Source organism: Cibotium barometz, chromosome 21, assembly GCF_041138505.1.
Source record: "Cibotium barometz isolate CiBa-2024 chromosome 21, ASM4113850v1, whole genome shotgun sequence".
NCBI classification, from domain to species: Eukaryota; Viridiplantae; Streptophyta; class Polypodiopsida; order Cyatheales; family Cibotiaceae; genus Cibotium; species Cibotium barometz.
Genome location: NC_141066.1, coordinates 54053153 through 54125241, shown reverse-complemented (window position 1 = coordinate 54125241; position 72089 = coordinate 54053153).

Below are 72089 nucleotides of genomic sequence, written 5' to 3'. Positions count from 1 at the left end.
TTTTGATGAGGTGCCAAGAAGGGGCAGTAAAGTAAAATGCAGGACTTTGAAGCTAGAGTTGTGGCCCAGGTTCTACACCCTTTTTACTTCGGTATATCAGGAACCTCCCAGCAACTATGGGATGGAGGTGACCAAGGCATTTGCCAAGAGGTTTTCTGCATGAGTGTACAAAAGGGCTAGTCAATTGGGCTTTATTTTTTGAGAGCATGATGCAAATAAGCTACAAGCAAAGAAGCACCGATGGTGTATTTTCCATGCTTCCTCTGCACCGCATACCTCCAGGTTTGAACAGGTGAAGCCTCTTGAGCAATCGGAGATAGTACAAAATATGCATGTGGACTCAGAGGCAATTGCTGTGTTGGACGGAATAATTGTGGTGTTTGAAAGGAAATATGCTCATGCCTTGTCAGAGCTCAATGAAGCTATGAGAAAAGTTGACAAGTACAAAGCGGATATGCATCGAGATGAAGGGGCACAGCTCCTGGTTAGTAGTTTGAAAAGACAGTTGGAAGATGCACAATCTGAGTTGCAAAAGGTTGAAAATGCATCAAACCCAGCAGATGTTGGGAAGTTACAGGAGCTTAGGATGAAAGTGGACAGATTATCGCTGAATATCCAAACTATGGATGGAGTTGTTATGGGTACTGTTCTTGCTAGTGCGGGCTGTGAAAGTCAAGAGTTTCTAGAAAATGCAAAACAAATAGAGATGCATGTGCGTGCTCAGGTGGATTTTGTGAAAGACATGCAGGCAAGAAGGAACAAAGTGTTCCTATCCTTGCCAACACCTAAATTACCACATGCAGATCTGGGCTTATGGGATGCGCACAATATTTGTTCTGCTTGTGGATTGGTCATGTATGATGCAGATGGTCTTTGCATGTTTATACTTCCTTGTGGTCATGCTTATCATATTTATTGTTTTTCTCACCTTGCTACAAGCAAAGAGATTTGCATGGCTATGGGATGCACGCAAATGATCTCGCCTGCTACAAGGTCTTTGGTGATGCTTGGCCACATTGATACCCCTGGTTATGTAAGGGAGTCATGAAGCACAGTACCCTCCATGCTTCCAAACACTGCTGCAAAATCGTGCTTTTCCCATGGTACGTACCATACCGTTATGCCATACTGTTATGCTCTCTAACCCTTGTCTTCATTATTGGTTTTTTTTGTGTACCTTTTTGTAAGGTGGGCGAGGGTAAGATGCATGTGGATAAATGGTACCACCTAGAGTTGTCATCTGTAGCATGGCTGCAGCTGATTCTGGTAGCAAGGTAGCTATCTTATGCTGCTTGGGAGCTACAATGATGGGCTGGTTAGATTGTGAGCCTAGAACCTACCACAAATAAGAGTACATGTACAGGTCTATTCCTTTGGTGACTGTAACTGCTTATTTGGTAGTTGTGAGTGCCTACCTGGACTGGTAGATACCAGTGTGGCTAGTAGCTTTTACTTTGAAGACTGGTATTAACCCTTGGAAACCTGATAGCTACCTATTAGCTAGTTTTGAAGCCTGTCAGCCACCTTTAAGAGCCTAATAGCTACCCTGGGAAGCTTGGTATTTTCTTGCTACCTACCCTTGAATCTTGTCAGCTATCCTTAATAGCCTGAGAGCTACCCCATTGAAGCCTGGTATCTACCCTTAAAATCCTGGTAGCTACCAAGACTTTGCTACCAGCACTAAGGCAAGGCTACAAGCTTTGAATGAAAGCATGGAAACTACCAAGTAGAGCCTAGAAGCTACCAAGGCAAGCCTGAAAGCTTTCAAGTACAACATGGAAGCTACCAAGGCAAGCCTGAAAGCTTTCAAGTACAGCATGGAAGCTACCAAGGGAATCTTGGTAGCTGCCAATAGAGTCATGGTAGCCACCAATAGAGTCCTGGTAGCTCCCAGTGTAGTCATGGAAATTACCCTTTGATGCCTAGTAGCTACACTTTAAAGATTGCTATTAACCCTTGGAAGCCTGGTGGCTATCTGATAAGCCTATCAGCTACCCTTATAAGCTTGAAATCCTGGTAGTTACTTGGTAGCTACCTATAAAATCTTGAGAGCTACTCCATTGAAGCCTGGTGGCTACCTGTAGTATCAACCCTTAAAAGCCTGACAGCTACCCTTGGAAACCTAGTAGCTGCCTATAAAATCTTGAGAGCTACTCCATTGAAGCCTGGTGGCTACCTGTAGTATCAACCCTTAAAAGCCTGACAGCTACCCTTGGAAACCTAGTAGCTGCCTATGAACCTTGTAACTACCAAGACATTGACTACCAAGACGAGCTTGAAAGCGTTGAATGAAAGCATGGAAATGACCAAGTAAGGCCTGGAAGCTACCAAGGCAAGCCTGAAAGTAACAAGGCAAGCCTGCAAGCTTTCAAGGATAGCATGGAAGCTACCAAGGGAATCTAGTAGCTACTAATAGAGTCATGGTAGCCACCACTATAGTCTTGGTAGCTAGCAGTGTATTTAGTTAGGAATTTACCCTTTGATGCCTGATAGGTAGGTACCCTTTGAAGACTGATATTAACCCTTAGATTCCTGGTAGCTACCTGGAAAGGCTATCAGCTACCCTTAAAAGCCTGATAGACCTAATAGCTTCTCTTTGAAGACTGGTGTTAACCCTTGAAAGCTTGGTAGCTACCTTCAAAGCCTGTCAGCTACCCTTAATAGCCTAAAAGTTACATTTGGAATCGTGGTAGTTACCTTCCAGCTTTTCAGCTACCCTTAAAAGCCCGAGAGCTTCCCCATGGATGCCTGGTAGCTACCTTCCAGCTTACCTGGTAGCTACCTTCTAGCTTACCTAGTAGCTACCTTCTAGCTTTTTAGCTACCCTTAAAAGCCTGAGAGCTTCCCCATGGATGCCTGGTAGGTACCTGGTAACTATCCTTGAAGCTTCTCAACTATCCTTAAAAGCCTGATAACTACCCTTTGAAGCCTGGTAGCTACCTTTGGAAGCCTAACAGCTACCCTTGGAAGCCTGGTAGCTACCAAGGGATGCCTAAAATCTACCAAGATATGCTTGAGTCTTCCATGCTAAAAGCTACCAAGGAATACCAAGATGTTAAGGCATGCTGAAAGCTACCAAGGCCTGGGAGGTTTGAAGGTAAGTATGATAGCTTCTAGTATGTAACTTTTGTAGAGCTGGAATCGGTAGAGTTTGTGTTAAGTTGTGAGGGTTTACTTTCAATTTGGTATGGTTTACTGTCTACTACTAAGATGGGAAAATATTTTCTAATGAGATTGAATTTATTACAGATAATGAGGATGCCAAAAATATTCAGCCAATGGATGAAGTTTTTTCAACACCAGGGTTGTAATGTAGAAAATTTATAGTTGGACACGAAACTTGAGACCGTGGCCGATTTCCTTGGAAAAAACAAGGAACCTGATCCAAAGGATGACACTATCAAGGAGAGAGAACTTGTGGACTTGGGTGTAGAAAGTCCTGTAGATAGTCCTTCACTGCTACAAGCCTTAAAAATGTTGAAAAGGGGAAGAAGGAGGAAAACGAAAGGTTGTGTTCACTTTTATAATTGAATGTAGACTAATATGTTTTCACTTGCTAATGATTGTTTTCCATGCGTAGGAGGATCTTCTAGCCAGCGTCCTCCAACTTCAAGCAATAAGGACCTAGATAAAGCTTCCAATATAATAGATGATCAACCGGACAAAGAGGAACCTGTCAATATCTCTGAAGGATCGGGACGAAAAGGTGCTACTGCCAAAGTCAGAAAAAGATTGCAACCCTAAATTGTGCTAGTTCTCCCCATGAATGCATGTGTAAGATTCCTCCCCCAACCCCTTTTTGATGTCTAGTATCTTCCCCTGTAATCAACCCTCTTCAGAAATATAAAGACCTTGTTGCTAACTATTTTAGCCTAGAGAGAGAAAAATTATTCTAGAGAGAGAATATTTAGATTTTGAATATTTTTGGATAGAAAAATATCTCTTATAATTCAGATGAGTTCCCCTGAAACAGAAATTCAAAAAGAATTTTCCAATGTGCAATTGGAATTAATTGGAAATAGGTATAAAGAACCTTAGTCTAAGGGTCTAGATTTTCAGAAATTTTTGGATTATGGTCCAATTAAGGCTCCTATGGGCCAATAGCATCAATCCATGTGTAGGGAGGAGATAAATCCAATTTGTAAAAGAAGATACCCAAAAATGAGTAAATGCTCACATAAGATGAAGAGTTGAAAATGTACAAGGTTTATTAGTAAAAAACTATGAGCAATATTAAAATGATTCCATTATGACACATATGTAAGGAAGGGGAGTTCTTTAAAGGAGGTGCATATTTCACATAAGATGAAGAGTTGAAAATGTACAAGGTTTATTAGTAAAAAAACTATGAGCAATATTAAAATGATTCCATTATGACACATATGTAAGGAAGGGGAGTTCTTTAAAGGAGGTGCATATTTCACATAAGATGAAGAGTTGAAAATGTACAAGGTTTATTAGTAAAAAAAAACTATGAGCAATATTAAAATGATTCCATTATGACACATATGTAAGGAAGGGGAGTTCTTTAAAGGAGGTGCATATTTCACATAAGATGAAGAGTTGAAAATGTACAAGGTTTATTAGTAAAAAACTAAGAAAAAATTTTAAAATGATTCCATTATGACACATACGTAAGCAAGGGGAGTTCTTTAAAGGAAGTGCATATTTCACATGCTTGAATGAGTTTTAAACTCATAAAAATTGAGATATTTCATCTCTCCTCTCTCCTCATTCAAGTCTAGTTCCAAAAAGTTAGCTTAACCGACCTAAACATGGTCAAATATTGACCAAACTGATTTAGAAAATTCTAGAATCAGTTTGTCTGGTTAGGAGCTCAATTTTTTCTATAAATAGAAGCCTCCCCCTTGTTGAAAAATATATAGTGTTTATGCATCGTTACTCTACTCCACCTAAGCCAAGAACTGTGAATTCATTTAATAATTCACTAGTTTTTGGAGCTTCCCTCTTTCTTCAATCCCAATTAGTGGCTCCATCAACATACTTAACCAATTGATTGGTTGGGGGCCTCTACCGTGAACAAAGAATCAAGCAATTTGTAAGGTAATTAGTGAATATTGATCTTTTCTATAATTTCTCAATGTTTCTCTCTTCTCAACCCCTCTCAAGCTTGAGAAGCTTAATTGGTATGGTTTTTTAAATGCTATTGAAGTTAATTGGTGAATAGTAGTGAAGAGTTACATAATTTAATAAATGCTATTGAAGTTAATTTCCATTTATGTTTAAATGCTATTGAAGTTAATTTCCATTTATGTTTAAATTCTAATGGTTTTTATGTAATTTCTCTCTCTCACTCAAGAAATGGTCATACTCATGACCCATTCTCAATCCAAATCAAGCTTTTCATAAAGCTTTTCCTTAACCCAAGATTAAGCTATGCTTGAGGCCAAATTAATGGCTTTTTTCTATGCTTTTAGTTTATGTATATTGATGATTCAATCCATTATGGATTAATGATCCAATTAGAGATCATTTTAATTATTTCCTTAATGATAAACTTTATCCCTTAGAAAAATTGAGATTTATCAGTCATAGCAGCGGAGCTATGGCAAAATTTTTATAAAAATTATGCATAAAATAATTTCATTCAAAGCATAAAAAGAGGACTTCCTACCATATTCTAGGAATTATCATCCTAGATTAATTGAAAGATATTCATTGTAATCATAGAGAAATTGATTTTTATATTATGCATCATTGATTTTCATGCATAGAGCTATGCAGAAAAAATTATTATTTTAACATAAAAGTGTTACTTTTATTAAATTTTAATTTTCATGCATAGAAGTATGCATAAAGGATAAATTTTTTATATTAAAAGTGTTACTTTTATCATTTTTAATTTTCATGCATAGAAGTATGCATAAAGGAAAATTTTTTATATCAAAAGTGTTACTTTTATCATTTTTAATTTTCATGCATAGAAGTATGCATAAAGGAAAAATTTTTATATCAAAAGTGTTACTTTTATCATTTTTAATTTTCATGCATAGAAGTATGCATAAAGAAAAAAAAATTTATATCAAAAGTGTTACTTTTATCATATTGGATTTCATGCATAGAGGTATGCATAAAAGTTGATTATTTTATTATAAAAGTGTTACTTATATCACAATTGAATTTCATGCATAGAAGTATGCATAAGAGTTGATTATTTTATTATAAAAGTGTTACTTTTATCATAATTGGATTTCATGCATAGAAGTATGCATAAAAGATATTCTTTTTATACTAAAAATGTGATTTTCATCATAAAGGGATTTTATGCATAACTTAGATGCATAAGAGAAATTCTTTTATTCTAAAAGTGTAATTCCTACCAAATTGAATTTATGCATAGGAAGATGCATAAAAGATTGATTCAAAAGTGTCATTCTCATCTAAATTGAATTCATGCATAGGAAGATGCATGAAAGATTGAATTTTAATTCAAAAGTGTCATTTTCATTTAAAATGAATTTATGCATAGGAAGATGCATAAAAGATTGATTTTTACTTCGAAAGTATTAATCTCCTTAAATGGAATTTATGCATAAATAAATGTGTAAAGAAATCTTATATCAAATATAAGAATTCTCTTGTATTCTATAAATAGAAATGAGAGCTGATAGGATGTGATAAGAAGTGTATAAGATGTGATAAGAGGTGATAAGATGCTTATGAAATAAGTTAGGAGGTGATAAGATGAATTAAGATGTGTATGGGATGAGGTAAGAAGTGTATGTGATAGGATAAGGGTTGTGATAGGGCGAGAATGGATGTGATGTAAAAGATTAGATGTGAAGGCATATGGGGTTATATGAATGGGAATGTGGAAATGGATGTATGTATGTGGATGTGTGGATGTGGAGATGGGAGTGTGGATGTATGAATGTGAAAATGGATGTATGCATGGAGATGTATATGCATAGATGTGAATATGGATGTAGATGCATAGATGTGAATGTGGATGTAGATGTATGCATGAAGATGTATATGCATAGATGTGAATGTGGATGTAGATGTGGATGTATAGATGTGAATGTGAATGTGGATGTATGCATGAGGATGTATATGCATAGATGTGAATGTGGATGTATAGATGTGAATGGGAATGTGGATGTGGATGTATGTGAATGTGGATGTAGATGTGGATGTATAGATGTGAATGTGGAATGTGGATGTGGATGTATGTATATATGTGGATGTAGATGTGGATGTATAGATGTGAATGGGAATGTGGATGTATGTATGTATGTGGATGTAGATGTGGATGTATAGATGTGAATGGGAATGTGGATGTGGATGTGGATGTATGTATGTATGTGGATGTATAGATGTGAATGGGAATGTGGATGTGGATGTATAGATGTGAATGGGAATATGGATGTGGATGTATGTGAATGTGGATGTAGATGTATGGAAATGTGGATGTGGATGTATAGATGTGAATATATGATATGTGATGTAAAGGAATCTGAAGTGAAGAGATGAAAAATGATGCGATTAGATGAGTACATATATAAATGGATGTGGATATGGATGTGGATGTGGATGTGGATATGGATGTGAATATATGATATGTGATGTGAAGGAATCTGAAGTGAAGAGATGGAAAATGATGTGATTGGATGAGTACATATATAAATGGAATGTGGAATAAGTAATGTGGATTAATGAGGGATAATGTGAAAAAATGAGAGTTAATATAGAAACTGTATTTGTAAACTGTTGTAAATGCTGTTTGTAAATGGCTGTTTTATGTCAAGAATGCTGGGAAAGCATTTTTGACCGTCTTGTGATTAAGGTCGTGGAGCCTAACTGATAAAGTTGCAACTGCTAACGGAGAGTCAATGGAGGACGTCTCGCGTAGCAAGGTCGGCCGAGGTCTTGACCAGCCTCGGTTCGATTAAAATGGTGAGCTTCCGGTACGGTGGATGAGGGACCAAGGAAGCGGCCTATGAGTGAAGCGCTAGGTCACCTGCGAAGGATCCTAGAGGGTGCTGACCATACGGTGCTCGGGCTCTGGGTCACCCAAGATACCCACGCGTGCGTCGAGGAAGATATTGGAACAAGGAGTAAGAGTTGTTTTGTGAAACCGGGCATGGATCTCGTTGATTGACCTTGCTGGTCTTCAATGGATGAGTCCATGGCTCTTTATATGGATCTGTTGGTTGATCTTGCTGATCTTCAATGAGAGTCCATCTTGATTTTTATAAGTGATTATATTGCCGAGTATTATGGGCTAGGAACTATTGAAAAGGCCCCTGTGTGGACAGGTGGTGAGCGTTCTAGTTGCCAATGATGCCATAGATACTCTGATGAAGGAATGATGGGAAATTATGAATCAACCGGATAAATTGGAAGATTGTGATCAGTGGTACTATGGTTTCATTAAAGGATTGTTTTAAAGTTAGCCGATGCTAAGAAAAAGGCAATTTCATATTGGGTGTGTAAGTGGTGTGGCTAGTTTTATGTTTGCATGAACTTCCGGCTAGGGGGCCTTGGAACTCTTTTCCTTGGTACCCGGGACAAAACCTAACCAAATTCCAAATTGGATCCAATCACTACAGTGGTTGGGGGTTGGCTAACCCATGGGATCGGATGGGGTTAGGCTGGACTGATGGATCCGTAAATCGAGATTTAATTTCTATTATTACGATAGATGAAGTAAATCCCGGATAGAAATTGTTCTATGGATAGGAATCAACGGTTGTGCCTCTTGATGGGGAAAAAAGCGTTGATCCCAATGATCCAAGTGCAAGTTTCTTCCTTGATTTGACCAAGTACCGTTAAAGGTGCAGTCAGATCAGTTGATCCGTAATGATCTTGACTACGTTAGAGTAAAGAGTTATCCTGGTGGAATCGCCCATGCTTTCCGGGTAAAGGAAGTTTTTTCGGTTTCCGTTTTGGACAAACCAACGGATTAGTCTCTTGTCCGGATATCCGTGGGTGAGGCCCCGAGTGTGAGACCCCTACCCACGCATGATGTGCTACTTCCGCTGCTAGTACTCTGAATCCGTCGCATGGTGGGGACAGGGATCTCACAGTTGGTATCAGAGCTTTTTGGTTAATAAGAATCAACCGAGAAGCCAAATATATCAAAAATTTATCATGAATCAAAAAGGTTGTAATTGTGTGATATAATTCATACAAATTGATATTCAATCTGAAAATTCATAAATTAGTAATTGGGTCTTCAAATGGAAGTACCGCAATTATATAGAATCCTGACTTGCTTGAGGCCTAGACATGATGGTATTTACCTTATAATTCCAAGGGCCTTGACTACCCGTATATACCGAGAGTATACTGCAGCTCTTTACTGACAGTATATACGAGTAAATCTAAGACTTGAAATTATAAGCGTTAATGCTATCTAGATGATGAATTCGAATGTGGTTGATATGATTTTTAATTCTGTTTGAGAATCAACGAATTGATTTGGATTCTGATTGAAAAAATGACGATTTTCGAAATTTAGTTGAAATGTAATAAGCTGAGCGAAACCACAATGAGGATTAATGGGACGAGTCCCAGTGATGATATTCATAACTGGAATGATGATAATTATTTCAGCAAATCACTATGAGATTAGTGGGTTGTGCTGTCAGATTGCTACTGTTAACACTTGACCGATAGATCAAGTTAAGGGATGACAAATTGAGAACTTGCTTAACTAAAATTTCCCGTGGAGGAATGTTCAGAAGGTATTCTGTTGGGTCGACCAGAATGTAAGGAACCCTAGAATAATTTGGGTCGTAAGAAAAAGAGTTGTTCTCTTCCTACGAGATGAGGACATCTCGCGCTTTTTTTTTAAGTGGGGTAGAATGTAAGAATTCTCCCCAGTTTTTGAGGTATTCAAAAATAAGAATCTCCTCTCTAATCTTATAACTATTCTCTCTCTAATATATAAATTTTTGACAGAATCATGAGACGAGGAAATCGTAGCCGTCAGCAGCCAGACCCTGTCACTGAAGATAACGAACTTGATCCTGATGTTCGCAAGGCTCTTCATAGGACTCAACCAGGACCCTTCAAAGGAGAAGGGGAGAACCTGGGTGAGACTGTGGAGAAATGGGTGGAAGCCATGGAAGAGTATTTTGACGTCACGGGTTATAATGAGCTGAGCAAAATAGCTCTTGGCCGGTTGAAAATAGTGGAAACAGCCAGGGTAGCATGGAGGAACCACTGTGACACCAACCGTCTGAACAGAAATACTCAATCCTGGAACGACCTAAAAACCTATTTGAGAAAGAGATTTTGTCCCCCTGGATTTTTGGAAACCAAAATGAACGAATTTTTAGAGCTAAAGCAGGAGAACAAAACCATTGAAGAATATCACCAGGCCTTTGCTCTTCTACTCAAATACTCACCACCTCTAGATGAAGAACAGCTCATGGCCAGGTTCATTCGGGCAATGAACGAACCTTTGGACACACTGGTCAAAAATGCCAAACCCGTGTCCATGGCTGAAGCAGTAAAAATGGCAAAGGATTTTGCCAAAGCCTTTGTAGTAAAGGTCCCGCCAAAGCCTGCACCCTCTAACTTTAAAAGATTCCAAGCCCAAGAAGGTACTTCAAACTTTCCACCCCCAAAGAGACAGCAAGGACCGATTCAGAATCAAGGTGCAGGAAGGTTCCAAAGTGAAGGAAGATCCTTCCCCCAGAATACTTTCTCAGGAGGACCATCTATTTTAAGGATGCAGAACAATGAGCCCAGAAGTGAGAACCGGTGTTTTGGATGCCAAGGTTTTGGTCATCAGTTAAAAGACTGCCCAACTCCTGCCATGTCAAGGGAACAGGGAAGTCTAGGACCCCGAATTCAGAGACCAATTCCTTCATACCAGTCTAATCAGGGTCCGTCTCACCCAAGCCAGGGTAACCCCAGAAGAACTCCAAATCAACCGTCTGCCTCTACCTAGAGTAACCTCAGAACTCCTTTCTAGAACAGGGGCAACCAAAGAGAAAGAATTCCACCTCAGACTGTAGCAGCCAGAGCAGTCACAATTTCAGAAGAAGTAGAAGAGGAAAGAAGGGCAGATCTTTACTGCAATTAAAAAACCAAGGGCTTAACCGACAGTCCTCAAGTCATCCATACTCCAGCAGAATACCAGGGAAAAATCGATCGTTCACTTCCAAGGCGTAAAGTTGAATGTGATTGAAGAAGAAGAAGATGATGAAAGAAATCATACTCCAACTGCGAGATGAGGACATCTCGCGTTTTTTTAAGTGGGGTAGAATGTAAGATTCCTCCCCCAACTCCTTTTTGATGTCTAGTATCTTCCCCTGTAATCAACCCTCTTCAGAAATATAAAGACCTTGTTGCTAACTATTTTAGCCTAGAGAGAGAAAAATTATTCTAGAGAGAGAATATTCAGATTTTGAATATTTTTGGATAGAAAAATATCTCTTATAATTCAGATGAGTTTCCCTGAAACAAAAATTCAAAAAGAATTTTCCAATGTGCAATTGGAATTAATTGAAAATAGGTATAAAGAACCTTAGTCTAAGGGTCTAGATTTTCAAAAAATTTTGGATTATAGTCCAATTAAGGTTCCTATGGGCCAATAGCATCAATCCATGTGTAGGGAGGAGATAAATCCAATTTGTAAAAGAAGATACCCAAAAATGAGTAAATGCTCACATAAGATGAAGAGTTGAAAATGTACAAGGTTTATTAGTAAAAAACTATGAGCAATATTAAAATGATTCCATTATGACACATATGTAAGGAATGGGAGTTCTTTAAAGGAGGTGCATATTTCACATAAGATGAAGAGTTGAAAATGTACAAGGTTTATTAGTAAAAAAACTATGAGCAATATTAAAATGATTCCATTATGACACATATGTAAGGAAGGGGAGTTCTTTAAAGGAGGTGCATATTTCACATAAGATGAAGAGTTGAAAATGTACAAGGTTTATTAGTAAAAAAAAACTATGAGAAATATTAAAATGATTCCATTATGACACATATGTAAGGAAGGGGAGTTCTTTAAAGGAGGTGCATATTTCACATAAGATGAAGAGTTGAAAATGTACAAGGTTTATTAGTAAAAAACTATGAGCAATATTAAAATGATTCCATTATGACACATATATAAGGAAGGGGAGTTCTTTAAAGGAAGTGCATATTTCACATGCTTGAATGAGTTTTAAACTCATAAAAATTGAGATATTTCATCTCTCCTCAATTTTTATGAGTTTTAAACTCATAAAAATTGAGATATTTCATCTCTCCTCTCTCCTCATTCAAGTCTAGTTCCAAAAAGTTAGCTTAACCGACCTAAACATGGTCAAATATTGACCAAACTGATTTAGAAAATTCTAGAATCAGTTTGTCTGGTTAGGAGCTCAATTTTTTCTATAAATAGAAGCCTCCCCCTTGTTGAAAAATATATAGTGTTTATGCATCGTTACTCTACTCCACCTAAGCCAAGAACTGTGAATTCATTTAATAATTCACTAGTTTTTGGAGCTTCCCTCTTTCTTCAATCCCAATTAGTGGCTCCATCAACATACTTAACCAATTGATTGGTTGGGGGCCTCTACCGTGAACAAAGAATCAAGCAATTTGTAAGGTAATTAGTGAATATTGATCTTTTCTATAATTTCTCAATGTTTCTCTCTTCTCAACCCCTCTCAAGCTTGAGAAGCTTAATTGGTATGGTTTTTTAAATGCTATTGAAGTTAATTGGTGAATAGTAGTGAAGAGTTACATAATTTAATAAATGCTATTGAAGTTAATTTCCATTTATGTTTAAATTCTAATGGTTTTTATGTAATTTCTCTCTCTCACTCAAGAAATGGTCATACTCATGATCCATTCTCAATCCAAATCAAGCTTTTCATAAAGCTTTTCCTTAACCCAAGATTAAGCTATGCTTGAGGCCAAATTAATGGCTTTTTTCTATGCTTTTAGTTTATGTATATTGATGATTCAATCCATTATGGATTAATGATCCAATTAGAGATCATTTTAATTATTTCCTTAATGATAAACTTTATCCCTTAGAAAAATTGAGATTTATCAGTCATAGCAGCGGAGCTATGGCAAAATTTTTATAAAAATTATGCATAAAATAATTTCATTCAAAGCATAAAAAGAGGACTTCCTACCATATTCTAGGAATTATCATCCTAGATTAATTGAAAGATATTCATTGTAATCATAGAGAAATTGATTTTTATATTATGCATCATTGATTTTCATGCATAGAGCTATGCAGAAAAAATTATTATTTTAACATAAAAGTGTTACTTTTATTAAATTTTAATTTTCATGCATAGAAGTATGCATAAAGGATAAATTTTTTATATTAAAAGTGTTACTTTTATCATTTTTAATTTTCATGCATAGAAGTATGCATAAAGGAAAATTTTTTATATCAAAAGTGTTACTTTTATCATTTTTAATTTTCATGCATAGAAGTATGCATAAAGGAAAAATTTTTATATCAAAAGTGTTACTTTTATCATTTTTAATTTTCATGCATAGAAGTATGCATAAAGGAAAATTTTTTTATATCAAAAGTGTTACTTTTATCATATTGGATTTCATGCATAGAGATATGCATAAAAGTTGATTATTTTATTATAAAAGTGTTACTTATATCACAATTGAATTTCATGCATAGAAGTATGCATAAGAGTTGATTATTTTATTATAAAAGTGTTACTTTTATCATAATTGGATTTCATGCATAGAAGTATGCATAAAAGATATTCTTTTTATACTAAAAATGTGATTTTCATCATAAAGGGATTTTATGCATAACTTAGATGCATAAGAGAAATTCTTTTATTCTAAAAGTGTAATTCCTACCAAATTGAATTTATGCATAGGAAGATGCATAAAAGATTGATTCAAAAGTGTCATTCTCATCTAAATTGAATTCATGCATAGGAAGATGCATAAAAGATTGAATTTTAATTCAAAAGTGTCATTTTCATTTAAAATGAATTTATGCATAGGAAGATGCATAAAAGATTGATTTTTACTTCGAAAGTATTAATCTCCTTAAATGGAATTTATGCATAAATAAATGTGTAAAGAAATCTTATATCAAATATAAGAATTCTCTTGTATTCTATAAATAGAAATGAGAGGTGATAGGATGTGATAAGAAGTGTATAAGATGTGATAAGAGGTGATAAGATGCTTATGAAATAAGTTAGGAGGTGATAAGATGAATTAAGATGTGTATGGGATGAGGTAAGAAGTGTATGTGATAGGATAAGGGTTGTGATAGGGCAAGAATGGATGTGATGTAAAAGATTAGATGTGAAGGCATATGGGGTTATATGAATGGGAATGTGGAAATGGATGTATGTATGTGGATGTGTGGATGTGGAGATGGGAGTGTGGATGTATGAATGTGAAAATGGATGTATGCATGGAGATGTATATGCATAGATGTGAATATGGATGTAGATGCATAGATGTGAATGTGGATGTAGATGTATGCATGAAGATGTATATGCATAGATGTGAATGTGGATGTAGATGTGGATGTATAGATGTGAATGTGAATGTGGATGTATGCATGAGGATGTATATGCATAGATGTGAATGTGGATGTATAGATGTGAATGGGAATGTGGATGTGGATGTATGTGAATGTGGATGTAGATGTGGATGTATAGATGTGAATGTGGAATGTGGATGTGGATGTATGTATGTATGTGGATGTAGATGTGGATGTATAGATGTGAATGGGAATGTGGATGTATGTATGTATGTGGATGTAGATGTGGATGTATAGATGTGAATGGGAATGTGGATGTGGATGTGGATGTATGTATGTATGTGGATGTATAGATGTGAATGGGAATGTGGATGTGGATGTATAGATGTGAATGGGAATATGGATGTGGATGTATGTGAATGTGGATGTAGATGTATGAAAATGTGGATGTGGATGTAGATGTGGATGTATAGATGTGAATATATGATATGTGATGTAAAGGAATCTGAAGTGAAGAGATGAAAAATGATGCGATTAGATGAGTACATATATAAATGGATGTGGATATGGATATGGATGTGGATGTGGATATGGATGTGAATATATGATATGTGATGTGAAGGAATCTGAAGTGAAGAGATGGAAAATGATGTGATTGGATGAGTACATATATAAATGGAATGTGGAATAAGTAATGTGGATTAATGAGGGATAATGTGAAAAAAATGAGAGTTAATATAGAAACTGTATTTGTAAACTGTTGTAAATGCTGTTTGTAAATGGCTGTTTTATGTCAAGAATGCTGGGAAAGCATTTTTGACCGTCTTGTGATTAAGGTCGTGGAGCCTAACTGATAAAGTTGCAACTGCTAACGGAGAGTCAATGGAGGACATCTCGCGTAGCAAGGTCGGCCGAGGTCTTGACCAGCCTCGGTTTGATTAAAATGGTGAGCTTCCGGTACGGTGGATGAGAGACCAAGGAAGCGGCCTATGAGTGAAGCGCTAGGTCACCTGCGAAGGATCCTAGAGGGTGCTGACCATACGGTGCTCGGGCTCTGGGTCGCCCAAGATACCCACGCGTGCGTCGAGGAAGATATTGGAACAAGGAGTAAGAGTTGTTTTGTGAAACCGGGCATGGATCTGGTTGGTTGACCTTGTTGGTCTTCAATGGATGAGTCCATGGCTCTTTATATGGATCTGTTGGTTGATCTTGCTGATCTTCAACGAGAGTCCATCTTGATTTTTATAAGTGATTATATTGCCGAGTATTATGGGCTAGGAACTATTGAAAAGGCCCCTGTGTGGACAGGTGGTGAGCGTTCTAGTTGCCAATGATGCCATAGATACTCTGATGAAGGAATGATGGGAAATTATGAATCAACCGGATAAATTGGAAGATTGTGATCAGTGGTACTATGGTTTCATTAAAGGATTGTTTTAAAGTTAGCCGATGCTAAGAAAAAGGCAATTTCATATTGGGTGTGTAAGTGGTGTGGCTAGTTTTATGTTTGCATGAACTTCCGGCTAGGGGGCCTTGGAACTCTTTTCCTTGGTACCCGGGACAAAACCTAACCAAATTCCAAATTGGATCCAATCACTACAGTGGTTGGGCGGTTGGCTAACCCATGGGATCGGATGGGGTTAGGCTGGACTGATGGATCCGTAAATCGAGATTTAATTTCTATTATTACGATAGATGAAGTAAATCCCGGATAGAAATTGTTCTATGGATAGGAATCAACGGCTGTGCCTCTTGATGGGGAAAAAAGCGTTGATCCCAATGATCCAAGTGCAAGTTTCTTCCTTGATTTGACCAAGTACCGTTAAAGGTGCAGTCAGATCAGTTGATCCGTAATGATCTTGACTACGTTAGAGTAAAGAGTTATCCTGGTGGAATCGCCCATGCTTTTCGGGTAAAGGAAGTTTTTCCGGTTTCCGTTTTGGACAAACCAACGGATTAGTCTCTTGTCCGGATATCCGTGGGCGAGGCCCCGACGCGAGTGTGAGACCCCTACCCACGCATGATGTGCTACTTCCGCTGCTAGTACTCTGAATCCGTCGCACGGTGGGGATAGGGATCTCACAGCATGTCTACCCCCTTTTTTGGGTTTGTCCCATCAATAGCCATTCTGGCTCTGTAACCAAATTGTTGACATTTTCTATCACTACAAGACAATGCTGCCATACACGCGTTTCATACACGCGATAAATTACGAACGCGTGTATGGTCGCGCCTGTATTTGAATAGAATCGGGCGCGTGTATTTTTGCATTTAAATTTGCGTGTATGTTTGCATTAATCAACGCGTGTATAAACGCGTCTATATACACGCAGTAATACACGCATCTATACACGATAATATTCACGGGGTAATACTCGCTATTATACACGGATAAATACACGCTACTATACACGGATTAATACACGCATGGCAGAGAAAAACTGAAAAAAAACTGAATTCCTTTACAAAATTAAAAACTATTTTCCTTAAACCATCTCATAGTACATTACAGTATACATCATTACACAATCCCACTACATGCATTTACAACAATGAAATATATTCAAAAATAAATCATATTGCATATGAGATGATGGAAATGTCATCAATTTAGAACATACAGTGACGGATTGGTTAGGGTTCGATCTCATCTTCAATAAGATCCATCCTTGCCAAACGATCAACATCAATATCCATTTGATCAATTGGTAAGGCTACGATTAAATTTATTCCACTATCGATATTCTGTACTCCATTGATAATGGTATCGATGTCCTGATCATCCTCATCAACATCACCATCATCCTCAATGGTAGGGTCATTCTCATGATCATGAGAAATGGCATGCTCATCCTCATTATCACGATCATCTCTTATTTCTTGATCATCGATCACAACATCTTCAATGGCATGTTCGACGTCATCTTCATTGCGGCTTGTTACATCCTCCATATGCTCCATATCAGTGAATGTATTATACATCACTTTGGAACGTGGTGCAATAGGGATGACGTACCACCATTTGATGTCATGCACCATTGGTAGATAGATAACCTACTCAAATACACACAGTACAGTAATTAATTAGCATATCAAAAGTCAAGGGGTACGCGAGCTTAGATATATATGTACATGAAACACATTAGTAAAAAAATGCATACCTGCTCACATTGTTGTGGCAATACGAGCCTATCTTTCTTTGTTTGCCAGAACTTTGTAGAGTCAATAGTTACATATCCACTTGCATGGCGTTTTATCGTTGCATCAGGCCCTTTTTCCACCACGTTCATTTGCCATTTGACATCCAAAACATACACAAAGAAGCGACGAAAGTCAAGCCTAAATATGTCTTGGATTATGCCACAATAATCATCCATTTTTCCATTAGCTCCCTCAAAGCTACTAATGACACCGCAATCTTGTGTATTTCTCTTTTCATCAATTCTTTGTGTTCGAAAATGCTTGCCTTCACACCATATAGCATTGAACATAGTGCACTGGACCAAAATAGAAACAATATTTGTGTAAGCAATGTGAACAAATATTAAAAGAAAATCACTTACAACTAATGCAAAACATTAGTTCTATGTACCTTTGACATGCATCCTCGTGCATACTCCCATTCTTCCGCCGTGATATGCAGCCCCTCGTCACTCTCTGCTCTCTCCATTTCCTCATGCAACCAATCAACATGGATATCATTCGGAAGTGTTGCTAGATGCTTAGGGTACGCCTTCCGAGAGCCATGTTGCCTCCGAAAGAGAGCTCTTTCTGCTTGCCTTTTTGTCTTTGCATCCTCATATCTTGTAACCCATCTGCTCATCACATCACTATTAAGGATACAAGTGAAATTGAGATCATCAATCAACGTTCTGTCAATTACTTTACTCTGTCCTTTTCCTTGAGGCACAATAGAGGTCATCCTCAAGTCCTCTTCATTGCTCCATAGTCGTGGCAAAGAGCTGTCCACCTGACCAAGAAATTCTGAAATATATACAAGCGACTCTTGTATCAACCAACCCTCGGCCATGCTTCCTTCAGGCCTTGCACTTTGCCTCACAAAGTCTTTTAAGGTCTTCATGAAGCGCTCTAGGAAGAACATCCAACGTGCATGCACAGTACCACATAAAGCAATTTCGTCCACTAAATGCACAATGAGATGTCGTTGACTTGTGAGAATGGTTCGCGGAAAAGTCTCCTCTACCAAACAAACCACCTCCACTGCCATAACACGCGCATCATCCAACGTGGCTGGATCAATTGCTTTGGAACTAACATATCTGAAAAATAAATAAATAGTACGTTATACCTCATGCACGTTCATTTTGCAAGGTATAATGAAGGGTGATCTGAGCATGGGTTTTACATACCTCACAAGCTCACCCATCTTATAAATACATTTTTTCAAACTCTTATTCGCACAATGGTCGATGCTAGTAGGTAGTATGAACTGCGCACATAAGAGCACATTTATGGTTTATGGCATTACAAAATTTAATTTCAACGTACGTACAAGACTTGGAAAACACTTACTTGAAGCATCTTGTGCCAATCGTGGGACTTCAACCCATATAGTTGCTCAACGCCTCTTTTCTTAGTGGTTGTAAAGGCTCCCTTTAATGATCTCATGCATCCAGTGGGAGTACGCAAAGTGGTGATGGCCTGCTTTACCTGCTTCTCCTCTTTCTTTGATATAATCCATGGTGCAGGTGGAAGACGAACGTGCCCACCCACCTCTCGTGGCCAAGCTTGACGCATACGTCCTGCGACCCGCAAGTCCTCACGTACGCTAACATTGTCTCGTTTACCAGTAATATGTTCCCAAATACCAGATCCCACATTCTTGAAGATGTGCATGGGATCAAGAAGATGGTTGATCTTAAGATGGGTCCAATATGGCAGCCGGAAAAAAATGGAGTACCTGCACAAGGGATTGCTCTATGTGACCTTTAATCCAATTAGAGACTACACAAAACAAGATTGAAAAAACATCACTATACCTGTTCATGCCATCTGGAGGAAGAATAGTTGTAGACTCCCAAATACGCTTCCAATCTTTTGCACGAAGTGTTTGTGGAGGAATGTTACTCTTACTAGCAACATATTTAGGATGATCTGAGGGGAGAAATCGATGATGATTATCGAATATAGTCTTACACAAACCATCAGCATACTCATGTACTAACGAAGGGCCACAAACAGGACATGCATGTTTACCCGATGTTTTCAAACCTGTTAAAATATAAATAAAAGTTAGAATAATAAAGTCAAACCGTCTAATTAATATATATAGCCAATAGTAATAGAGTAGGGAGGTAATTAGAATTCTTACCAGAACAATCGCTGTATCCTGGAAAGTCATGCATTGTCCACATCAACACTGCTTTTAAGTCGAAGTGTCGAGAGGAGGGAGGCCTACTAATGTCCACCACCGCAACACCTCTCCATAGTTCCTCCAACTCATCAATCAGTGGTTCAAGATAAACATCCATATGCTTGACTTTATGTTTCCCTGGAATTAGAAGGGATAACATAAGATGTCCCTTCTTGATCGCCATTGATGGTGGAAGGTTATAATTCACCAGCACAACTGGCCACACGCTGTACGCGGTGCTTTTGAAACCAAATGGATTCACTCCATCCATACCCAGGCCAAGTCTCAAGTTTCTGGGCTCTGTTTTAAAGCTGGGCCACTCATCTTCAATATGCTTCCAAGCAGGAGTGTCTGCGGGAATTCTCCACATGCCATCATCCGATCGATGTGAGGAATGCCATGACATGAGCTCTGCTATGGATTTGCACTTGAACATGTGTTTGATGCGAGGAATTATAGGAAAGTGTCGCAAGACTTTACGAGGTACATCAAAACTCTTCATATCTGTTCTGTACCTTGCTTCACCACAAGTGGGACATGTCAGAGCCTCCTTATGCGTCCCACGAAAGAGAATGCAATCATTGACGCATGCATGTATTTTATCATAATCCAGTCCTCCAAGAGATGTCACATAGCGCCTCGCTATGTCTCTTGAGGTGGGCAGTCTATTTTCCTTTGGAAGCATATTTGACAATAGCCTGCATCCAATATCATCAATTATAATTAGTCTTAAATCCTAAACCTTAAACCACTAATTCAAATTTATAAGTTAGAATGCTTACTTCAACAATGCGTCAAGACTTGCATTGCTCCATCCATAAACTGTTTGTATATTAAGTAGTTCAAGGGAAGCACGTAAAACTGAGAATGTGCACCCTTCAAACACCGGTGTCGATGAAGCTTTATAAAGATGCTCTTGTTCCATATCATCGTCGTCCATACCTTTGGGATCATCCTTAAAAAGATTCCGTACCATATCATCAAGCACCTCCTCTTCCACAACTTCGTGAGGTGCAGGGCTATTGTCGTCCCTTTCCCACTCATCTCTGACATTAGATCCCGAAGCTCCAGCATCATCTCGTCGACGCTTTACGTGCTCTCGTCGCGCGTAGGGTACCATGTTAGGGTGTGGTACTGCATCCTGCTTCAATTTATCAAATTATATGTTACAACTCTATTAATTTAATTTGGATACCATGAGTCATTTGAATACCATCAATTTACATCTACTCACCTCTAAACCTGTTTGATTCCATTCTCCATACATGGAGATATGATTCAAGGTAATTCGACGTGCTCGTACAATGCATCCTTGACATCGATTACACATACATTTGATCCGTTGTCCCAACCACACATCGCGATTACGATGACGCATTGTCTCATCTTCCTCAGAACTGCTTGAAGAGGTTGATGACATCCTGTGTACAAACCAGAAAACACAAACTCATTATATATTTTTAATGAAAGCACAAAAACGCGTGTATTCACGCGGCTATCTCCTAAAATTTGCGTGTATAAACGCGGCTACTTCCTAAAAAACGCGTGTATTCACGCGGCTAATTTCTGCAAAACGCGTGTATAAACGCAGCTAAAATCATGTAGACGCGAATATACCTGCGTTTATAAACGCGAACATAAACGCACCCATAAACGCGGCGGCATATTTAAACTAAACATAGCCCGCCTTCCCCAAATATAGATTTTGAACTTAGAAATCAACAGTGCGCCTGTTTTCGCCTCTTCCAACAGCAAAGAAGGAGCAGAGAAAGGAGCACACACACGGGAGAAAGAGGGAGCAGAGAAGGAGCAGAGAGGACTCACTTTTTCAGAGGTGAGTCACTTTGTCCTGTGCCTTGTCTCTTTTGTCAGATTTGTTTACTTTGCTCTTTGCTCTTTGGGTTTGTCTTTTTGCATACGATTGGGTTGCTGCATCCTGACAGGGGCGACAATGGCTGGTCCTTTTATAAGGACATTCTGTTTTTATCGGGGGTCGGTCTTTTCGAGAAATTTTTTTCGCAGGTCGCGTGTAAGAACGCGTGTAGGAGCGCGTGTAACCTGTCTGCAGAGTTTTTCCACGCGCATATACACGCATTTTTTGCCGGGTATATACACGCGTTTTTTGACGGGTGTATACACGCGTTTCTGCAGACAGAAAACTGCGGCGTTTCAGATTTCATGGTTTGCAGGCATTTGACTTGTGTAATGACAATGTGTGAGTAAAGAGACAGCCCATGATGTACATGATGATGTTTGTTGCAGGTTCTTTATGGATATTCCAGGTTCTTCATCCGATCCATTTGCGTACAGCAATTGGTTGATGGAGATGATGAATCACTTTGGGCGCCAACCTGGTCCGGTTGAGCTTACAGAGTATATGTATGTCCATCCCCCTCCTTCCCTGCCTGGTGTCTATACCCCTATCGCGAGTATCCAGGGCACTCCAGTGCCGTCTATTCCTCCGAGTCCGACGAGACGGCATGCAGCTTCTCCTCTTCCACGTCCACCGAGGAGACATACCTCGTCCCAGACACACTCACGTACACCCTCACAGCCACCATCACGTGCTCCCTCAGAGCCACCGTCACGTCAGGGCTCACAGCCACCGTCACGTAGACAATCCCCCAGTCGTGACTCCACCCGCAGCAGTAGGAAGAGTGGGAGTGGGGGAGGATGCGGCGGGTGCTTTGGTGGGGGAGGTGGGGGAGGTGGGGGAGGTAGTAGGGCACGGGGTGAGAGAGGAGATAGAGGGAGAAGAGTTAGAGGAGACAGTTCGGAAGAGGAGGAGATGAGAGAGATGGAGAGAGTGGTTTGCTATGATGTGACGGATAGGGGCGGGATAGTGATGGATGCGAGGGGGAGGGAGGTAATGGAATACATGCGTGGGGTAGTATCAAACTCATATAGAAATTGTTTTATTAAATTTAAAGATCAAAATAGCCGATTAGTTGGGGAGGTGATAGAGGCTGTACACAGTCGGTACCCCAATCCCCCACATGCTACATTCTCGGATGTATGGGGAAGGACGCGAATAAGGGAGATCTTAAGTAATAAAAGATCTCACCTTAAAAAACTCGCGTACGATGACCGGCTAAATGTAGCTGCGGGTGGCTATCCTGCCGAGAAACCTGCCACTGCGCACAAACGCGAGTGGAAGGAGGCAAAGAAACGAGCAGAGGGTGGCGTGAAGAGCAGGCAGCATGTGGAGGCACGACGGATCCAGATGGAGACCGTTGGATCTTCGCATTTCGGATCTGGCGGCGTCGAGTCATGGGAGGCAGAGTTCGTAAGTATCCTGTCACTTTATTTGATTGTTTACTTAATTCATTGATTCTATGAATTGTTTTAATCTTACAAATTGTGTTGATTATGATACAGCGACGGGTTACGGGGAGGAAGCCCACAACCCACGATACTGCGTATGCTCGCCGGCATAGCAGACGTGACACGTGGGCCATCTTCAGAGCCGAGGGACGTATTACGGACGCGCAGTTTGAGTTGGCCATGAGACCATACGGTCGACAGGTACTTGAAAATTCGTAACGAATGGTTTTGGTTTATTGAATTGCATATATATATATATATATACTTATATACTATAATTTACTTGAACAGGCACAAGCTGCTGATGATCCACCGGCCGCCGCTGCAGAGGGTGGACGTGAGCACTACTCCTCGGACATTCCGACCGATGCGAGCTCATCTGAGCATGAGGGGAGCACCGAGTCATCATCTGGGTCTGAGTAGTACTCAGATTTGTAGTATCACATTCCATATTTAGGATGTGATTGTATATATTTTTTTGTAAACTCAAGCCATGGGCTACTTCGAGATATGGACTCCCTTGTATACATGTATGAAATTTTGATAGTAATATTGAATTGATTGATCGATAGTATTACATTCATGGCTGTCTTGAATCGTGTAATGACAATGTATGCATTCATGTCGTTCTTGTCTTAATCTCCCTCGTGCATATGTTCTTCGTGGATGGTCTAATGGGATGGTCTAATGCACCAAAAACCCTAAACCAGAGAGTGCTATTGGGTGCTGGAATGCTGGAACAGTATTCAGGCACCAAATAGCACTCTCTGGATTTTTTTTTTTGCTCTCTGTTCGCGTGTATAAACGCGTCAAAACTGCTAAAAATTGCGTGTATCTGCGCGGATACACTGGAAATAACGCGTGTATACACGCGTATAAACTGGCAGTAACGCGTGTATAAGCGCATCTAAATAAAAGAAACGCGTGTACAGACGCAAGTAGAAACGCGGCTGGGACATTGGAATTGAACAGGACGCGGCTATACACCCGTGTATAACCGCGTCTAATGGAACAAGATGCGTGTATACTAGCGTGTATTAACGCGTCTGCAAAAAAAAACGCGGCTAAACACCCGTGTATACGCGCGTCTGAGAGGCACTGTACACGCGTTTTTACACGCATGTCTCTGGCCGCGAGAATACACGCGCTGATACACGGGCCCGCTACTTTTTTTCACAAGTCATTTTTAGCGGCTAAGAGCGCGGGTATGAGCCCAATCCCTTGTAGTGTATTTAATGAATGAAAAGAGTCCGACTATTTTGTTTCTTATATATCTCTCATTGTTATGTATTTCATTCATTTCTTTTCCAATGTATGAAATTTATCATTGCAGACACTGTCAGTGTGGATGGAGTAGCTGAAATATTTGGCAATGTCCTCACAAGCCATAATGGTGATACACTGCAAGATAGTGATAAAGTGCATGATGGTGTAAATAAAGTGCAAGATGGTAATAAAAAGCAAGATGGTGGTGATAAAGTACAGGATGGTGGTGATAAAGTGCAGGATGGTGAAAAAGTGTAGGATGTTGATATAGTGCAGGATGGTAATAAAGTCACAGAGGAGGATAATGATGTCTGGGAAAAAGCGGGTTTTTGGTGTTTTGTCCGTACATCATGCCTTGCAGCCATAGTACAGAATGCAAGGAAAACACAGGATTGTGGTGTTCCTGTAGACAATGTTGCTGACATGCTAAGACAGATTAATGCACAGGCTGTTAGTTTTTATGATGCATTTGAGGGGAAAAGTGAGGTAAAAGGTGAATGTGGGACTGAAGAGGACATCTCTCATAGCTCAGAAAATACTACAGAAATATTGCAGAGAACTATGTGTTCAAGGAGCATTATGAGGCACAAGACATAGCTTCAATGGAGGGTGATGTAAGTGCCCATATTGCTGTTGATCAGAAAGCATCAGAGTTGTTTGAAAAGCATGAGAGTAATCAGAGAACTGAATTGAGAGATGTTATCGAATCAATTGCAGGTGGTAGTGTGAAATCCTAATGCAAAGATGTATCGTGCCTGGGAGGATCCAACCAGCCCTTCATTTCAATTACGGCCAGCTTTAATTTTGGATCTCAATGGAGTGCTACTCACAACGGTTGACTACAGATATGCACAAAACCCCCCCTATTGGAATATGCTTGAAGTGACAGATATGGGTGGCAGGAAGCTATTAGGGCAAAAGCATTATGCTGAGAGGTTTGTGCAATGGTGCTTGGAACGCTTTGATGTCTTTATATGGACTTGTGCTAACAAGGTCAATGCAAACAAAATTTTGAGGTGCTTTATGCCTTTTCATGTCCACTGGTTTAAAGGCATGCTTACGTAAGAGTTTTGCACAAAGGAGACTAAGTTCCAGAGAATTACCAAGAAACCAGTGTTTTATAAGAAGTTGACCGTGTTTTGGGAGGCTTATCCTCAGTATTCACCAACAAACATTATCATGGTGGATGATAGTGAGTACAAAACTTTATGGAATCCTCAAGGAACCGCATGTATAGTAAAGAAAATGGAAGATCAAGACCCTGGGGAAATGCAGGCTTATCTTACGACAGTCCTCAGAGGCTGGCTTGATACATGGCTTGGTGTCGAGGATCGCCTCGCCTATACTATAGATATGCCGCTACCAATCATGAAAGATGATGACAGCATAGCTATGCGAAGGAGGTGGATGTACGAACATATGAATGAACTGTAGTATAGTGAGACTTCTGATCAGCCCATTTTGTTCCCAACAAACTAAATATAATTTTTATTATGGAGTCCACTTTGGAACCTTGTATATGTTGTAGAAGTGTTCTAACTGACATAATGCGATGGCCGTTTTTGCACTCTTACAAAGCTGTAGACTGGATATATAAGTTATTGTCACATGGTTTCTCTTAAAAAGGCAATGCACATTGCAATTTTCTACAGTCTGCTCTTGAGTCAAATGTCTTTTGATAACAGCTGGCTTAAGCTGCTCTTGAGTCAAATGTCTTTTGATAACAGCACCTGCACCATCATGTTCACCCTTCCCATGACCAGATCCCAAGAAATGATGTGTCATCTTTAACCCTGTGAGAGTCCCATACCGGGCAACAAAGTAGAAAGGCCTCTTTGCCTTAAACTACGAGGTTGCCCCGTCTGACCACACCCAATGCTCCTTGAGGGATAAGCCTAGCTCTTTCAACCATCCATGATGGAGCATGAAGCAATGTTGAACAAAAAGAGTATCATGAGTTTTATCATCAGAAATGTAAAAATGATAATACTTTTGAAGACTTCCTGCAGTCTGCACATATGTGATAATAAGCCTAGCTCTTTCAACCATCCATGCTCCATCCATGATGGAGCATAAAGCAATGTTGAACAAAAAGAGTATCATGAGTTTTATCATTAGAAATGTAAAAATGATAATACTTTTGAAGACTTCCTACAATCTGCACATATGTGATATGGACAAATATTGTAACTTGGCAAGAAAACCAATGCATTGATTGAATCTCATTTTGTTCTTTGAATGTATAATTTTCAGCAAAGTCTACAACTGAAACAACCACATCGTCAGGAAATACACGTAGACACTCTTTAAATTTCTCAGCTTGCCATCTGTAATAAAGTTGTGCTTTATGAACTTTTGTAAGTGATCCCTAAAGAGGTCAAATAGTTCCCCAGGTTGCATCTCCTTGTGGGAGAGAACTTTTCTTTTCTTTTTCTTGCCAGAACTTGTTTCACCAACTTGAATGTCTTCAAAAATCTTCACCTTTATTGTGCGTATGCTACTTGATTCCTCCATAGGACACGTCGATAACTTCTTTGAGGGTCCACAAGATGGGCACTCTCCCATCAAACACTTCAAAGCAAAGAAGTCTGAATTGCTAGGCTTCAAACACAATACTGATTCCCACAAATTTGTAAGGCTTGAGTAAGTTTGTGTGTGAGCTGTGCATTTTTCTCCAACACCACAAATGTTACATTGACATATACACTCTTTTCCATGCACACCTGGACCAGTTTGGCGTAAATGATAGCATCTCGTAAGAATGACATCTGGACATGTGTGATGCAACAACAAGTGTACCGATCTTAAAGCTTGCGTACAAATAAGGCTTCAGCTTTTCAAATGCTCTTTAGTGAATTTGTACCTCTGGATGACTCTGTTTGAAAGCAAGAAAGAATTCTACCTACAATAAATCAGGACAATAAATTAGCCTATGAACAACATATATAGCTTATAGAAGTCAAAGAATTAGAACTAACTTGGTAATTTAGAAATTTTTCATGCCAGAAATAAACAATAGCTTTTAGGTTAAAGGTTTGGAACAATAGCTGCCGTGTTAAGAGTGGTAGCTATTTGGTTAGAGTGGGCGCCACCAAGTAGATAAAGTAGCAACCATGTTAAGAGTGGAAGCTCCTAGGTGAACAATGGTGGCTTTTAGGGACAGAAAGGCAACTACCAGCTTTGGAACAGTAGCTGCCATGTTAACAGTGGTAGCTACCTATTAAGAGTGAAAGCCACCAGGTAGGTAAGGTAGCAATCATGTTAAGAGTGGAAGCTACCAGGTTGACAATAGTTGCTTTTAAAGACAGAAGGGTAACTACCAGCTTTGGAACAATAGCTACCATGTTAACAGTCGTAGCTACCTGTATAGAGTGAGAGCCACCAGCTAGGTAAGGTAGCAACCATGTTAAGAGTGGAAGCTACCAGGTTGACAATGGTGGCTTTTAAAGACAGAAAGGTAACTACCAGGTTTGGAACAATAGCTGCCATGTTAAGAGTGGTAGCTACCTGTATAGAGTGAGAACCACCAGCTAGGTAAGGTAGCAACCATGTTAAGAGTGGAAGCTACGAGGTTGACAATGGTGGCTTTTAAAGATAGAAAAGTAACTACTAGCTTTGGAACAGTAGCTGCCATGTTAATAGTGGTAGCTACCTGTATAGAGTGAGAGCCACCAGCTAGGTAAGGTAGCAACCATGTTAAGAGTGGAAGCTACGAGGTTGACAATGAAGGCAGAAAGGTAACTACCAGGTTTGGAACAGTAGCTGCCATGTTAACAATGGTAGCTACCTGTATAGAGTGAAAGCTAGTAGGTAGGTAAGGTAGCAACCATCTTAAGAGTGGAAGCTACCAAGTTGACAATGGTGGCTTTTAGGGATAGAAAGGTAACTACCAGCTTTGGAACAGTAGCTGCAATGTTAACAGTGGTGGCTACCACCACTCTTAGCATAGTACCTATCATCAAGATACCACCTGAATCACTCCCAGCCTCATGCCTATGAGCTCCAAGCTTGGTAACTGAGCTCCAAGCCTGGGAGCCACCACTCTTAGCATAGTACCTACCATGAAGATACCACTCTTATCAGCTCCTAGGCTTGGAGTTCATCGGTATGATAGAAATCCTAACCTGATGCTTCTAGCTGCTGCCGGCCTAATAACATATCAGCTTGAGCAAAACCTTTGCTACCAATCTGTGAGCCTACCACCACCTTGGTGGCTTCCTTTGCTAGCCACCTTTACGAGGATGAAACTGTAATTGAAAGTGGTAGCTATTTATCTACAAGGGTTACCACGGTAGACTAGTATTACACACTATGAAGCTAGTGCCTAACTTCAGCCCTGCACTACTGACCAATGTACAACCAAGAGGTAACTAGGGACATTTAAAAAGTATGGCATAACAAGGAAGACAAACCTAAGGTTGTTCAAGCAGATGCACCGGATGCTTCTTATACAGCTTTCGTCCAACACGCGTTCGACATACATCCTTTTTGTTCGGCGACACGTGTATTGTTTATCCAATATATGCAATGACTAAATCTTTCACTTCCTTTGTGATTATACTGAAAAGATGCAGGGAGGAAGAGAGCTTGAGCTCTTGCAAGCACACACACACTCACAAAACCCTAATAGAGAACACACAAGGTGAGAGGCTGAAAATCTTCTTCTTCTTCACTCAACACTCAACACACCATATACAAGATAAGAGTACACAACTCAACCAAATACATACAAGGTGAGAGGCTGAAAATCTTCTTCTTCTTCACTCAACACTCAACACACCATATACAAGATAAGAATACACACAATATGAAAGGTACTCAACCAAATACATACAAGGGTTCTCTATAGTGTGAACCCAACGAAATGAGCTGGCGCTATAACTGTGCCAGTCTCTAGAATGGCTGTCACACAGCCTGTCATCCCACTGGCCGCATATCACCCATGATCTCACCAACCATGCCAGTGGTGTAAGTGAGGGGGCTATCCCCCAGTTGGGTCATCAGTGTCCACCGCCTCACTAGACGAGCTTGATATCTCAACACTCCCCCTCGAGCTCAACTCCATCTCATGTACACCAAGCGAAGCCCTGAATTTGCGAAGCTTATCTGTACCTAATGCTTTGGTGAAGATGTCAGCTACTTGATCCTGTGTGCTGACATAAACAAGGTCAAGGTCTCCTGCCAAGACCTTCTCTCTAACAAAATGGTAGTGGACCTCTATATGCTTTGTGCGAGCATGAAAAACTGGGTTCCTGGTCAACTGTATACTGCTAATGTTGTCACAAAAAATGACAACTTGTCTATCCACTGATAGACCCAAATTTGCAAGTAGCTTTCTCAACCAAGAAACCTCACATGCTGCCATAGCAGCTCCTCTGTACTCGGCCTCTTTACTGGATAGAGCAACCGTAGGCTTCTTCTTGCTGCTCCAAGTCACAGCAGCACTCCCCAAAGAAAACATGAAGCCACTAGTAGATCTTCTATCTAAGATACTACCAGCCCAATCAGCATCTGTGTACCCATGTACACATATCTCTTTCCCAGTTTCATAAAACAGTCCACAATGCAAAGTAGACCTCACATACCTCAGTATGCGTCTCAATGCATCCAAAAATGCGGTTTCGATGGAACTTGCATAAACTGACTCACCAACCCAATAGCATAGCTCAAATCTGGTTTGGTGATCATCATGTAGATCAAACTTCCTACTATGTGCCTATACATAGTAGGATCCTCCAAAATCTCTCTTGAATCTACACTCAACTTGCCATTCTGATCCAATGGCACGGAAATAGGCTTACAGCCTGTCACACCATACTTGGACAACATGTCCAAGCCATACTGTCTCTGCAGTAATCCAATACCATGTGGTGACCTAATCACCTCGATGCCCAAGAAATATCTGAGTTTCCCGAGATCCTTCATCTCGAACTTCTGTCTAAGTAAGATCTTTACATCAAAGATCTCTGCATCATGGTCCCCCGTAATGATCAAGTCATCTACATAGATGACAACAAGCACAACCCCTCTATCACCGTGTCTCACATACAGCGAGAAATCTGCATTGGCTACATGAAAACCAATAGTGACAAGATATTCAGAAATCTTGTCAGACCATGCTCTTGGTGCTTGTTTTAAGCCATACACGGCTTTCCTCAACCTGCAAACATGCTCGGGGTGACTCACATCCTCATAACCAGGTGGCTGCAACATATACACCTCTTCCTGCAAATCCCCATGCAAGAATGCATTCTTTACATCCATCTGATGTAAAGACCATTGCTTTGACGTAGCCACTGCTATCACAACTCTCACTGTTGCCATCTTGGGAACTCGGCTGAAAGTTTCCTCATAATCAATGCCATATGTCTGCGCATACCCTTTGGCTACCAATCTAGCCTTATACCTGATTATGCTTCCATCACTGTTATGTTTTACTTTGTACACCCACTTGCATCCAATGGCTTTCTTGCCTTAAGGCAATTGCACTAAATCCCAAGTCTCATTTCCATATAGTGCATCCATCTCCTCATCCATAGCTTTCTCCCAACACACATTTCCAACAGCCTCATCAATACATGTGGGCTCTACAACCTGCACAACCATATGCATAGTGATGTGCCACATAACCATCATAGGTAAACCTCTGCACAGGGTTTTTCACTCTCCCAGATCTTCGCAGCTTTTCATTCATGGCTTCCATAGCCTTCTTTACACCAGGTGTTCTAGCTGGGATCTCAAGCTCCTCATCAAGGCTCATCTCTGAGCCACTAGACTCTCCATCAACATGAGAATGCCTTGCAGAAATGTCAGGCATACCAAGGGGCGCAACCACTTTCTCTTTTCCTTTACGTGATATACTAATCACATTTGCAGGATTGGTATTATGACGTAGCCTACCACTCCATGGTCTATCAATAGACCTAGTAGATAAGGACTCTCCTAGTCCACTCAAAGACTGTGATTGCTGACCTGCATTCTAGTGCAACCACACTTCCACTCACATCAGCCCCAACAGCTTCTTTTTCAGCAGCATACCAGCTGCTCATCTCATCAAAGACAACATTGCTGCTTACCCTCAACTCACGTGTAGCAGGGTTATAACACCTGTATCCCTTTTGCTCAAGGGAATATCCAATAAACACACATTTTTCAGCTTTTGGATCCAGCTTAGTTCTCAGCTCATCTGGCACATGCACATATGCAATGCATCCAAAGACTTTCAGATGAGACAAATCAGCTTTTCTGCCAGTAAACCTCTCCTCTGGAGTTACATCATGTATGGCTGCAGTTGGAGTCCTGTTCTCATGATGTATACTACTGCAGTTGGAGTCCTGTTCTCATGATGTATACTGCTGTAGAAACAGCCTCAGCCCAATAGCTATGCGGCATATTCTTCTCTTGCATCAATGCTCGTGCAATCTCAGCAATGTGCCTGTTTTTCCACTCAGCATCTCCATTTTGCTGCGGAGTGTATCTGTATGTAAATTGTCTCCGAATACCATTATTCTTCAAAAATTCAAAGAACTCATTGGAGAAGTACTCTCCCCCTCCATTTGACCTTAGGCACTTTACATATTTCCCTGTTTGCTTTTCAACCAAAACTCTGAAATTCTGAAAGTGAGTGAACACCTCACTCTTCTCCTTCATGAAATATACCCACACTTTCCTTGTGTGGTTATCAATAAATGTCACATAATACCTGCAGCCTCCCATAGACATGGTCTTCGTAGGACCCCATACATCTGAATGCACAACATCTCGTGCATTTCTGCTCACATATCTGTTACGTGGAAATACATGCTTTGTTTGCTTTCCAAATTGGCATGCTTCACATATTCTCTACATACCTTCCACTTTAAACTTTGGCAGCCCTGTCACAATTCCTTTAGTTTGCATGGACTTCATTCTCTGCACATTCACATGTCCAATTCTTTTATGCCAAATGTATGTGTCTGCAACAATTCCTGAACCATTTGCAAAAATCACAGCACTCATTTCAGGCATGTCTACATTCAACGTAAACATTCTACCCACTCTGTTGCCTTTTGCAACCAACCTACACTTGTCGTTAAAGTCTTCAACATAACAACCATCAGGGTTAAACCGAACCTGCAAACCCTGCACAATCATCTGGCCAATTGAAACCAGATTCTTTGTTATGTTCAGAACGTGAAGTACATCTGCAAGGTACTTCACTTTGCCATCTTGCATAGACAATGGCACATCTCCAACATGGGTGATTGGATGAGCAGTGTCATCCCCTGTTTCCACAAAACCTGGTCTTTCAAGGTTTTTCATCTCCTTGAACCACTCCCCATGACTTGTCATGTGGTTCGAAGCACCTGAATCCACATACCACACATCATCTTTTTGTGCTGCTTTAACATTTTTAGACATGGCATTCACGACATGCTACATAACAAACAACCTTTCATTATCCTCATTGTTTCTGCTTGAGGATGCATAGTTGTTCTACTGCACTTTCCCATTTTGCATAACAGCCTGCTTCTTATAACATTCTGCCTGCACATGTCCAGGCTTACCACAATAAAAGCATAACAGCCTGCTTCTTATAACATTCTGCCTGCACATGTCCAGGCTTACCACAATAAAAGCATTCACGTGCATCATTATATTGCCTTTGCCAATTTCCACGTCCTCTTTGACTCCCCCTGCCTCTGAATTTGCCTCTTCCACCTCTGTGTTGTTGATGTTGTTGTTGTGTATTCTGGGATTGTTGTTGTTGCTGCTGCTGGCTATAATTCTGATTACCTGTTTGACCACCTCCTTGACCGCGTCCACGGCCTCCTCTATCTCGTCCTCTTCCTGAACTTGTGTAGAAGGCCTGTTGCTCTGAACTTTTTTTGTTTTGTGAGGACTGTTGGTCTTCACCCAAGCTCTTCTCTTCTATAAACAGCATAGACACCAAATTTTTAAAGTTGGGAATGTTTTCCCAAGTCTGAATAGACGTCTTGAATGCCTTGTATTGTGGCCTGAGACCACGTAGATAGACTTCCACCTTATCATCATCATCTACTGACACACCAATAGATGCAAGGGATTCCACAATACCCTTTATCTTCAATGCATAGTCATTCACAGACATGCTCTTTTTCTCCACAGTATGAAGTTCATTCTTCAACTGTATCTACGTGCCTTGGTATTTGTTTCATAGAGTTTTACCAAGGTGTCCCATGCCTCCTTGAGGGACTTGGCATCCTGAATGTGCCCAATCATGGTGTCTTGTATACTAATGGAGAGCCAATACATAACTTTCCTGGCTCCTTGGTTCCAGTCTTGAAACTCTTTCACATCTACAGCAGTGTCCGATATCTCCGGTGCCTCTTCATGCTCACATTCTATGTAGTCCCAATAGCCCTTTCCCATCAGGAAATTCGTCAACCTGAACCTCCAAGCATGGAAGTTGTTCTTATCAAGCTTCTCAGCCACAATCTGGGTTATGCCATCATTTGACATCTTGCCAGACACACAAATTTACCAGAAACAGCACTCTGGTTTGTCCTGCACAAACTGCTGTATTTTCTACAGCGGTACTATAGTACTCTCAAATGTCACAACCAGTGACTTCAATATGCATACATACACCCAATGGCAACTGTTGACCTCTTTGCAGCACACACAGTGTCTGCACAGCCAATCTGTCTTCTTGCGGTTCTTAAAGTAGAGTTCTGCAGTTCTTAAAGCAGAGTTCTGCAGAGAATCGATGACTTACCCGCAGTGCTCGAAATCGCATGTTTTCTAAAAAACGGAGGTCCAGACGCGCCCGAAACGCCTTTTCGGCCGAGAAAAAGTAGTCCGATAGGACAATATAGTTGCCCTATAGCTTTACTCCCGTGAAGAAAGCTCCTTAATCAGAGATCGTTTGCCGGTACCTCCCGTAGAGCTCCCGACAAGGGTGTAGTCACCAACACAAATAGGGAAGAGTAGTTAAAGCTCTTACCCTCGTACCGCTTCCTGTGGTTCTCTTGCTTGCAGCTCAGCCGTTAGCATGAACCAGGCTTTGATACCATGAAAAGATGCAAGGAGGAAGAGAGCTTGAGCTCTTGCAAGCACACACACACTCACAAAACCCTAATAGAGAACACACAAGGTGAGAGGCTGAAAATCTTCTTCTTCTTCACTCAACACTCAACACACCATATACAAGATAAGAGTACACACAATATGAAAGGTACTCAACCAAATATATACAAGGGTTCTCTATAGTGTGAACCCAACTAAATGAGCTGGCGCTATAACTATGCCAGTCTCTAGAATGGCTCACATAGCCTGTCATCCCACTGGCTGCATATCACCCATGATCTCACCAACCATGCCAGTGGTGTAAGTGTGGGGGCTATCCCCCAGGTGGGTCATCAGTGTCCACGGCCTCACTAGACAAGCTCGATATATCTCAACATATACTTCTATGTTGTCGTTGTCGCTCACACAAATGCAATGGAAGCTGTGAGTCATGTTGCTTCATTTGAGATCTAGTTGCATAAAAATTCCTTCGATGAACTCCAAGTAGCCTTGATGCAGCTGCTATATTTGGTTTTCTACTTGTGGAATTCATGACCATCATGATACTTGCCCATTTAACAAACAATTCCCAATCCACGGAGCAAGAACTTATGATCCTGTGTGGATTCCTCAGCTTTGTGACAATTAAGAGATGCACAATTAAATTGTACATCTCTTAAAGCTCGATGGTTGAGTATACTTGTGATGATCTCACCCTTTGCTTTATTGTCAAGACCCTGTGTGTATTCCGTGAAACGCTTAATCACTTTTGAAGTAATCATCTTCTGTTTTGATGTTGAGCGTGACTTGTTTCACTGGTGACTTCCTTGACTTTAACTTCTCACGATAAGCACGCTTCCGGCCTGTTTCGTACTTCCTGATTAATTTTGATTTGCATGGTGCACACTTGAAGGAGCCAGTACATGTACATAAGCTGCTTTGAACATCTTCTGCTTGTGCAATTGGAACTATTTCCATGTTGAAAAAACTCCTTTTGATCAGTTCAACAAGTCGAATGTGCTCACTTTGTGGATAGCATGAGGCTCTTAAGAGAGTCAGATAGACCCTCAGATGCTAATATAATGTTAAGAAATCCAGGAAACTTGTAATGCAAAAACACACACAGACGTGAAGTCGTCGTGGAGGCTTGTTCAAAGAAAAGAGAGAGAGAGAGAGAGAGAGAGAGAGAGAGAGAGAGAGAGAGAGAGAGAGAGAGAGAGAGAGAGTCTTCTATAGAGGGGAAGGCTTACCACCAGTAATCACAAGACACACACACACACACATATGAAGTCGCCATCAAAGGTTGTTCACGACAGAGAGAGAGAGAGAGAGAGAGAGAGAGAGAGAGAGAGAGAGAGAGAGAGAGAGAGATTCTGCTATAGAGGGTAAGCCTTACCATCAATCACAAGACACACACATGTTGAGATATCGAGCTTGTCTAGTGAGGCGGTGGACACTAATGATCCGCATGGGGGATAGGCCCCACACTTACACCACTGGCATGGTTGGTGAGATCTTGGAAAATATGCGGCCAGTGGGATGACAGGCTGTGTGACAGCCATTCTAGAGACTGGCATAGTTATAGCGCCAGCTCATTTAGTTGGGTTCACACTATAGAGAACCCTTGTATGTATTTGGTTGAGTACCTTTCCTATTGTGTTTTCATATTGTGTGTACTCTTATCTTTGTATATGGTGTGTTGAGTGTTGAGTGAAGGAGAAGAAGATTTTCAGCCTCTCACCTTGTGTGGTCTCTATTAGGGTTTTGTGAGTGTGTGTGCTTGCAAGAGCTCAAGCTCTCTTCCCCCTGCATCTTTTCATGGTATCAGAGCCTGGTTCGTGCTAAGGGCTGAGCTGCAAGCAAGAGAACCACAGGAAGCGGTATGAGAGTAAGAGCTTCAACTACTCTTCCCTATTTGTGTTGGTGACTACACCCTTGTTGGGAGCTCTACGGGAGGCACCGACAAATGATCTCTGATTGAGGAGCTTTCTTCGCGGGAGTAAAGCTATAGGGCAACTATACTGTCCTATTGGACACATTTTGTCTTATCGGACAACATTTTTCAGGCCGAAAACGCGTTTCAGGCGCGTCTGGACCTCCGTTTTTCAGAAAGCAGGCGATTTTGAGCACTGCGAGTAAGTCATCGATTCTCTGCAGAACTCTGTTTTAAGAATTGCAAGAAGACAAATTGGCTGTGCAGACACTGTGGGTGATGCAAAGAGGTCAACAGTTGCCATTGGGTGTATGCATGCATATTGAAGTCACTGGTTGTGACATTTGAGAGTACTACAGTACCGCTGCAGAAATATAGCAGTTTGTGCAGGACAAACCAGAGTGCTGTTTCTGGTAAAATTGTGTGTCTGGCAAGATGTCAAATGATGGCATAACCCAGATTGTGGCTGAGAAGCTTGATAAGAACAACTTCCATGCTTGGAGGTTCAGGTTGACGAATTTCCTGATGGGAAAGGGCTATTGGGACTACATAGAAGGTGAGCATAGAAGGTGAGCATGAAGAGGCACTAAAGATATCGGACATAAATTCGACTGCCTGCAGATGTGAAAGAGTTTAAAGACTGGAACCAAGGAGCCAGGAAAGTTATGTATTGGCTCTCCATTAGTATACAGGACACCATGATTGGGCACATTCAGGATGCCAAGTCCCCCAAGGAGGCGTGGGACACCTTGGTAAAACTCTATGAAACAAATACCAAGGCACGTAAGATATAGTTGAAGAATGAACTTCATACTGTGGAGAAAAAGAGCATGTCTGTGAATGACTATGCATTGAAGATAAAGGGTATTGTGGAATCCCTTGCATCTATTGGTGTGTCAGTAGATGATGATGATAAGGTGGAAGTCTGTCTACGTGGTCTCGAGCCACAATACAAGGCGTTCAAGACGTCTATTCAGACTCGGGAAAACATTCCCAACTTTACAGATTTGGTGTCTATGCTGATTACAGAAGAGAAGAGCTTGGGTGAAGACCAACAGTCTTCACAAAACAAAAACAGTTCAGAGCAACATGCCTTCTACACAAGTTCAGGAGGAAGAGGACGAGGTAGAGGAGGCCGTGGACGCGGTCAAGGAGGTGGCCGAACAGGTAATCAGAATTATGGCCAGCAGCAGCAGCAGCAGCAACAACAGTCCCAGAATACACAACAACAACATCAACAACACATAGGTGGAAGAGGCAAATTCAGAGGCAGGGGGAGTCAAAGAAGAATTGGACATGTGAATGTGTAGAGAATGAAGTCTATGTAGACTAAAGGAATTGTGACAGGGCTGCCAAAATTTAAAGTGGAAGGTATGCAGAGAATATGTGAAGCATGCGAATTTGGAAAGCAAACAAAGCATGTATTTCCACGTAACAGATATGTGAGCAGAAATGCACTAGATGTTGTGCATTCAGATGTATGGGGTCCTACAAAGACCATGTCTATGGGAGGCTGCAGGTATTATGTGACATTCATTAATGACCACACAAGGAAAGTGTGGGTATATTTCATGAAGGAGAAGAGTGAGGTGTTCACTCACTTTCAGAATTTCAGGTTTTTGGTTGAAAAGCAAACAGGGAAATATGTAAAGTGCCTAAGGTCAGATGGAGGGGGAGAGTACTTCTCCAATGAGTTCTCTAAATTTTTGAATAAGAATGGTATTCGGAGATAGTTTACATGCAGATACACTCCGCAGCAAAATGGAGTTGCTGAGTGAAAAAACAGGCACATTGCTAAGATTGCGCGAGCATTGATGGAAGAGAAGAATATGCCACATATCTATTGGGCTGAGGTTGTTTCTACAGCAGTATACATCATGAACAAGACTCCAACTGCAGCCATACATGATGTAACTCCAGAGGAGAGATCTACTGGTGGCAGAAAACCTAATTTGTCTCATCTCAAAGTCTTTGGATGCATTGCATATGTGCATGTGCTAGATGAGCTAAGAACTAAGCTGGATCCAAAAGCTGAAAAATGTGTGTTTGTTCGATATTCCCTTGAGCAAAAGGGATACAGGTGTTATAACCCTACTACACGTGAGTTGAGGGTAAGCAGGGATGTTGCCTTTGATGAGATGAGCAGTTGGTATGCTGCTGAAAAAGAAGCTATTGGGACTGATGTCAGTGGAAGTGTGGTTGCACAGAATGCAGGTCAGCAATCACAGTCTTTGATGAGTGGACCAGGAGAGTCCTCATCTAGTGGGTCTGTTGATAGACCATGGAGTGACAGGCTGCGTCATAATACCAGTCCTGCAAATGTGATTAGTACATCACATAAAGGAAAAGAGAAAGTGGTTGAGCCCCTTGGTATGCTTGACATTTCTGCAAGGCATTCTCATGTTGATGGAGAGTCTAGTGGCTCAGATATGAGCCTTGATGAGGAGCTTGGGATCCTAGCTATGAGAACACCTGGTGTAAAGAAGGCTATGGAAGCCATGAATGAAAAGCTGTGAAGATCTGGGAGAGTGAAAAATCCTGTGCAGAGGTTTACCTATGATGGTTATGTGGCACATCACTATGCATATATGGCAAAGGTTGTGCAGGTTGTGCATATATGGCAAAGGTTGTGCAGGTTGTAGAGCCCACATGCATTGATGAGGCTATTGGAAATGTGTGTTGGGAGAAAGCTATGGATGAGGAGATGGATGCACTATATGGAAATGAGACTTGGGATTTAGTGCAATTGCCTAAAGACAAGAAAGCCATTGGATGCAAGTGGGTGTATAAAGTAAAACATAACAGTGATGGAAGCATAAGGCTAGATTGGTAGCCATAGGGTATGCGCAGACATATGGCATTGATTATGAGGAAACTTTCAGCCCAGTTGCCAAGATGGCAACAGTGAGAGTTGTGATAGCAGTGGCTGCGTCAAAGCAATGGTCTTTACATCAGATGGATGTAAAGAATGCATTCTTGCATGGGGATTTGCAAGAAGAGGTGTATATGTTGCAGCCACCTGGTTATGAGGATGTGAGTCACCCCGAGCATGTTTGCAGAGGTTAAAGAAAGCCTTGTATGGCTTAAAACAAGCACCAAGAGCATGGTTTCACAAGATTTTTGAATATCTTGTCTCTATTGGCTTTCATGTAGCCAATGCAGATTTCTCGTTGTATGTGAGACATGGTGATAGAGGGGTTGTGCTTGTTGTCATCTATGTAGATGACTTGATCATTACGGGGGACCATGATGCAGAGATCTTTGATGTAAAGATCTTGCTTAGACAGAAGTTTGAGATGAAGGATCTGGGGGAGCTCAGATATTTCTTGGGCATTGAGGTGATTAGGTCACCACATGGTATTGGATTAATGGTATTGGATTACTGCTACAGAGACAGTATGGCTTGGACATGTTGTCCAAGTATGGTATGACAGGCTGTAAGCCTATTTCCGTGCCATTGGATCAGAATGGCAAGTTGAGTGCAGATTCAGGAGAGATTTTGGAGGATCCTACTATGTATAGGCGCATAGTAGGAAGCTTGATCTATATGACGATCACCAGACCTGTTTTGAGCTATGTTGTTGGGTTGGTGAGTCAGTTTATGCAGGTTCCACGGAAATCGCATTTGGATGCATTGAGACGCATACTGAGGTATGTGAGGTCTACTTTGCATTGTGGACTATTCTATGAGACTGGGGGACAGAGATATGTGTACATGGGTACACAGATGCTGATTGGGCTGGTAGTATCTCAGATAGAAGATCTACTAGTGGCTTCATGTTTTCTTTGGGGAGTGCTGCTTCTGTGACTTGGAGCAGCAAGAAGTAGCCTACGGTTGCTCTATCCAGTACAGAGGCTGAGTACAGAGGAGATGCTATGGCAGCATGTGAGGTAGCTTGGTTGAGAAAGCTACTTACAGATTTGGGTCTATCAGTGGATAGACAAGTTGTCATTTTCTGTGACAACATTAGCAGTATACAGTTGGCCAGGAACCCAGTTTTTCATGCTCGCACGAAGCATATAGAGGTCCACTACCATTTTGTCAGAGAGAAGGTCTTGGCAGGAGACCTTGACCTTGTTTATGTCAGTACAAAGGATCAGGTAGATGACATCTTCACCAAAGCATTGGGTACAGAGAAGCTCCGCAGATTCAGAGCTTCACTTGGTGTACATGAGATGGAGTTGAGCTCGAGGGGGAGTGTTGAGATATTGAGCTCGTCTAGTGAGGCGGTGGACACTGATGACCCGCCTGGGGGATAGGCCCCACACTTACACCACTGGCATGGTAGGTGAGATCTTGGGAAATATGCGGCCAGTGGGATGACAGGCTGTGTGACAGCCATTCTAGAGACTGGCATAGTTATAGCGCCAGCTCATTTAGTTGGGTTCACACTATAGAGAACCCTTGTATGTATTTGGTTGAGTACCTTTCATATTGTGTGTACTCTTATCTTTGTATATGGTGTGTTGAGTGTTGAGTGAAGGAGAAGAAGATTTTCAGCCTCTCACCTTGTGTGTTCTCTATTAGGGTTTTGTGAGTGTGTGTGTGCTTGCAGGAGCTCAAGCTCTCTTCCCCCTGCATCTTTTCAACACATAGACATGAAGTCGCCATGGAAGCTTGTTCACAGGAGAGAGAGAGAGAGAGAGAGAGAGAGAGAGAGAGAGAGAGAGAGAGAGGACGTGGGGAGTGGCTGACCATAACCGAAAAACCGTTCTTTCTCTTTTTCTTTTTTTGAGAACAACCCAAATTTTGCTTGTTATCAGGTGGTTACTATAAGTGTACTAGCTGTGTCCCGGACATAGGTATTAAGTCCACCTATTTATGCATACACCCTAGTAGGAAGCTTGATTTACAAGATGATCACCAGGCCAGATTTGAGCTATGCTGTTGGGTTGGTGAGTGAGTTTATGTAGGTTCCTTGAAAGCCGCATTTGGATGCAGTGAGACGCATACTGAGATATGTGAGGTCTACTTTGCATTGTGGACTATTTTATGAAACTGGGAAAGAGATCTGTGTACATAGGTACACAGATGCTGATTGGGCTGGTAATATCTCAGATAGAAGATCTACTAGTGGCTTCATGTTCTCTTTGGGGAGTGCTGCTGTGACTTGGAGCAGCAAGAAGCAGCCTATGGTTGCTCTATCCAGTACATAGAGGCCGAGTACAGAGGTGCTGCTATGGCAGCATGTGAGGTAGCTTGGTTGAGAAAGCTACTTGCAGATTTGGGTCTATCAGTTTGGATAGACAAGTTGTTATTTTCTGTGACAACATTAGCAGTATATAGTTGGCCAGGAACCTAGTTTTTCATGCTCATATGAAGCATATAGAGGTCCACTACCATTTTGTCAGAGAGAAGGTTTTGGCAGGAGACGTTGACCTTGTTTATGTCAGCACCACACAGGATCAGGTCGCTGACATCTTCACCAAAGCATTGGGTACAGAGAAGCTCCGCAGATTCAGGGCTTCGCTTGGTGTACATGAGATGGAGTTGGAGCTCGAGGAGGAGTGTTGAGATATCAAGCTCATCTAGTAAGGTGGTGGGTGGACACTGATGACCCGCCTGGGGGATAGGCCCCACACTTACACCACTGGCATGGTTGGTGAGATCATGGGTGATATGCGGCCAGTGGGATGACAGACCGTGTATAGTTATAGCGCCAGCTCATTTAGTTGGGTTGACACTATAGAGAACCCTAGTATTTATTTGGTTGAGTACTTTTTCATAGGTGTGTACTCTCATCTTTATATATGGTGTGTTGAGTGTTGAGTGAAGAAGAAGAAGATTTTCAGCCTCTCACCTTCTTGTGTGTTCTCTTTTAGGGTTTTGTGAGTGTGTGTGTGCTTGCAAGAGCTCAAGCTCTCTTCTCCCTTGCATCTTTTCAATCCCCACCATTGCTAAGCGTATGCAACAAGAATAATAGAACTACGGGTGCATCACTGTAGGCATGTGAAACAGGACTACAGGTCCTGATTTATCCTCACAATAGCGGGAGAGATATCCCTTGAGGGAGTTTTGTTGGAAGAAAGGCCTTATCTCTCTGTGGTTATTATGGTCAATGTGCGTACTTTATCTAAGTGTGTGTGAATGGCTGTTAAACTGTGTTGTGTGTGTACTTGGTCAACATTGTGTGTAAGTGTATGTTCATGTGTGTAAGTGTATGTTCATGTGCGTACTTTATCTAAGTGTGTGTGAATGGCTGTTAAACTGTGTTGTGTGTGTACTTGGTCAACATTGTGTGTAAGTGTATGTTCATGTGTCACGTGATTTTGTGTATGGTTTACTTAAGGGATCCCATAATTGGCCTATGAAACTAGAGCCATTTGACCAAGAAAACTGGCATGAGAAACCATGAGCCGTATGTGTGTGTAAACCACCTCTCTTAGAGGGGTATCAAACAATATCTAGATATTTGTGTGTGCCTAACATAAGTAGTGATGTCATAGAAGAAGCTTTGTAACCTACAAAGGTACATATACTTTCATTGGATTAATCAAGCAAGTGTCACATCATTGACTCGTGTACTTTTACTCTCCCTCTCTACTGTGTTGACTCTCTCCTCTCTCCCCTTCTCTCTTTGCTTCAATACCATAGAGCTATGTCGAACTTCACCTTTTAGCCACCATAGCTCAACTCTAATACCGACATTTGGTATCAAAGCCTGCTCTCTGCCTGATTCCCATCAATAGTCATGTCTCCATCATTTATCCTCAGTTGCTCATGTTACCTGCCCCACCAATCCTACATTGTTCTTCCTCCTTTGTCACCTTTGACCTAACTGTGCTGCGTCATTTTTTGTCTACATGCTATCTACCATGCACAATCTGTCAATGATGCCTTGCTATTAGCTAAGTGTAGCTTATTAGCTAGCTAAGTCTTATGGCTTCCAAACAAAAGACCTCGGTGCCCAACTAACAATAGTAGCTAAAACGCATAAATCAGATTCATCAAAAAATAGCAAAAAGGGGGGCGATGAAATCAACAAGTAGAAGCATGATAAAGGAGGAAACTTTCAAATCACAAATTAAAGCATCTCATAGGAAATTACTTGTAAACCAACTTGGGCATTTTTCATTTAACTATAGATCTAGCCTAATCATCAGATCATTAAACCCTAATTTTTTATTATTTTCAAAATTGAGGGTAAAAATCAAGAATTAGAGTGTTGTGCTATAGCCTCTTATTTATGCATCAATTTAAATTTTAAAAAACTTTATTTTTTTAGGAAATCCTAAATTTTCGTAGCGATGAGATGAAAAATCAACTTTATGTAATGATGTGCTACTACAGAGAACAAATGTTTGTTTCCCTATGTGTGTTAAAGTTCTTTGTATCTTTTTTATGTTAAGATATGTGTTTGTGTTTTGTACGCTAGTCCAAGTTATGTTTTATATTTTGGATCAAGTGTTTATCATGGTTATAACAACCTTTGGTTGACTAAGTTATGTTTTATATTCTAGATTAAGTGTTTATCATGGTTATAACTACCTTTGGTCACCTTATGATGTAGTGTTCAGATATCGAGCTCAACTAGTGTTGTAGACATTGATGACCGGCTTACATGATAGCTTTTACACGCATGGCACTGGCATGGTTGGTAAGATTATGGTTGATATGCTGCTAGTGGGGATGAGAGGCTGTGTGTGACAGCCATATTTGCCAAATTACTAGAGTATGGCATAGTTATAGTGCTAGCTCATATACTCGAGTTCACACTATAGGACCGACCATTGTAGGTTATAGTAAGATATTACTTTCCCTTATAGTATGTAATTTTATCTCTTTAGTTTATGATTATAGAGAAGAGAAGAAGTTAGAAGATAACTTAGCCACCCATCTCTCTCTTGTGTCTTACTCTCTCTTGTGTGTGTTCTCTTGTGTGTGTTATCTTGTAGGGAGCTCAAGATCTCCCTCTTACTCTCTCTTGTGTGTGTGTGTTATCTTGTAGGGAGCTCAAGATCTCCCTCTACCCCACATTCTCCTTATGCAGGCCATGTGGATTGTGTGTGATCTGGTTGGTCCTTCTTTATGGTTGTTAGCTCTATCCCAAGGTGCAGCACTGTAGGCATGTGAAACATGACTGTGGGTCCTGATTTATTCTTGTAATAGTATGAGAGATAGCCCTTGAGGGGGTTTCGTTGTTATGATCAATGTACTGTACTTTTTCTCTGTGTGTGTGTGTGTGGATGCTAGGCTATGTTGTGTGTGTACTTAGTCAACATTATGTGTAAGCGTATATCCATGTGTGATATGATCTTGTGTGCCCTTTAACTGAGGGATACCATATTTGGCGTGTGAAACTAGAGCCATTTGACTAGGAAAACTAGCATGAGAAACCATGAGCATAGATTTATCCTTGACACAATATGAGGTAATCCCTTGAGGATTGATAGGAATCAAGGTCTTACCTGTGTGTGAAACCAATTTTCTGAGGGAGGTAGTATGTGCAAACCACCTTTTAGATGGGTGTCAAATAATATCTAGATATTTTGTGTGTGTTTAACAAAAGCAATGATATCATAGAAGAACCTTTGTACCTATAAAGGTAAATGTACTTTCATTGATTGAATCAAGCAAGTGTCACATCATTGACTCATGTACTTTCACTCTCCCTCTCTCCTGTGTTGACTTTCTCTCTCACCTCCTCTCTTTGTTTTAATACCATAGCTATGTCTAACTTTATCTTCAAGCCACCATAGCTCAACCCTGACACCAACAACAAGGGTACTACCCTCATTGTATGGTGAGAGAGAGTCTTTGATATAATGCAAGTTTTATTGGGTAGTACCACATCTTGTGTTCATGATGCTTCTCTCTATTTGTTCAAAGATGTATGGAGAGTTTGGTGCCTTATTAGGAAGGTGAGAACTGGTTTTCATGCCCAAGGGAGGGGTAGAAAGAAGGCTCTACAAGAAAGATGTTGACTACTCTTTGTTGATGAGCCCACCTCTAATGGCTTAATGTTGGCCATTGTCTTCTACTACACCTTGGGCTTTGTGGGTATCAGGACATTGGTGGCTCTTGCTTGATGGCATTGCATGCTTTTTGGAAAAAGAAGTCTCTACAAGAAAGATGTTGACTACTCTTTGTTGATGATCCACCTCTAATTGCTTATTTTTGACCATTGTCTTCTACTATACCTTGGGCTGTGTGGTGGGGATCAGGTCTTTGGTGGCTCTTGCTTGATTACATTGCATGCGTTTTGCTTGATGGAATTGCATGCTTTTTTCTTTGCTTGCTGCTCTCTATTCTCTCCTTGCCAAGCTAGGAAGCGAGCCTTTGAGCTTGAAACTCTACTGCATTGAGTCACTTCACGAATATTTTAGGTTTCTAGCTTGTTGTTGCCTATCTTTCCTAGTTACATTCTCTTCTATGAGCTATGGAGGAGCTGTTGTAGGTTGCAGATTATAAGAGCATATGAATGGGACCTATGTATTGATTTTCCTATGTTTAAGGAGTTTTTGATTTGTGAGTTGTAATGAATTCTTCACACTAAGCAAAATCAGCTGATTCAAGGATGCTTTATCTTCCTCTCTCTTAAGAAGGATGTGAATGATAAATTGAGCTAAAATCTACAATAAATTTCATTGCTTTGGGGATCTAGTGATCTAATCCTATAATGCACTACAAAATGATGAAAGAGGAAGAGATGAATCTAATGATCTTAATCTAACTCACACATAAAAATAAATCTCTAAAGCACAACCTAATAAAACCACTAATCTAATGAGCTGAAACTAAGCTAGGAGAGCTAGACTTATGCTCTGATATCATGTTGAGAACCATAGATCTAGAGCTCTCCTGATGACAAGACATCTACCTAAGCAGAAACACTAACAACACCAATCTAAGGTAGATAAAAATGAAGAAAATTCATCATGATGTGTGCTGATTAAGATGCACTCAAGTATAATTAGACACCATGTAATGAAGGGGACTTGGCCAAAAGTGTTAATAATGTTGGGAATGGGCCCTTGGGCATGGTTTGGACATAAGGGAAGCTCTTGGGCATGGACATGGCCAGGCAAGTGTGGGAGCCCAATAGTAATAATGTGTGAAAAGGTGGGCAAGTATATAAATGAACTAATTGTAATTAGTGAAAGCTAATCATTTTTACTATGGAGCTTCAAGCTTTCCATGGCTATGGTGGTACTCCCTTGAGTGCATGTGGTACTCCATTATGAGTGTGTCTTCTTTCTCTCTTTCTCCATCACTACAGTGGTATGAGAGCTAGCTTTGATCTCATTCTTTTCCCAAGTTTGTGTGTGAAAACCCTATCTTTCCACTTAAGCTTTAGAAAACCCTAAATCTAAGGGCATAGGTTCAAGAAATCCTTAGATCCTTGCTCTAGCCTGGTGTAGGATAGCTTAGATGCAAAAATCCCCATGATTTGAGTCTAAAATTTCCACGTTTAGCTATTTCTTTCAAAACTAAAAAATTTTCATAGTTTTCTTACCACTTGGAGAGGAGTTTTCAACACTAAAAAATTTTCATATTTTTCTTACCACTTGGAGAGGAGTTCAACACTGCCTTGAGGAAAGTTTACAAGATTTCTTACAATCGTAATCAAGATCTTATGGAGAAATGCTACACATATTTGCATAGTAGTATGCCCTACGCCCATAAAGACCACATTGATGAAATCATTATGCAGATCAATCTTGTAGATCCCATAGGCGAGGGAAGTTGGAGTGGTTTCATGCATCAGGAGAAGTGGATGGAGGCCAACAATGGCAACTGCATCAATCATGGCATGGTGCTGAACCTCATTGAAGAAAATGAGATTCCAATCATGCAATCGACAATGTGAGTCTATAGGTTTTGCACGGCGCTAAACCTCACTGCCTACCGGTACACACTAGTGGACATGATCAAATCTCATTTTGGGAAACATCACCTTGTATATGTTAAGGATTGCTCTCACCGATGTAATCAAGGATGCACAAAGAGATTCCCAAAAGGAGGTGCTCTAGATTAGTAGCGAGCTTGTGCATCAAGGCAATGAGAATGCCAAGTTGATGTATCAAATAGTGGATAAGATGGATGACAGGTTTGCCTCTTCTTGAAGACCGGATTTTGGGTGTGCAAAAGGTGTGGAAAGATTTGACCATGCACCAAATCCACATGGGAATCTTGGTGGTATGCAAGGAATGTCAAATGTGACTTCAAGAGACCATCAAGGTGGGCATTCTTTGGTTTCTAGGATTGGAAAGATGCTCGCAGCTTTGGATCCAATGGAGGGCTCTTCAAGGGGTGTGCACAATGTGAGTGGGAGACTCTTGGATGGAGTATTGAGGGGTTCATGAGACATACCACACACTACCCATGAACGTACTGCATTAGAGTCAGCAAGGGTCAAAGATGTGAAGGAAAAAATTACACTTCCCAAGTTCAAAGGGATGAACACAACCACCGAAGAATTGGAGGAATGGATTAGCAAGATGGAGATCTATGTACTTTGCATTGTATCCCCACTATGAGGAGGTGAACAAAGTACAATTTTTCGTGTTGCATTTTGAAGATTTTGACAAAGTTCATGGTGGTGTTTTACTCAACATAAGGGTATGCACTTTAACACTTGGGAGGCATTCAATGTTGAGATATTGAGCTCAACTAGTGCTACGGTGGACATTGATGAGACCGCGACCTAGGTGATAGCTTCTGCATCTACACCACTGGCATGGTTGGTGAGATTATGGGTGATATGCGGTCAGTGGGATGACAGGCTGTGTGTGACAGCCATTTTGGATTACTAGAGATTGGCATAGTTATAGCGCCAGCTCATTTAATTGGGTTCACATTATGGAATGACCCTTGTATGTTGTAGTAGTTGAGTACTAACCCATATAGTGTGTACTCTTATCTTTATGTTATGTTGATTGAGTAGAGAAGAGAAAGATAGAAGAAAATTCAGCTATCCATCTCTCTTGTGTCTTGCACTTTCTTGTGTGTGTGTGTTTTCTTGCTAGGGTTTGAAGCTCTTCCTCTCCCCCACATTCTCTTTATGGTATTAGAGCCTGGTTTGTGTGAGAGCTAAGGAGGTAAGCAAGAGGCAAGAACAAGCAAGGAAGGAAGCAGTACTACATGGGTAAGAGCACCATCATCTCTTTCCCCTTCTTGGTTTAGGTACAACACCCCCTCAGTAGCTCTAGGAGCTACACATCTCCGATTGAGGAGATGTCTTCGCGTGAGAGGAGCTTCCTATTGGACATAATTTTTTCGGTCGCGTACGAGCCCCGTTTCGTCACTGCATGGCATTTTCATTGAAAGTTCTGGTAGAGAACTGTTTCTGGTCAAAATCTGGTTATTGTAGTGCATTTTGGAAGTGGAGACCGGGCTTGCACATGTATTGTTGATACTAGGTGTATGTACATGTACTATGGTCACATTTGGTGACAGGTTGTGCTGAAGTACCGAGATACTGTTGTATTACACCTTGCATATAGAAGTTGTCTATTTGCAAGTTATTTGAGTGCTGTAAGAAAACATGTCTAAAGAAATTAATTAGATTGTTAGTGAGAAGCTAGATAAGAAAAACTTCCATGCCTAGAAGTTCAGAATAACCAATTTCCTAATGGGTAAAGGATTTTGGGATTGTGTAGAAGGAGACAATGAGGAGTCTCCAGAGTTATCTGAGGAGAATGCCACTCCTGTAGATATAAAGGCATTCAAGGATTGGAATCAGGTGATGCAAGAAAAGTCATGTACTGGATCTCAATTAGTGTCCTAGACACTATGATAAGACACATATAGGATGCAAACACTCCAGTAGTTGCATGTGGCAGAATTTGGTTCAAATGTTCCAAACTAACACAAAGGCAAGGAAGTTGCAGTTAAAGCAAGAGTTGCATATTGTGGAAACGAAAAGCATGTCCATCAATGAATATGCCTTAAAGATCAAGGGCATTGTTGAATCCCTTGGGTCTATCAATGTATCAATGGAGGATGATGATTTGGTGAGTGTCTATCTGAATGGGCTTAGCAAAGAGTACAAGCCATTCAAGACCTCCATTTGGGAGAATATTCCCAACTTTTGGGACTTGATATCTATGGTGAGGATTCCTTTTCACAAAGCAAGAACACATTAGAACAGGCCTTCTACTCCAATTCAGATAGAGGTAGAGGTAGAGGCCGTGGTTAAGGAGGCCAAGGTGGTGGCCGACAAGGAAATCAGAATTATGGACAACAAAAGTCTAACGATTCACATCAGTAATCATATACAGGTAGAAGAGGGAAATTTAGAGGCAGGGGGAGCCAAAGAGGCCGAGGTAGTTGGCAAAGAAATCAAAATTCAAATAGCATAGAGTGCTATTACTATGGCAAACTAGGACACATGGAAAAGGACTGCTACAAAAAGCAGAATGACATTAAAAGTGGAAAGTTGTAGCAAGGCAACTATGCATCATCTACTAGCAAACATGAAGGTGATGATAGAAGTGAGAAGCTTTTTGTGATGCAGCACATGCTTAGTTCCATAATAGGGGATGTGTCAGGATCTCAAGATATATGGTACGTGGATTCTAGCATCTCTAACCACATGACCAGTCATGCTGCGTGGTTTAGAGATATGTAAAAAATGAAAAAACTAGGTTATGTAGAAACAGGTGATGATAATGCACATCCCATTACGCATGTTGTAAAGTGCCATTGTCTATGCAGGATGGTAAAATGAAGTACTTGGTTGATGTACTTCATGTTTCGAATATTACTAAGAACTTGGTTTCTGTTCACAGATGGTTGAGCAGGTTGTGCAAGTGAGGTTTAATCCTCAAGGATGTTTTGTGGAAGACTTCAAAAATAAGTGTCGCTTGTTGGTTGCAAAGGGTAATAGAAATGGCAGGATGTTTACTTCCATGCTGCCATCGTAAAGTCGCTCACACCATCACATAAGGTAATAACTCTCTCTCACTCTCCCACACAAGCATGAAACATACAAGAATAGAAGAGGCACAAATTCTAGAATGCTCTCTCTCAATCTCTCTCAAGATACAAGGAAGAGCTCTCAATAGTACAAAGGGGGATTGTGTCTTTCCATTATGAGAAAATGCCTTATATACATTTGGCCCTTATTCACACTTGGGTGCCTAAAACTAACTTAACTAAGGTCTTGGGTGGCCAATATCTCATAATGTATAACTTTTATAGTAACTTTTCATGAAACTTATTAATGTCCTCAATTGGAGAAGTATACTTGTTAATCCAAAATGGGATTAACATCCCCCCTACCTAATGTAGGTTTCGTTCGCAGAACCTGTTATATCGAGGTCGAAAGACCTAGTCACCAAACTCATGAACGATATAAGTTTTGGCATGATTGAAGTTTTTGAGGGTTGAGTGTGAACGCTAGAACCCCGTGTCCACCATGTCCTCGAATGTGACATGCATGTATGCAGGAAGACACCGCAGGCAATGATAGTAGTACATCATACCCCTTTCAAATGGACCTTGATTCATGTTGAATTGCAGGTTGAGCTTTATATCCATCATATGGGCCTTTGGGTTGATCAATCAGGACCATGAGCAATTTTAAGAATCTAACACTAGCTACGATTGCTAGGTCTGGGATACGGTGCCATGCCTGTATCCTAGTGAGTATCTATTTTCTTTGCTCCCATATGTTTATAAAGGTTGCTGGCATGAAGATTGGGAAGTTGTAATAGACATGTGAGTCACACTACTTGGCCTCCTAAAACTCTAGTGGAGTCCATCTTCTCTTTAGTGGCACGTATAATGGGTCAACTTGTTGAGTTGGTGGTGCACACATAAAGACATGGCTGTATTTTGGAATTGTTAAGAATTCCTTTCTCCAGTCCAGCTGTATTCCAAAATCCTCTATAACTTGGGATGTGCATCATCTGTGATGATAGTTGCATAGCCCCCTTGTGTGTGGACTGGGTGAGCTTTCCTCCACTTGCAAAAGTAATAACTGATCATGAAGGTAACTATTCGGATTTCCAGCAGATCAGCCAATTCTAGATTGGCTAATTTTGTCTGTCGTGCCACATTAGACCACAATGTACCCTCTCTAGCCAAAGGGAGAAGTTCTTCTAAATCTAGGCGAGGTGCTCGTAGAGGGTATGTACATAATTTTGTTTTGTTGGCGTAACCTCGAAGTAGGCCTCGGGTAGTATTCTTCAAGTTGGCTCAAATGGTGTTATTTGCATTAACACCTTGAACATCACGATTTATGTTAGGATATTCAATATGGGTGGCTTTAAAAGTGTAAAGTAAATTTGTTAACATGGATTCTAAATGTTTGTAGATATTATAGTATAGTTTTAGAATTCCAAAAGGGTGATATAAAGAAGACTCACATAAGTTTAAGTGTTGGTGAGTATTGTAGACTTCTAGCCACCCATGGCTTATAATCCATTGATAACTTTGTGCTACCGTCTCGTAGTTGGCTGGTGTCTTGAGAATATCATCTGGAATAAATAAGTCTAATTTTTCGACACTGTTGTCCAAAATATCAGAGTTTTGTATTCCCCGACACCAACTACAAAGATTTAACACAATAGGGTGTAATGGATAAAAGTAGATATCTTGTGGATTAGTTAATACTATATCTCCCTGTAAAATTCCCATTATGATAGTGGGGCCAGCATCACGCTCAGTATTTTGTTTAATGAGGGTTAGTTCACCTAGGCCTAGGTCCTTAGACAGATTTATATCGTATTGAAGCAAGGAGAAGGTTAGTACAAACAAAAAGAGAGTAAGAGTTTGAGGAGGGACCTGAGGGGTTACTAGCAAAACTGACCTATCTCCAAGGCTTGCTCAAGGAGTAGGCACATTTCATCCATAGGCTCTTGTCTTTGACTGCGGTCCTTGACTGCGATCCTGTATGGCCAATTGGCATTCCAATTCTTGTAGACGGGACTAATTGGTGCTGAGGAGGTTTGATATGGTGGTTTCGTGAACCATTCGTGTAGCATCCAACTCCTGGAAGCACCTCGTTGCATCCTCCTGGGCACGTTGTCGTGACGTGTGCGGTATCGCTGGGAAAGTGCGAGACTTCTGGCTGTGAGAGTAGCTTTCAAATCCCAGCAAGGAAACAAAACATATAACTCTTCAAGGAGCACCACCAGCAGAAGCTGGAACCATCATAGATCCAATACCCAGTTATTGCCAAAATCACATGAAATTATATCCTCAAATATGGAGCTCCAAAGGCTCAAACACCCAGCACATAACATAAACCATAGCCAACATAGGCTACATATACTGACATCACTTACTTTGTCTTCATAAGATTCCAAAGCCCAAGAAAAACCATAACATTGTGACCCATCATAAACATCATTAACTATAGTAGTTTGCAGCATGACAGCAATAGTAAACTTGAGTGGAAAATGCCTTCCATAAAAGAGAACTATCTCACCACTATGTTACTTCTTCCAATTCAACAAAGATACCACTAACTCGTGCCCGAAAAGTTGCAGTAGCATAGCTTCACTATTGCCTTCAAGGCTTTTTCAAGACCTTCATGTTGCTTGTTCATCATCTCCAAGTGCTCTCTTAGCTGCTGTGTAGAAGACTCTGACTAGCGTTTCAGCTCCTCTGAGGCTTTAGAGCGAACTCTTTCTCTTCTCTGCTAGCAGCCAGCGCCAAAACCCAGCGCCACACTCTTCGCTTCCTCTCCAGCCACTACCAGGCGACTGCGCCAACACCCCTTCTGCCCAAAACTCCTTCTGTGTCCAGAGGCGGCTCCCCCATTACCAGCTCCTCTTGGCTGCCGTTGCTACCAGCCATCATAGCGCTCCACATATTTCCCAGGTTCTCTGCAAGCACTCTCCAAGCTCTCATTCCTCTGGGCTAGATACTCTAGGACGGCAACGAGGTAAACAGGGGCACCAGCACCCACTCGCTCTGCGTATTTTCCAGCTTTCAGAAACCTGGCGATTCGACCCCCCCTGAAACTGCAGGCCGGCCTTCTTTTTCTTCTCCCCCTTTCATCTGCAGGCTGCGCCTCTGCTCCTCCCCCCCCCATTTGCTTGGACCCCAGATTTGAGAAGACGGTGAAGCCTACCAACAGGATCAGAGACTTCTGTATGTGGGGTATGACTCCACCGCCTGCAAATCGTGCCTTTAATCAGGGTGTCCAGCTCCTCATCACCTCGGATAGCAAGTTGAAGGTGGCGTGCAGTTATCCGCTTTACTTTTTAAGTATTTGCTTGCCTTTCCAGCCAACTCCAACACCTCCGCTGTTCGGTACTCTAGAATAGCAGCCGTATATACTGCAGCAGTTGCTCCCACCCTCCCCATGCTTTCGCCACCACCTTCTCGAACATCTGCTGGCAGCAAAATAACGTTTCCACGTGCCTATTCCCAAGTTGGCCACTTTGCATTATATTTTATTTATTCTTAAAGCTCAATAATGGCCACCAATTATATTTCCTCTTTCTCACCAAAGCAAAAGCAACATTGGCCCATCTTTCCTAATTGCCCATGCCTTCCATACACTTCAAATACAATCTTCGATGCCCACTTATACATTGGACGTGCACACAATCAGGCGACTGAGGAGCTGAAACCATCTCCAGCGAACTACGTTCCAGACAGGCCTGCACATGCTCACAGCAAAACCGTTCACCCTGTACATCTGCCAAGGCATCCCCGGGCAAAACTCTCCACACTTCACGCATTCCATATGTACACAGGCACAGGGACTTCTGCTAGCCCTGGGAATATCATGTACACTGTGGTACTTAATCCCATGCATCTGGATTTGCATTTGATGGCCTCATATGCATGGTTTTACACCTTAGACGTGCCATGGCACGACAACGTTTGGTGCAGTAGCCTCTTTTTCTTAAGCCTCTGTGATTCTCTGAAGTCTTTCGATAGAGCCAGTCTTTGGATGTCTTGTAACTTTTGGGTGACTTGTGCCATTGCCTCTCAGTGTGCTATCTCCATTCTTTGCATTTCAACTTGATTGGCACTAATGGCATCATTAAGGGCTCTCACCTTCTTTGCATGTGCCTTGTTTGTTTGCTCCCTTTCTTGTTGTATGTGAGTAGCCCTACTTTCTGCTTCCTTAAGAGTTGAGGATAACTATTGGATCTGGATTTGCAGCTCTTCTTCTTTGTCCATGAACATATGCTGGAGCTCTTGTACCTGTTGGGCATGAATAGCTATTAGCTCGTGGTTGTGGGTAAGCTCCTTCTGCAGTTTCTCCTTAGCCTGTTCTAACTTTTCCTTAAGATCCATATTCTCTTTAATTCTCTGTAACAATAGTTTGGCTTAGAACCAAATTATTGATTTCTAGTGATTTGTACCTGGCCTCTTGCTCCTCGAAGGCCTTCAAACTCTTCATGATTACATCTTGATGCATGGCCTCTATTGCTATCAAGTGTTCTTTTAAGGTTTGTACTTGTGTGTTTGACTCTTGAACTTGCTTCCAAAGTGCAATGTTACGATCATAAAGCATGTATGTAGTAATAAGGAGATGTAGTAAGGAGATGTAGTAAGGAGATGGCAGTTCCATACTCTTTGCTCCTTCTTCCATAGTGTTGCACTTGTGCTTGCGGCCCCTTCCAGTCCAGCATGCGTCAGGTTTAGTAGTCCATCCAAGCCTTCCATAGTTTCCTACATGAACTGTTCATAATCTATATTTTATAGGAATGACAACTGGGGTAGTCTTTCTTAATCCTCTAGATGCCTTATTTTGCTCGAACTGGATGTATCTTCACCTCTTGGTCTTTTACCTGTATCAAGTGGCGCTGCTGGATCTTGCACTGGGATTGATGTTGCTGTCTCAAGTTCTTGTGATTCTTCAGCCCGGCACTACGTCTGCTGCTGTCTCTGGCGCTCCATCTCTGTAGGTGTGTCTGCCATGGTAGAATCCTTGAGCGGAAACATGTTTTTGAATATAAGCTGAGCCAGGCTCGGAGGAGGAGTCATCTATTGCATTTGTTCTTGTGTGGCCTGACTAACAATGGCTTCTTGCAGTGTCAGCACTTATTACTAGTATGATTTAATCTCTTGTGCCAGCTCAACCTCTATCCTTTGTGATTCTTCAGCCACGTCGGGAATGATGCCCCTCATCTTTCTTTCTGTTTTCTTTTTCCTCTCTTTCTTTATCTCCTTCATTATGGATTGTGTTTCCATGAGGACGGCTTGGCCTTCTTGCATCTATACAGCTGTTAGTGTTGGTTGCTCTCGAAGTAGTTCCAACTGCATCTACTCTGCTGGTTTGGGTTCTGAAGGGGTCCCCTTCGCAACATAGTTTAGGACCTGTGTCAGCAAGGTATGGGTTGCATATTTTGAACTGATGGGATTTGAGGTAGTTTTCCATCTCCCAGTGACTATGTAGTATGCCCAGTCCTCCTCCTTCTCTTCATGGACTTTTCCAATTCTATATAGTGGTACCCTGTTGTAGTGGTCCACTAGCTTCACCTCCATGATTAACGACATTGCCCTGCATGCCTTTTCCATGGCTTCATCTATGATATTCTCATATTCAGCCTCATTGGAATTATATGAGCTCTTCTTCAGCATAGCATCCAAGGGCATCTTGTCAAAGGCATGGGTGTGTACCTTGATTGGTTGGTGGGACAGAGCTTTAAGGATTAGATCTTCCATGATTAGGACTTGCTGTGTCGTGCCATCGGCCTTCGTTTTACTGTGCCCCGCTTGGTAGCTTTGTCATAGGTTTTAATGTACTCGACACAAAGCTCAATTTTCTTGGGAAGAATCTGTGCCATTTTGCCAAGGCCCACTTTCTCCAGCTTTTCCTTTACTTTTGCCTCTTCTAAGACTTAGAGGCACTCCGGGTTGTGATACTATAGCGCTACCTTTCCATGGGCCATATGGATCTCCTTTGTTGATGATGTCACCATGGAAGGCTTGGGCATATGGGCCCAAGTAATTCATATTTGGTCCCCGCATCGGCTTCTTCTTCTAGCTCACCGGGGAGCCTGTAGCGTTGGCATGTGTTACTGCGGGGGACTCTGCAGCTTCGAGGTCTAAGGTCGACGTCTGTACATGTAGAGAAAATCAATCTCCAAACTGGTGGGGTAGGTACCACTCCCTTTTTTTTGTGAATGGCACAAGAAGGTTAATCAGGATGACAAGGGTGTTAGTGGTGGGAGCAATACACAAGGTGTGTTAGCTGAATAGGTCAATTATGTAGCATAAAGGTGTAGGTTTTTGGCAGTTTTGTGAAATTGCAGGTCGTGATGAGGAGTAAACCCGTGAGAGGGATTTTTGTGAGACGGATTTTTCATGAGGCGAAATCCCGTGAGAGTTAAAGTTGTGAAAGTAAAAAACATGAGGGGGATTTTCATGAGACAGAATCCCGTGAGAGTTAAAGACGTGAAAGTTAATAACGTGAGGGAGATATCTATTTTTTGGCAAGCTCTAGCTTGAACACCGACTCAGGAGGCTCAAAGAAGTATCTCTCACTATAGTCAGGTTGGTAGTGGTAGCATGCTGAGGATCATGAGTGTTCATCTACTCATAATGTGGTGTGTGGCACAAAAATTAGCTCGTCACACACGCAAATGGCATAGGGGACACAAGGCATGAAAGAGAAGGTTGGCAGCAAGTAGAGGAGTGCAAAGTTCTAGGGCATGTGTGCAAATTTGGTGCCAATCAGTATGATTTACTTGGTCATGGATGCATGTGTGTGAGCAGCCGGGAACTTGCCCAACTAGGCGGCCAAGCAAAAAGCTTGCCCTTAGGGGTCCAAGCACAGAGGAGGTTACAGGCAGCCAAGCACAAAGACAACAAAAAAAATCTTGTAAATATGGAAAAATTAGAACAAAGCAAACATCATGGCATTACCTAGATGGACGGAGGGTGTGGATAAGAGGAGAGGTGGCAGGTGGCGGGCAGTGATCGATTGTCTGCTTGAGCTAAGCTGAGAGTGTAGATGGCTCCTTTGAATTCGCAGGAGCCATCTGATCTGGGTTTTTTTATTTCCCAGTTCATCGCTTACGCGACATCTGTATAAGTGATGTCGTGTAAGCGATGCTTTGTAGTATGTAACCGTCACTATCGTTGTCATGTGTAAACGACACTAAATGAATCGTCGCTTATGCGACATTCAGTGTGATGGTGCATAGCTCATTTGAAACACATCACGTAAGTGACTTTTGTGATTGTTTAAGCGATGTTTTTGGAAAACCCCATCATTTTGGCCTCATTTCTAAGGGAGGGTTTGTTCCAGTGACTTATGCGCATCTATATCAGTATAGACGTGCTTATAGATGCGCGTATAGATGTACTTATAGCCTCCATTATAGATGTGCTCTGGAAATTAAAAAAATTTCCAGAGGGTTGTGTACAACTGCATTTTCTGCACATGCAGCTGCATTTTCTGCACATGTAGTTGCATTTTCTGTACAGGCAGCTCTGTGGTTTAAGGTTTTGCTTACTTGTACATAGATGAATCAAGATCAGCAAAGATATCAACATAAAAACTTAAATTAAAGATAGATATGGACAAAAAGATTTGTGAACACACTTCGAATATTGATTAAAGAAGATGAGAAATTAAATTTTATATCCAAAAATTTATCCATACATGATCGTAGCCACATAAGGCTTGAATAAAAACATTTTGCTAGTTTTGGGAGGAATGGAGTGTAGGGTGATGTTGGAGGGGAGAATAGAGTGTAGAGAGAAGCGATGAAGGTGAAAAAGCTCTTTTTTGATATAATATGGTTTGGTTTGGGTTTTTAGGGAGGGGAAATCACTTTTTTTGAAATTTTTGCAAAAACCCATCTTAAGGGTTTTTGACCCATGAGATTTATGGGGGTTGAAAATAATGGAGCCCCCCTACTTTTAGTTACCTATCCCCCCCCCAAATTTATGAAGGCCAACCCCTACTTTTTGAACCCCAGACTTGTATTAATGAGAAAGATAAGCCTAATTTTCCCCTACGCTTGACATCATGAGGAGTCATGTTTGATACAAATCTTGACACTTTTTATAGACACCTTCCAACTTAGCCCTCTGAGCCACTTGTTCACAAATGACATCCTTGGTACTACCACAATACAAAATAAGTGTGACTAGGTAGTCATTTAGATGCCCCTCAGCCTTAAACAACTCAGAATTACTAGCCTCCTCCACTAAAACCCAAGAAATACTAGCCACATAGTATTATCCACTCATAGGACTAGCTTGTGAACTTGGAAGCATACCAATATGGATAGCGGGTGAGACCCCCTCGTGCTTAGCTTTCTGACCTTGCCCAATGTTGAGACCATAGTCTATTGAGCTTCAAACCTAGTGACAATGGAAGCTAGAATTGGTGTTCTACTACTAGCTAGAGTGTGCCCTATGGTTCACTTACTACTACTAACATTCTTGGGACACTTTGACTTAGAATGGCCTACTACATGACAATAAAAGCATAAGTTCTCCTATGCCAAGTGGGCATCGATATGTCCCTGGGGAGCAGTAGTTAGCCCCTCTTCTTCTGAGCAATTGGAAGAAGCTATTATACTGGAGTTTGACATGGCTTTCCTTAGGCGGCGAGGTAGTGGGGGAAAACCAGGTTCTTCTTGCCACCATGTGGTATATCACTTCTTGTTGGGCCTTCTCACGGGCTTGCATTGGTCAGGTTCACCGATTGATGCACAACTTTCTGTGGGATGGTGAGGACAGATTTGTAGCCAATTTACTACGAGCTTGGGATCATCTCAGGCCAAGCAGCACTCCGAGAGGTGGTTGGTGTCAAAGGCTCATGTTGATGTGAGGCAAAGCACTTCGAGAGGTTGTCGGTGTCGAAGGCTCGTATCAGTGGATGCAGAGGCACTCCGAGGTGGTAGTGGCAGCACGGAAGATGAGGTGATGTAGGATTTGGTTTACAAGGGTGTTGCGATACCTGAGATGGTAGATGAAGAGTAGAGAGGGCTACCATGCTGAGTGGTGTAGTGGTGCAAGCTCTAGTGACAAGGGTGCTACAAGACCTGAAGGGTGCAGGCTCTGGTGTCAAGGCTACTAGGCTTTGGTGACAAGGGTGTTGCATACCTCAGGAGTGGTGAAGAGCAGAGAGGGCTACTATCCCGAGTGGTGTCAAGGGTGCACGCTCTAGTTTGACAAGGGTGCTACGTACCTCAAGGGTGGTGAACAGCAGAGAGGGTTGCCATCCCGAGTGGTGTAGATGGTGAAGATAAGTAGAGAGTGGGTTGCCATCCTGATGGTGTGATGTAGCAGAGAGTGGGTTGATGTCCCAAAGAGTACTGATGATATAACAATGATGTCATGTACTATAGCAGAGAGTGGGCTGCTATCTTGATGGTGTGAGCTGAGGAAAAATGTTGAAGATGAGGCTACCCTTATGGGCCTCGAGACTACTGTCAGCCTCCGATGATGCAATGAAGCAGGTGCACGTCTGTACTAGATCGAGGCTCTTGACTGCTTGCAGAGCTCTCGTATAGGCTCGCAAGACTCTGACTGACTGACCGACCGAACCTGGCCACCCTTTTATAGGATCTTGGCCGGTCACCGAGCGTCCACACATGGGCGCTCGCCTGTCCATCCCCAGCCCAACTCGCTAATCTACATGCGTAGCTCCAAGCTACCCCAAACCTCGAACCTAGTCTTGTGTGCATGCTGCACATGGTAGATACACTCTGTGCACATGACACAACCGACTGGCTGCTGCTGGGGCATAGCACTGGCCCAGTCGCCTGCCTGGCTAGGGCCCCTAGTGTTGGCCGACAGCCTGCCAAGCCCTTGCAAGGGCTGGTGGGCATAGCTTGGGACCTTCCTAGGGTCTTAGGTTGAAGACCACCAAAACGATGCAGAGCTGCTTGTTGGTATGACAGCTTCTCTAGGGCCCCGGGCTATTGGCTAGCTTTGCATAGGCCATAGGGTTGGCCAACAGCCTCGGGGGGAGCATTATAAGTAAACCCTCTGTATCACGTGCGTTTAAGGCCTATTTTAAAAATCTCTTATCTGTGAATTTTTCATGAATAAAAAATACCCTTTTTCTATTCAACCTGTGAATACCCCCTTTAAATGATACCCTTTTATATGTAAAAAATGTGTAAAAAAGGGATTTTAAAAATCCCTTTTGTTGAACCCACGTGATATGCTTAGATATTTATGAGTGACCCCCCTGAGCCAACAACCCCTCCGGCCCAAGTCCAGGCTGGTAAGCATTACCTGGGGCCCTCTTGGCCCCTTGGGGGTGTTTCTACACCTCCCCCATGCCCACAACAAGAGCACAATGCTCTGCCTTGGGGTAGCCTTAGCCCTGGGGTAGCCTTATGGGTTGGCCCCTTCTCTACATGCAATCCTACATGCACCTACAGATGTCCGGCACCCGGTCTAGATACACAGATCACCTGACATCATTCTAAAGAGAGACTCACAACATCGACTTGCATTGCTTCATGTGTAGGACAATGCAGACCTGACCTTAGACGCAAAGAGTGGAACCCAAGCTGACTAGTCCTCCCGACTGGGCTCACATGGGACTAGTTGTCCACTCGAGCTCTCATTGGTCCAAGGTGAGTTTCCATCAGCATGCATTGAAAGCTACTGGCAAGCCTAGGTAGCCTGATACATTTTGGGTCATAACTATTTCATATACGGTGTCCGTTTTGCAGTGTTCTAGTACTCAAAATGACCGGCTCGTCGTCCTCTTTAAGAAGAGCTATACATATGAATCCTTGAAAAAGTAAATTCTATTTTTGGTTTTAGCCTAATATTTCTTGTCCCGTGTGGGGTTGCTGCTACTGTCGGTGCCTGCCCTACATTAGCACATCTTCTTCATTGTGACAGCATATGTGCAGGGTTTTCCTTTAGAAGCATACCTTGGGACAATGGCCCACTCTTTGCTACATATCATCAACGTTTTTATCCTCAGCTTATGGGACAGCAACCCTCTCTGCTACACTCAGCACATTAGCATTTTTATCATCAGCTTATGGGACAACAGCCTTCTCTGCTATACAGAGCACAACAAAGCACAAGGCTCTGCCCTGGGGTAGCCTTATGGGATAACCCCTTCTCTACATGCAATCCTGCATTCACCTACATATGTGTGACACCCGGTCGCATACTAGATACATATATCACCTCACATCATTCCAAAGGGAGAGTCACAGCATCATGTGCAAGACAATGCATACTTGACCTTGGACATATAGAGTGGAACCCTGGCTGACTCGTCTCGAACTACGCTCACATGGGACCGGTTTTCTACTCCAGCTCTCATGGGTCCAAGGACAATTTCCATCGGCATGCATTGGCTACTAGCATACCTAGGTAGCACCCGACATTTATTGGGAGATTGTGGTGCATGTCAGCTACCGACATATTTAGATAGCATCCGACATGTATTTAAAGATATGCGCTTGCCTAGTAGCACCCGACATGCATTGGGTGCTCCCGGTGCATGCCAATAGCTACCAGCATACTTAGGTAGCACCCAACATGCATTGGGTGCTTCTGGTGCATGCCGGTAGCTCTTGGTGCATGTCGGTAGTCATCGGCATGCATTGGAAGCTAACTGTGTGCTCTCGCTACATGCCGGTAGCTACCAGCATACTTAGGTAGCACCCAACATGCCGGTAGCTCTTGGTGCATGTTGGTAGTCATTGGCATGAATTGGAAGCTAACAATGTGCTCTCACTGGTAGCTACCAGCATACTTAGGTAGCACCCAACATGCATTGGGAGCTCTCGCCACCACCGGTATACTTAGGTGACATCCGGCATGCATTTAAAGATACCCGCTTGCTTAGGTAGCACCTGGGTGCTCCCCGTGCATGCCAATAGCTACATGCATACTTAAGTAGCACCTGACATGCATTGGGTGCTTCTTCTCATTCATGCCAATAGCTCCTGATGCATGTTGGTAGTTATCAGCATGCATGTTGGTAGTTATTGGCATGCATTGGAAGAAGCCACCAACATGCATTCAATGCTCTCTGTGCATGCCGATAGCTACCGGCATACTTAGCTAGCACCCGACATGCATTGCGAGCTCTTGGTGCATGTTAGGAGTTACTGGCATGCATTGAAAGATACCGGCATGCCTGTGTAACACCCATCATGCATCGGGTATTCTCGATGCATGCCGGTAGCTACCGGCATACTTAGGTAGCACCCGGCATGCATTGGATACTCCGGGTGCATGCCGGTAGCCCCTGGTGCTGCATGTCAGTAGTTATCAACATGCATTGGAAGCTACTCGTGCGCCTAGGTAACACTCGGCATGCATGGGTGCTCCCGGTGCATGTTGGTACCTACCGGAATCCTCAGGTTGTGACATGCATTGGGAGCTCCCGACATGTCAGTAGTTACCGACACACGTTAGAAGCTATGAGCATGCCTAGGTAGAACCCAACATGCAGTGGGTGCTCTTGGTGCATACTGGTATCTCCCGGTGCATGTCGAAAGTTATCGGTATGCATTGGAAGCTACCAGCATTCCTAGGCAGCACTCGTCATGTATTGGGAGCTCCCGGTGCATGCTGAAGCTACAGGCAGATTTAGGTAGCATCCGACATGCATTTAAAGATACTTCCTTGCCTAGGTAGCACCCGGCTCCCAGTGCATGCCGGTAGCTACCAACATACTTAGGTAGCTACCGGCATTGGGTGCTCCGGGTGCATGGCGGTAGCTCCCGGTGCATGTCGATAGTTATTAGCATGCATTGGAAGCTACACGCATGCCTAGGTAGCACCGGCGGACATGCATTGGGTGCTCCCAGTGCGTGTCGGTAGCTATTGGCATACTCATGTACCACCCGGCATGCATTGAGATCTCTTGGCGTGTCAGTACTCAGCTCACATCAGAGGGCTCTTGGAGATATGTTCACTCCACCATTATATATAGACTCACTTGCCTATTGCATGCTGTGTTTTTTTTCTCTGATCTCAATGTCACCTGAGTTTCAAGGACTAGACTCGAGAAAAATGTCAATGTAAAAGAGTGGTTCATTGTTGTCCTTGCTAGCTTCTTGTAGTTTCTCTTCTGTTAGGTCCAACCTAGGTGGTATAGGGAAAGTTGACGTTACAAGCTCAATTACCTGCTTAATGCCAAACTCAGGTAGGTCTTTGTCCCCCTCTTCCTCATCTTTGTCCTCTTGTTCCTCATTCACATTAGATGGTCCTTGTCTATCTCTTTCAGCAATCTCCATCACGGTGAGGTCAGGATCTGTATACTCCTCCTCTACCATATCAAGTTGGTTGCTATCCTTGCACAAAGAGGCTACTGTGCTATATCAAAAATCTGTCGACCTTGAGGATTGACTTGCACAATTTGCCACCATGGATTTCCATTTGGATTCTTGTAAAAGAATGCTTATTCACAATGCATTGGAAGAAAGTAAGGCTCTTTGCTACCTTGTAGCAACTTGGAGGAGCTGATAGACCAAAAAACCATGGGCTCTCTTTTCATGGTAGCATCTTTGCCTTTGTATTGTGTATGGAACCAATGAACCTTCAAAATGACCTATATAAACATGTTCTCGAATTAGCACCAAATACACCAACATGTGAGAAAGAATCAATTTCTAGAATGACTATACCTGTTTCATAAAATGATAATTAACTTCATAGATTCTCTCTAGATCCCCAAAGTAACCTAGCTCATCATTGACAAGGTTCATGTCACGGGCACTTGCACAAGATTGTTGTTGAAATGATGCAACAATGCACGAGTCTTGAGTAAGACGCATATCATCAATCCTTTTGACTCAAAGATGTTGTCCCCATAGGCCCACATACTACTATATGCCCAAACCTAAAATCACAAGTGTAAAGAATATTAACATCACAAAAGCACGCATATAGAATACTAGAAGTGTGGGCCATGCCATATCTTACCTCCTTGTCACACCTGAGACTGAGCTTGAACTCCTCATGCGTAACCTGCGCCCCTTCTCCTTGCACCTTTTTTATTCGTTTGTAACCCTGTCATTGACATGGTGGGAGTCACACATTGCTTCTTCGATGTTCTTCGCATATTCTCTTGCCATTCTTTGTCATGCTCTTTGATTCATTTTTGCATACATTCTGAATTATAGATCACAAAAATACTTAAATTCTCTTATCTCATGATCAAGATGTACTAGGAGTCCCTTTCCATATAACACCTCTTCTGTGATAGTTTGTGTTATTCTTTTGTCGTCCAAACATGGAGATCTTCCTCATCAACAAGCTACAAGTACTCAGAGAGATAGTACATGCACTCATGATGCAACCATCCCTCTACCATAGATCCTTCGGGCCTTGCCCCTCTGATGCACAAAACCCTTAAAGACTCCCATGAATCTTTCAACCCAAAACATCCATTGTGTGCTTACAGCTCCAGCAAAATTCACCTCCTCAATGAGGTGAATAAGCACATGGAATTGGATGTCAAAAAAGGATGTAGGCAACTCTTTTTCCATCAAGCATAGGAGCTCTATGCACACAAACGTTTTTTGTGGAATCTCTTGACTGTGTATTTCCTTTGACGCACCTGCAAAATGATAAAACACTAATCGATAACTAACTCTAATTGCAAAGAAGAATCCTAGACACATTTTTGAAGGAGCAGTACCTTGCAAGAAGCGACCCCAAACGATATATAATATCTTGAATGTCCTTGGTTAAGCATACATCAATTACAAGTGGCAAGATATGTTACAAATAGTTCACCTTTGATGTTAGTATCCATACAAATTAACAAATGTCAAGAATAACATAAGAGCCATGTCCTACCTTTAGAAAGTTATGCCAGGCATGTGTCTTTAATCTAGAAAGATTGTTATCGTCTATAGTAAACATGTTTCGTGATGCACCATAGCCTGTAGGTGTACGGATCGATCCCATCCTATTATTGATCGTACTTATCTCATCCTTTGTCAATATCTATGGTGCACGACGATAGGTCATCTTTCTTGTTTTAGGACTTACTATAGGCCATAAAGATGGTTTATAGCTTTGTTCCTTCAAATCCACCCTCACAGCCTCTATATCTTTGATACCATGTTTCCAAAGGGAGTATCCAACACTCTTGAAAATATGCATGGAGTCAAGAATATGTGTGATTTTCAGTTCTTTCTAATATTCCAAAATATACCATATTGAGATCTAAGATGTCATCAATTTTTTCCCTCTGTCTTTGTGACAATCCTTGTCTTCCTCATTGCTTGTGAGCTTAGCATCTAGATCTATGATAGGTCCAATTGTCCATTTTCTATACCAGTCCATAGGAGTCATTTGTACAGGTACCGCTCCGCTCTCAATCCTTCTATTGAAATGTCGTGCCATTTCATTTGATCGCAATATGTCTCCTTCTGACAAAAATCTTCTATGTCAGAGATATATATTCTTGCTATAATTTTATCGCAATCAATTTCCTCATGGTGGACATGCCTTGTATCCCTTTGTTGATAGAACTACGAATAATCAAAGTCTTAGTGCAATTGTTATTTCATGTCACTTCAAATCCAAACAAAGTAGCTGCAATCATGTACCTGAAGAATAAACGTAGGTAGGATAGTCATGAATAGTCCATGTTAGAATGCCGCGAACCTCAAAGTCTCATTTTCTTATAGTCTTGGTCAAACACTTCTATCCCTTTCCAAAGTTGTAGATCTTCGATGAGTGGTGCTAGGTACACATTGAGGTCTTTGACTTTTCATTTTCCTACATTGAAGTGCTATATTGAGTCAGAGTTTTCAAGAAGTATAAACATATCGGGTGGATACAATTTCAGATCATGTTTCTTGTGCATGTACCTAGAACTAGTAAACTCAATATTAGATGCTCCTTCTTTATGGACATGAATGGTGGTAGGTTATAATTGATCAACACCAGCGGCCAAGTTGACCACTTAGTTGATCTATGTGAAAATTGGTTGATTCCATTGAGACCAACACCAAGTTTTAGGTGACGGGGTTCTTGACTAAATTCTGGCCATGTTCTATCAATGTGCTTGAAAGCTCCATAGTCAAACAGAATGCATAGGATCCCGGCTTTGCTCACTTCTTTGCCATCCAATCCAAAATCTTTGACAACTCTGGGCTCCAAAATAGGTACTCTATTCATGGGGATCATGAAAAATGTCTTAGAACCTTATCAGAGGAATAAATGTTGCTTCCTCCTTAAAATGTGAAGCAGCTCATTTAGGACAGGGAACGGAGTTTTGATTCTCTCCTCGATACAAAATGCAATTACTGATGCATGAATGGATCGTTTTGTAGTCAAGTCCAAGACTCATCCTCATCTTTCGTGCCTTGTTTCTTGTGTTTTGCATGGTGTTATCGGGTTGTAGAATCTTACTAGAAAGCAATCTAGTAACAACAGTTTATTAGAAAAATAAACATACCCTATCTCTTAGCATCCATGTATTATTGTATATGATCCACTTACGTTAATAATGTTGAAACTGATACATTGCTCTCCAGGAGTAGCGAGCTTGGAGATTCAGGATGAGGAAGGTCATTGATAATCTCATCATAGAAGAACCCTCATATATCTTTGTGAGTGCTTCTTCTCGGAGATATTTCTCATGAGTATCACTATCATTTATATTACTCTGAAACCAATCATCAAGAAATCTAGTCATGTCATTAGCATCATGCTCTGCATCATCATGTTGCTTTGTGTGACATGCGTATTCTCAATCTTTGAAAATACTAGGATCCTATGCTCTAAGAATCCGCATACATTCTACTGGAAATCCAGAGTGACCAGCATGATGATATAAGGGAACATCCTCTAATCATAGTTTGGAACTTGTGATCCAATACGAATTAGATAATCATAGACATAATAGTTCATAATAAGACAAGTGACAACACAGCATGAGTAAACACATTTCCAAATTCTCATCAAATTAAATTCTGACATCATGTACACATGTTTTAAATATACTCAAATTAATAGGACCTTTGGCACCACAAGATATAATAAGTGAAAAATATAAATATACTAGTAGAATGTCAAGGATCGAAGCCCATTACAAAAGTCATGTGCACTAAAAATGCTATAAATACATCTGTTCTCTATGTGGAGCTGGCAGTCACCTTATTTCACTGGTAACTGTTGACAAGTACACAACGATCTAATAGCATTGCCCTACAATGTATCTAGGTACATCTCTACTCATATGCACTAGCTCACGACCAGTGTCACACTCCACAAAGTGCAATTAGTTCCTTCGTTCTTCCCTCTGCTACTCTTGATTAGCCTTGATATATTTCCTTGAGTGTAAGGTCTGCCCCATCGATATATATTCTCTGTGATTCATTATGGGTGATGCCTCTTTTAGCGAGAGAGGTAGTATGTTCACATTTTATCTTAGATGTGCATGTAGGTGTGTATCTTATGTTCTTTATATCAACCACTAACTCATCTGGTTTTTAAATAATAGGTGGAGGACTATGGTCGCAAGCCCACTCCTCAGGAGATAGAGACGACCACCTATCCGGGTTATAGGTTTCTAAAGACCCACTACCTCCACCAACTATTTTTGTAAGTAATCTAGATTAAATATCATTCGACTTCTAATTAAAGTATTCAAATATCAACTAACTACGTTTTCTAAACTGTAGGAGTTGGACAACAATGAGGACATGACAGAGGTATATTGAAAGAGTGCCATTGGGCACAAATCTATGTCGACAGATCAGCTTGCATCAAGGGACGATGATCATGACGGCAATGAGGGTACAAACCATGGAGACTAGAGGATTCTCCTACTCCTTGCTCTAGATTCCTAGCTTGTTTTGAGGCCCATTTTGTATTTGGAGGCAACATTGTACATAGTTTTACGTACTATTACCCATAGACACGAGTATAGGATTAGGTAGACTATGTTGGCCTCACATTCTACCATTTGTACTCATCATATTTTGCCATTTACAGACATTTAGTCACTTTATATACTTTGTACTAATTCCATATTAGGGAGTTTGGGAAAATCCCAATTCCCATTTTGCAAGATTAAAAAAATGGCGGGCATGGTGAATCATGTTAAGATTTTGTCAAAACCCCCTCATGTAACATATTGTTAGAAAGCTCTTGAAGAGTAGGTTCTAAATCCACATTCTCTGACAAATCTAGAATTGGTATACTCAAGATACACCAAAAAAATAGATTAAAAAGAAAATTCCCAAAGTAATGGGATTTTCCCAAATTCCCTAATATGGTCTTTACACTTGTATGCTTATATACGTTTACATGAGCTTTTATTTTTGTTCAACTTTATGCACAAATGTAATTTTATTACCGATGTTATAATCCACCATGTTGAATTGATCTTTGCTCACTTGTGTGCTCGACCTGAGAGAGAGAGAGAGAGAGAGAGAGAGAGAGAGAGAGAGAGAGAGAGAGAGAGAGAGTTAATGTGTGCTCAATCCAATTTGAGTCAAGAGAGAGAGTTCTAATTTAATGTGTAAGCTCAATCCAATTCGAGGAGAGAGAGAGAGAGAGAGAGAGAGAGAGAGAGAGAGAGAGAGAGAGAGAGAATGAGTACTTTGATATTGTATATATGTGTGTGTGTGTGAGAGAGAAGTATTGTTAATGAGAGAGAAAGAAAGAGAGAGATAACTGTCATTCCAAAGAAAATACATGCTAGAGTGATGACATAGAGAGAACAAAGAACTGAAATTTTTAATCGTTAAAATATCCATTGAGTGTCGCTTATGCGATGCTCATCATATATGACGCTCTGGATATTTGTGTGTAATAAGGCGATGTGTATGCATCGCTTATGTGATGTCTGACGTGTCGCTACTTGGGTTGTTGAAGCAACGTGCCAAATCGATGCCCATATCTGCCCGTAGCGATGCAAACAAATGTCACTAACGGGCAGGTTGTGTTGTAGTAAGTAAATATGGACCATGAGGCTACAAATTTAAGGCTAAATGACCCTCTCCCATTGGAGTAAACATATCTACTCTAAAAGTGCACAGTGCATTCTTGGTATGTTATAAAGCATCACCTGCATTGTGGATTTTGGCGCCTTGTCTTAAGAGGGCCACCTCTCGTTTACAATGTGTCTATTTGCACATTATTAATTTTGAAGACATAGAGAGGGTCTCCTTAGAACTCTAGATGTGTCTCAAAGGAAAATCGGTGACACTACAAAACATGGTTCAAGCATATTGCATGCATTGTCAATCGAGTAGCCCTCCTTGCATGACTCGATGCTAGACCCTAAGCCTAACACAAACGAGGAGACCAATGTGAAAGCTAATGTGAAAGGTCCAATGTGAGAGAGGGTTAGTTAATAAAGAGAGTTAGAGAGTTAGAGAGAGAGAGAGAGAGAGAGAGAGAGAGAGAGAGAGAGAGAGATGGAGTCAGAGAGTTAGATAGATACACGCACACACACACACACATATAGAGAGAGAGAGAGCGAGCTAGAGAGAGCGAGAGAGCGAGAGAGCGAGAGAGAGAGAGAGAGAGAGAGAGAGAGAGAAATAGTAGAATTAGTTTTAAAAAGCAGTTATTTTGTTTTGTTTTAAATGAGAAAAATGAGTATGAGCCTTTTTTGAGGGGGGAAAATGAGAGAGAGAGAGAGAGAGAGAGAGAGAGAGAGAGAGAGAGAGAAAGAAAGATTTTATTAACGTCTTCCAAAAGACCGAACTCTGCCTATGAGAGAGAGAGAGAGAGAGAGAGAGAGAGAGAGAGAGAGAGAGTAGAATTAGTTTTGGAAAAAAAGTTTTTGATTTTGTTTTTCAAATGGGGAAAAAGATTTGAGCCTTAATTCTTAAAAAAAGGGAGAGAGAGAGAGAGGGGCAATCAATTGTGGGCGGTGAAATGGGGTACACATTAAGGCAGGGAGAAGTCAAATGAATGAGAAGAAAAAAAGGGCTATGGTGCATCATTGCAATATAGTATAAATGGAGAAAAATCAGACTTTGCATTTTTTTTTTAAAACCAACAAGCGCAAGATTTAAATAAGAGAGACAAAAATTACAAAGTCTGGCTGGGACTTTGCATTGATATGTTGCACCTAGGAATGCTCATTCATTTGGTGGGTCTTGGTTTTCCTCTTTTACTGACTTTAGCATTCTTTTAAGTGAGCATTCTTTGAAGTGATGTGTATTGTGGATGAATCGCAAATTCATGGCTGCTGTAAGTATTATTTGTGTGTAGAAAAATACTTGCTCATTTGTGAACCACATCAACATGTAATTGTTTCTAATTACTCGAATCGTTCACCCACCAATGAGTATCGACGATCCTCGTTGCTCGACTAGTTAAAAATACTATATATGGAAGAATTATATCCTCGTGTTATTCGACAATAGCCTTTATCGAAACAAGAAAAGATGCTGTGTAAATTGATTGAGTGAAAGAATCTCTGAGTTTCGTGGCAAAAGAATTAAAAAAAATTTGATCATGTTGGACCCCTGCCCCAGCGATGGTAGATGGAACAATTATATGTATCGAGGGGTCTATAAGACCTCCTGAATAAATCATGAATCAAAGGGTATATAATGACACACCACACACAAACAAATCATGTGAAGTAATGAACTAGGAGAACCCCCTGTTCTTGCTGCTGTCAGGCAGATATGAGCAGATAGAGTGGGGCGGAGCAGCAATTGAGTCCCCGGCCTCAATAGTACGATTGTGCACAACAATGTGAAGGCCTTCGAATTAGCTTATAAATATTAGCCAATTCGATCTCTTTAATTGAATAATATATCTATCAGTGTTAGTATTACAGTGCTCTAATTATACGTCTTTCAAGGTCACTTTGGTGCGAAGCGTATTAGAGCTGCTGCTGAAGATATTCAGAGTAGTCTTCCTGTCGGATGTGAGGCAGAACTACGAAGGAGTCGAGGTCCGACTCGAGTTCTGCGAGGGTGCCCAAGTCATCAAAGATTCTGTCGAGGTCGCAGGCGGCGAGCTGATGCTGCAGGTCGACGGGAACCTCCTCGACCTCCAAATTTGGCTGGATATTTTCCGTCTCGACTTCGAGTAGGCCGTGGGAGAAATCCAAGGTAGAAGAAGGTGGTGAGGGGGGAGAGCTGGAGTCAGAACAATCAAAGATGGGTGGGTTACATGCTGCATGGGCGGAGGAGAGAAGATGACAGTGATGAGGCGGACTAGAGATCAAGAGGGCTGCGGCAGCTGCGGTGGCGATGGACTGGATGTCGTGCTTGGTGAGGAATACGTCCGCACTACTACACAGGGGAGGTTTGGGGAGGTGCGGGAGGTTGAGGCGGGCGGACGGGCCGCGCAGGCAGAGGGCGGCGGCGTCGAAGGCGCGGGCGGCCTGCAGGGGCGTGGTAAAGGAGCCCAGCCAGATGCGCTCTCTGCTGTGGGGTATGCGGATCTCGGACACCCATTTCCCCCACGCGCGCTTCCTCACCCCTGTGAACCGAGGGTGACGACAACAGTACGAGAGAGGTGCTGCTGCAGGGCCCATGATCATGGCGGCAGGGGACGAAGGCCCTTTTTTAGTCATCTATATATATCTATGTATGCTAATAAAATCTACGAAGAGGCCCCGTCGAATGCTTTGCGCAAGTGTAGCTCGTAGCAGAGTAGCAAGAATATATGATTGTGCGGGACCAACGTTGCTCCATTCTACTGGAGTCCAACAAGCAGTCGAGGTCAAAGCCTAAAAGCCTGGTCGAAAGAGCTTCTACGCAATCCCAGCGGCAAGACAGCTCCTAAAACCGCGTTCCTCAATGAGGTTTTCTTGTAATCGTCCTTCCGGGCGTCAAGACTTTAAAGGCCTTATCATCGTCAATCACGCCTTAACTTCACATCAAAAGAT